At 36.9% G+C, this 72,089-nt stretch overlaps 2 protein-coding genes across 4 annotated transcripts; one reads left to right on the top strand and one right to left on the bottom strand.

Annotated features, from left to right (window-relative positions):
* Positions 1-11,752: 11,752 nt before the first annotated feature.
* Positions 11,753-43,727, bottom strand: LOC140137517 (uncharacterized). Of its 2 annotated transcripts, none has more exons than XM_072159235.1 (12): positions 43,618-43,727; positions 31,224-31,421; positions 29,843-30,085; positions 28,111-28,538; positions 24,089-24,312; positions 22,219-22,657; positions 21,185-21,483; positions 20,304-20,393; positions 18,773-18,853; positions 17,249-17,314; positions 16,105-16,307; positions 11,753-15,702 (listed from the first exon to the last, which is right to left on the bottom strand). In XM_072159235.1, the coding sequence occupies exons 2-12, from the start codon at positions 31,397-31,399 to the stop codon at positions 15,570-15,572; spliced, it is 2,382 nt and encodes a 793-aa protein (XP_072015336.1). In that variant the 5' UTR covers positions 31,400-31,421; positions 43,618-43,727; the 3' UTR covers positions 11,753-15,569. The 2 variants fall into 2 exon arrangements, with proteins under 2 accessions (XP_072015336.1, XP_072015337.1); XM_072159236.1 differs by having other exon boundaries at positions 24,089-24,309.
* Positions 43,728-43,886: 159 nt separating this feature from the next.
* Positions 43,887-59,869, top strand: LOC140137516 (caspase-3-like). Of its 2 annotated transcripts, none has more exons than XM_072159234.1 (5): positions 43,887-44,069; positions 46,074-46,373; positions 46,902-46,973; positions 54,648-54,854; positions 58,915-59,869. In XM_072159234.1, exons 2-5 carry the CDS (start codon positions 46,076-46,078, stop codon positions 59,499-59,501), a joined length of 1,164 nt encoding a protein of 387 aa, XP_072015335.1. In that variant the 5' UTR covers positions 43,887-44,069; positions 46,074-46,075; the 3' UTR covers positions 59,502-59,869. The 2 variants fall into 2 exon arrangements, with proteins under 2 accessions (XP_072015335.1, XP_072015334.1); XM_072159233.1 differs by having other exon boundaries at positions 58,920-59,074.
* Positions 59,870-72,089: the final 12,220 nt, after the last annotated feature.

Raw genomic sequence — 72,089 nt, 5'->3', positions numbered from 1 at the left:
ATGTATTGATTCTCGCTTAACTTTCCATAAAAATATTGAGCTGTGAATCAAAGTCAAGTCTCCTCAATTTGCATAAATTTGCATGGTAGTCTGCAAATGATTTGCAAGAATCAAATGATTCCTGCAAAATTCCTTAGCTAGAATGAACATAAATTCTCGCACTGTGCGACAAAATTCTATTTCTGCTAAATAACAAGTTGTGCAGTGTTGAAAGAAAGTAACATTAAAAAGTATTTGAGTCATAAATAATTTGGCTACATTTTCTTGGAATGTTGTAGAAAATGTTCGAAATATGACAAGATATGGTGTGAAATGCCACTACCTTGTAGGATTCTACATGTTTCAAAAGGTCATAGAAATCACTGCCTCTTGTTTTGTTTTAAGAGTCGGGACAAACTTGTTGATGTTATGTCCAGAAGCCCATTGTTAGTCACTGGGGGTTGGTCACTCCAGCTAAATTGGGCTATTTCTGAAATTAAGGGCACAATATAGACTAGAGTCAACAGACGCTGAATACAAGCCGCAATTTGACCCCTATAACTTGACCCCTGGGTTACGGATGGGGTCAACTGCTCTTGCACTGTGCTTAGGATGTCATAAGAAATATTCCTGGTGAATTTCAGCTTAATCGGAACTTATACATGGATTTTGATTTTTTTTGAAAATTTTTGATTGACCTTTTGACCCCTTTAATGACCTTTGACCTCAATGTAAAAAAAACCTTATGTACACCGACAAAATGCATTGTTCCAATTTTAATTAAAAATTCTAACATGTTCAGTTCTTGAGATAAAAATTCTTGAAGTTATTCAGCTAAAAACAGGAAGTGACCCCTTAATGACCTTTGACCCCCAAAATAAAAATACCATGCATACATCAGGGAACACTAATTCATGTATGTTGGTTATATTATTCTCGTCTGTTTACATTTTGAGATAAAATTTTTTTGAACATTTTTGGTTTTTGACCGAAGTAACCCCTTAATGACCTTTGACCCCAAAACTGTAGGCATCCTTAAGACCGTGGCTAGTAGCAATGCATGAGTGCTAATGGCGACTCTCTGCTATATATTCTGTAAAGACAGTGATTTTTTGAATATTTTTAGCTTTCAGACCGGAAATGACCCCCTTAATGACCTTTGACCTCAATTCTTTTTAGGAAGTTTTAAGCACTGCCACATGTTGATTCATATGCATGAGTCACATGATCATTGCATGAAATTTGTGGAAGGAGTAGCATTTTTGTGAAATCACATTTTTGACCATTATAGCTAGGTCAAAGGTCACAGCGAGGTCAAAGTCAAATGGAAGGTTTGGCCTAGCCCAATGGTCATTTGGGTCAACTTTGGTTGAAATCTGTCAATCCCTAGCGGAGCTACATGCAGTTGATTGCGGTTGCCAGAAGAAAGAAGAAAGAAAGAAAGAACTAGAGTCAACAGACTCTGAGTACAAGCCGCAGCAGTTGACGTTTGAACCCTAACCTTTCACCTTTGGGGTCATAAATATTATTATATTTTTAACATGTTTAGAATGTCGTAAGAATAATTCCTGTTGAATTTGAGCTCGATTGGACCAATTTCGAAATTTGACCTTTGACCCTATAACTTGACCCTTGGGTCACGGATGGGGTCAACTGCTCTTACATTGTGCTTAGGATGTCATAAGAAAGATTCCTGGTGAATTTCAGCTTAATCGGAACTTATACATGGATTTTGATTTTTTAAATTTTGATTGACCTTTTGACCCCTTAATGACCTTTGACCTCAATGAAAAAAAAACCTTATGTACACCGACAAAATGCATTGTTCTAATTTTAATTTAAAAATTCTAGCATGTTTAGTTCTTGAGATAAAAATTCTTGAAGTTATTCAGCTAAAAACAGGAAGTGACCCCTTAATGACCTTTGACCCCCAAAATAAAAATACCATGCATACATCAGGGAACACTGATTCATGTGTGATGGTTATATTATTCTGGTCTGTTTATCTTTTGAGATAAAATTTTTTGAACATTTTTGATAATTTTGGTTTTTGACCGGAAGTAACCCCTTAATGACATTTGACCCCAAAACTGTAGACATCCTAAAGACCCTGGCTAATAGCAATGCATGTGTGTTAATGGCGACTCTCTGCTATGTAATTTGTACAGACAGTGATTTTTGAATATTTTTACAAATTTTTCAGATTTTGACCGGAAATGACCCCTTAATGACCTTTGACCTCAATTCTTTTTAGGAAGTATTAAGCACTGCCACATGTTGATTCATATGCATGAGTCACATGATCATTGCATGTAATTTGTGGAAAGAGTAGCATTTTTTGTGAAATCAACATTTTTGGTCATAAGGTCAAGGTCAAAGGTCACAGTCAGGTCAAAGTCAAATGTAAAGTTTGGCCTAGTCCGGTGGTCATTTGGCTCAAGTATGGTTGAAATCTGTCAATGCCTGGCGGAGCTAGAGCATTTTGATTGGTTGCCAGAAGAAAGAAGAAGAAAGAAAGAAAGAAAGAAAGAAAGAATTGGAAGAAGACAGAACAAGCCGACATTCGTCGTCGGCTTGTAAGAATTGAGAAGAGACAGAACAAGCCGACATCCGTCGTCGGCTTGTAAAGACAAGTAACAAACATCTAGAAAGAAAATTGGGAATTTCCAATACCCTTAAAGAAGACGGGTAAATGTTTGCATAGTATTTTGGGAATGCTCGTTCTGTTTTTAGTTTTTTGAAATAATCATGATTTTTTTGCCCAGATCTGGCCTGCGGACCAATAGAATTGACCCTTAAGCAGCTGAATATAGAAAAACACTATGTATTTGACCCTCCCTCAGACACAGATCTTGTTTGTTTGGCCATGGGCTATTCCTTTAAAATCCACACTACCCCTATGGAAGATTTTGGGGAGTTATCAATTTTCAATAGAACAGACAATTGGCTAACTTCTATTTGAAATACTCGCTCCAGTTGTGGTAGATATAGGTCCAGCCATAATACAGGGGGAGTATGGGTTTCAAAATGATTATCTCTAATTACATTTGAAAAACATACTCCCCCTATGGAAGATATTTCAAAAATCTTCCACAGGGGTAGTGTGGATTTCAACTGGAATAGCCCATTGGTCCGCAAGTAAATATAATTGAGAACCCTTGGCCTGTACAGCTCTTCAGGATCCGGTTCAGATGCAATGCTGTGCCAAGTATGTGTAACAATTTTTGTAAGAATGGTGCTACCTGCTCTATTGATGTTTTGTAATTTCATTTATTTACCGTCATATACATTTAGTTAGCAATTTTGTGTTTGTGTACTTGTGTCCATTTGTAGACACTTTCTTTTTGTTTTAGATTAGGTACAATTTTTAAAGGAAAAACATTGTAATGAAAATTAATAGTAGATTAACTTTTTGTTTTACAAAGTCACCTTGTAAGCCCCTTTTAAGGGAGATGTCCTTTCAGTGTGTAATGTGTGGGCGAACAGTAGTCCTGATTGCACAAAATATGATTTTCCCACTTGGCAAGCGTGTTTGGTAATTGTCCATGACTCGGTGTGATCAAGGGGAATGAGGTCGGATGTCGCTAATATTGTTTTTGAGATATTGGCAAAAACAATATTCAAATTCTTTTGTTTTATATTGTTTTCAGCCATTTATAACTCGTAACTCGGTAACCAGATGTCCAATTTTGATGGCATTTGTAAATTGCCAGAAAATGATGTAAAAAACTTCTAATTGGTAACTGCCGACATGCGATGCATTCCCTTGTTCATGTCATGTACATTAACTGCTGTATGAATGAGTACATGCAGGTTAGTCTGGACTCAGTGGCACAAAGGTGTATGTCCATTAGCTGTCATGCATTTGTGTAGTGATTTCAATCCATTTTAGTTATTTTGAAGAATTTTTATATTTTGTGAATTTAACAAAACCATTAGGAGGTGGAGATATGCGATTGTCTCGGGTGATTTGGGGTTTGCAGCCTGTGACACAACCATAGTTAACCCCATGAGAACTACCTGCCCATTGGCCAAAAAGAAGTTTTCATTATCAATTGGTCCAATCAGCAACATTGTTAGCATAATTTCACCACGCAAACAAATTGGGGTGAATTATTTGCAAAGCTCCATTCTGATTGGTGATTAAAGTGAAAATAGTAGGTTTTGCTCAACTGAGGTAGTGCTCAACTGCTCAGCAGGTTAACAAGCTGATACTTGCAACAGGTTGTGAAATATGATTGATAAATTAAACGGCAAAGTCAATCTCAAGTCACCAAGTATGAATTTTATGGGTCAATACAACTCATTGGAGGAGGTTCTTTAACAGGCTCTGCATAGAGCTAATAGTTCTGTATCCCTCAATATTATTATTGCGCTCAATTGGCCGAGTTGTGAAGAACTGGGAACATGTAACTCAAAAGGATAGTCCGATTACTATGCAAATAGTAAGTGGGTTAACTAACTCACTTTTGACCTTTCCATTGATACCAAAATCTCTCTATATATTTGATGGGAAAAAAAGTGGATGAGGTGGTTGATAGACCATCCATTAAATAGTATATTGCTCTAATCATTTTATGTCTTGTGCTATCATATAATATTTAAGTGACCAAGTTAAAATATTTTGATGGGCATAATGGTAGTATTCATTTGTCTACATCCGTCCAGTTTAGGCTACAGTGTATATAGAGTGTAGAGGGTCAGTGGTGTAGCCAGGTGGTAGGTTGGGTGGCCAAATTGAGGTCATTCTCACCAGGGCTTCATTTTGGGCAAGTAGTAACATGGCTGTAACTTGCACAGCTCAGGTGTCATTCAAGTTGTACATTTTTGAGCCCTGTAAGCAAAAGTTTACCAAAAGGGTACTCACTAAATACAACTTCAGTGAACGTTCACTCATCAAACTATTTTGGGAAAATCTAGGCAAACTGAAATACATGTCAAGTCAATTATTGCTGCCTTTTTTTTTGCCAAAAGATATGTCTGTTGCAGTCTTAAATATATATCATTTGGGGCCAAAAATTTCAAATTTGCATGCATCCACACAGCCAGTTTAGGGAGTCCTACAAGCTGAGCCACTGCACCATTAGTGCTCTAGTGTCAAGGTTTGTAGTGTGTAAAAATTTGTCGAATTTTGAATGTGCAGACATTTATGACTAACAGCCATCTTGTTGCAACCAAATCAATTTATGGTCCATACCTGGGGGTTTCTTTGTGGAATGGTGGGTATGGCGATGTGCAGCAGATTTGGGGTGGATTTTTGGTATAATTTGAAAAAGAAATAAAATTTTCTCCCAAGAATCTAGAAAAATAAGATTCTTCATTGTTTTTTGGATACAATTTGCGAAAATTTTCTGGAATTAGGCAAATTTACCATAAATTTTGAAGAGAAATATCGGAAATAGGTATATTTTTGGATCTCATTTTGTCAAATTTGGTATATTTTGGGGGTAAGGGGTAAGAATCACAGCCGCACATTCATACCCATACCCAATCCAAAAGCAAGAACCCTGGGTCCAAATTAGATGCATGGTAGTAATGCTGCATCAGCCTATCCTTATTTGGTATGCTTTTTGTACATCCTGTACAGTATACTAAATGTATTTTTATACTTTGTTGTAGCAATATTAAGAAGTTTTGAAAAGTTTTTCATTGCAATTATGCTATATGAATGTTAACATTATAAAGTTGGTAAAAAGTTTCATTAATAAAAAGTATTGTTTTTAATTGAATATGAAACGTGAGAATGATTGATTTGTTGGTTGTTTCCGATGTCACCGACACTTCAGTGGCAATATTGTGTGTAAGATCATATGAAATTGAATTGGACATATGGGTGTCTTTTCAAATTTTGAAAACAAGATATCAATTATTATGAATGTTTTCCTATCACTGGCTCCAATAGCATTTTGGCTAAAGAATTCTAAATAATTTTGGAAATTCCATAATTTGTTTTTCTTTCAAAGTTTTTGACATACTCAAAAGTTTTTTAAACAGTTTCCTCACACTATTTTACATGAATCAAGTGGTATAGAGTAGAGAAATAACCCATTTAGGCTATTTATTAGGGAACAAACCAAAAGATCGATGACATCCTATAAACGTAACTAGTTTCGTTTCTCAGCCGACCCCCTCCCTCCCTGCCAGAAACGTAATAATGAAATGTTAAAATTTTTGACATAATAATGATAATGACACATTCTTCAGACCGATGTTTTTGTACAAACGTAATCGAGTATTTTTATCCCCTCCCCCCTAAACGAAACTAGTTTCGTTTATAGGATGTCATCGATCTTTTGGTTTGTTCCCTAAGCTAAACATGTTTTGGCTATGACCTTTAAACCAAATTATTTTAAAAAATCTGACCAGGGTCTTGGCTAGAAATTGAGGTTTGCCCATCATTTGAATAAAATTACCTGTCCTAATTTAACCTTTAAAACATTTACCAGACTTCATCAGCCCATTGGGGGTTCAAAGAGTTCAAATGTATTGCTATGGCCTTCTTTTGCAAATCTGGAGTACTAATAAGATCAATAGCCTTTCTCAACACCTACAATTATTATGTAGCATCATCTGTCAAAGGTATTCATTTTGCCCGTCCAAGAAGCAAACTCCCAATCTAAAATGACAAGCAGACTAGTCCTGGCCCTAGCTAGAACCCGGCCTACACCGGATAGGGCAGAGATTTTGACACTTGATTTGGGTTATTGGACCTTTTAGGTTAACGAATCACAGAGGTGCTTTTGCGAAAGCGGCTGCGAATTCGAGAAATCCATGATGGCCGCCGGCGGCCATTTTGAAAATTTTAAATTTTAGTTTTCACTCGATATTCATGTGTAATACATCATTCTATAGGTTTTTGCATACAAGGAATCAATTTCTGACATTATTTTTATGATTGAAGGTCAGTATAACATGTTTACATTCAAAATGGCCGCCAAATGGTTGCCAAAAAATGGGGTTTTCATTAAAATGTATTTAGAATTCAATATTTTAACTTATTTGATGTTAAAAATAACCATGGGTTGCTGATATTATGGTCAGTTGTCTATGTCATTTCTATCATCTCCTGGATATGTTTAAAAATCAAAATGGCCGCCAAAATCGTCTTTTTTCATTAAAATGTGTTACAGGAGTATTATGAAGTACCAGATTTACAATGAAATGGTGCCAAACTTTGTGTTCTTTTGTATTCAAAGTATCTCTCTGGTAAAGGGGTAACAATATGACATCAGCATCAATTAATATGATCTCATGGGCATGTAAACATTCAAAATGGCCGCCAAAATGGCTGCAAAAACATGATTTTTTCATTAAAATGATATTTAAAACAGCATTTTAATAGATGTTGTGTTAAATATTTTCATTGAACGCTGATATAATGTTAAAGGAGTATTTCTATCCAAATTTCTTCCTGCTCATGTGTTTTTACATTCATGAAAGAAACCTAAACCCAAATTTTCATGCAAATCGGACATTCAGTTGGCGTATTATGGGCTATAACATATATTTCAATGGTCCATAGGATTGTGTGTGATACTTTCGTTGTCGACAGAATGAAATTCAAAATCGAACATTTCGGCCCGTTTCTCTAGATATAAATTATAAATTTATAAGATAAATTTGCAAGATTCCTTTTGCACATGATCATTATGCACCTAGTAAGGAGACCGGGGCAGGTTGGCCCCTTTTTCCCCACTTATCTGGAGAGCTCAGTTTGTGGGTTAGGAGGCTCTCAATTTGATACTTGAGAGCTGTTTACTCTAGGTAAATGCTAACAAATTTATATGGCTCTGTGACTTATACAAAAGTTATAGTAGTTGTAGGAGAGAGCGAAAAGAAAATTAACCAGGCCGGGGGCAGGTTGGCCCACCAAACGGGCAGGTTGGCCCTCTATGCACAACCGTGTGTTATTGCCATATTTCTTTCCAATAAAACATTCTAAAGTTACAACTGCATGTAAGATATCACCTATCATAGTTCCAAGATAATCAAAAAATAAAATTCATTTTGCGCCATCATGGGTCATTCTTGAGGAAATAGCTAAAATCAAGGAAATAACGTTAACCAATCATCTTATAAAACCCATAACGAAAAACTGAAAGGCTGTGGATAACAATTGTAATTGACTTTTTTGTTCATTATTAACTATTCTGAGTGATGAATTACTTTTTATGTACAAATTCCCAATTATAAAGAAATATGATATTGAAATATTGCTATTTCCAGTCAAAAAGTGCTCAAATAGGACAACAATATAGATTTTTTTGTACTATACTCCGCCTTTGAACAATTTTATCCATGGAACTGACTAGTGTTGGTGTGTAAATTGTATTTTGCTTCATTTGACACAAAATGGGTGAAAATGGAGATAGTATGCATAACTCTTGCCCATAAACACAATGGGGGCAACCTGCCCCAGCACAAGTGGGCCAACCTGCCCCATAGTCTATTTTTTGTTTTCCATCAAATTCCGCAAAACAGAAACAGGATGGAAAGCTTTCAACTATATGGCATTTTAAGCAAGACCCATACCTTCCAGCAACTTACAATTTACATAATGTATTATGTGCAACAATAGTGCTTTCTTTCCTTTCTTTTTTTTCTCCAAAATGACCATGCAAGTAGTTTTTAAATTGATAATATTATGTCTCAACAACATGTAATTTATCTGATTTTTAAGGAAATGGTGCCACATGAGTGCTTTCTTGAGATCCAAAAATATCTTTGTGGCAGAAGGGTAACGTAAAATATGTCATTCAAAATTATCCCATGGGTAAGTTCAAAGAAATAAAAGTGACTCCCAAAATGGCCACCAAAATATTATTTTTTCATCAAAATCTGTTACAGCGACACTAGGTATCTGGTTTTCAAGGGATGGTGCCATAAAAGGAGAGTATTTTCCCACATAATCATTATAGCATAGCAGTAATAGGAAAACAGCATGGACTTATGGGTAATTGGGCATGTTTAAAATTCAACTTGGCCACCAAAATAATATTTTGATGTTGGTGTAACAGTCATTTAAAAGAGTATATTATATTCTTTTAAATGACTGTTACACCAACTTTCAAGATACCAGTTTTTACAGGAGATGTCATTTTTCAGCTTCATGGCATATGGTTAACATTCTGTCGTAAAATGATTCTGCCGGCATGCTCATACCAACGGGACCCCTTATATACTAGGTGCATAATGATCATTTGCAAGAGGAATCTTGCAAATATATTCCCTTTCCAGAGAAACCGGCCAACATGTTCGATTTTGAATTTTATTCTGTCGCCAACGAAAGTATAACACACAATCCTATGGACCATTGAAATATACGGTATGTTATAGTCCATAATTCGCCAACGGAATGTCCGATTTGCATGAAATTTAGGATTTAAGATTCCTTTATGACTGTAAAAACACATGAGCAGGAAGAAATTGGGATAGAAATATCCCTTTAACATTATATCAGCGTTCCATGGAAATATTTAACACAACATCTATTAAAATGCTGTTTTAAATACCATTTTAATGAAAAAATCATGTTTTGCAGCCATTTTGGCGGCCATTTTGAATGTTTACATGCCCATATGAGATAATATTAATTGATGCCGATGTCATATTGTTACCCCTTTACCAGAGGATGGATACTTTGAATACAAAAGAACACAATGTTTGGCACCATTTCATTGTAAATCTGGTACTTTATAATACTCCTGTAACACATTTTAATGAAAAAAGACTATTTTGGCAGCCATTTTGGCAGCCATTTTGATTTTTAAACATATCCAGGAGATGATAGAAATGACATAGACGACTTATGCTTTGTTGTCACCATAATATCAGCATCCCATGGTTATTTTTAACATCAAATAAGTTAAAATATTGAATTCTAAATGCATTTTAATGAAAACCCCATCTTTTGGCAACCATTCGGCGGCCATTTTGAATGTAAACATGTTATACTGACCTTCAATCATACAAATAATGTCAGAAATTGATTCCTTGTATGCAAAAACCTATAGAATGATGTATTACACATGAATATTGAGTGAAAACTAAAATTTAAAATTTTCAAAATGGCCGCCGGCGGCCATCTTGGAACTCTCGAATTCGCAGCCGCTTTAGTAAAAGCACCTCCGTGATTCTTTAACCTCAAAGGTCCAATAACCCAAATCAAGTGTCAAAATCTCTACCCTATCCGGTGTAGGCCGGGTTCTAGCTAGGGCCTGGACTAGACTGGTAGCATGCTAAGACACTGAATCTGACTGACTATACTCCTTGCAAGAGGATTTATGGGCAATTCATAACCTCCGCGTATTACGCCATATGTGCGTCCCGATCAAATTGCTCGTTAGATGATATACGCACACCGGCACAGAGGTTATTGATATCCATCAATGACCTCGGTGTGTGCTTACGCGGTACAATGACTTCCGTGTGTGCGCATCTGTTGCACCGGAATACTTCACACGCACGCAATTCTACCATATTTGCACATGGCGTGATTGCACAGTGCTGTAATTGGTAAGTCCATTTTAGCCTGTTCGACTTTTTGAAGGGCAAAATATAAGTTTTGATCAAAATTGTTTATTTTCAACAAATTTGGGAGAATAAAATCTTGAGATCTGGTTGAGTTAAAAATGACGGATATGAATTCGGTTAATAACTTTGCATCAGTTATATTTCGGGCATTGTGAAAAATCTAAACATTTTGCTTTGGACCTCGGAATATCCCTTGGGGCGCCTCGGGATATTCCTCGGTTCCAAAGGCAAAATGTTTAGATTTTTCACAATGGACTCCAAATAACTAATGCGCAGTTATTAACCTATAAATCAAACAATTTATTTTTTGGCCTTAAGCTAGTACCCATCCACATCTGGGTGAAGTGAAACACACAGAATGTCCACAGACACATGTTGGCCGCTATGTGCCTCGAACCCACAACCTTGTGATCGTGAGTCCTATCACTCTTACTGTTCCCTACACCGTTAATACTTATACACACTTATGATACACAAATTTCAGACAAATACAAGATTTCTAAATAATGCCACATGAAAAACTTTTTATTCAAAGTCACCACTAAAAAGTGTTCTTTACAAAAGGCAATAAATTGTTTTAAAAATATAAAAAACAACATACAAATTATTATTACAATTAGAAATTGTATACATACTTGTGCACATAATGTAACAAAGGTAGAACATTTTAATAGTTAATTGAAATCTGTAATCTTGTTGTAGAGACTGTCCTTCACAAATGAATTTTAGCATGATTCTAGAATAATGGTTAGAATTACAAAATAAATAGCAGGATTAAGATTGGGGGTGTTGTGCTTTTCACATTTATTCAAAATTTTCCTTCAGATTTTTGAAAAAAAATCTCTAGTATCAAATTCTTAAGCTCTCATAGATTTGTAATTCTCTATTTCATTAAAATTATGCTTGTTAATTTTGCGACTCTTTCAGATTTGAAATGAAAAAGCATCATGCAAAAGCCCTATTTAAACATCAAATGGGCTTTTCCATTCGAAAACAACACCCCACTGGGAGATTTTTGAATTCTGAAAGTTAATATTTCACATCCAATTATTTTCATCCATGAAAATGGGTGGAAGATTTTGGAATTTCAAACAAAATTGTCAAAATTTCAGCCAAATTGTACAAAATGCAACTGGATTTAATCAATTTCAACATTTCTCAGCTGATATTTCACATAAGCAAAAATGTTCCCACTAGATTAACCATAGGGTGCAACTGAAATTGAGATGGAAGTGAAATCTTTTAATCAAATTTGATCAAATAAATGTACTCAAAATTGTCTGGAATAATTTCCACACATTGTCATATGGTTACAATTGTCATTCATTCAGAAAGGATAACCAATACATTTTGAAGTAGCTACTACCCTGTTAGTAAGTTTATAATCCATTTTGTTCAAAATTGCCAATTTTCAAGACAAAGTCATAATTTATAAGCCATGCATGATACTTATTTCACAAATTTATGTAACAAATCCTTACAAAAGATTCATGAGAATATCCTTTTCCTGCATAAGATTGGCGTTACTTGAAAAAGCTGAAAACAGCATGAAATTGGCAAAAATGGCCCAAAATTAGGCTGCAAAGAAATACACATGAATAAATTTGAGCAGTAAAAAAACCTGAAATCAGCTGAACAATCCCATGCCTGAATGTTTAACAGCTCTCTCCAAATGAATAATGTCCAAGGGAATTAACTTCTTGAATTTCCATTTAATAGATGATAGGAAAGCAAATTCATGGGAATATCTTTATTCTCAAAAATACAGCAGTAATTTTTAGCATACTCTTACCAAATTCCTCTTACCAAGTTCCATTCAATTACTGCCAACTTTGTGTGTAGCTTACAGTTTAGTAATGTTAGGTTAAGGTAGTTCAATACAGTGTAATATTTAAATACAAACTTGTTCTCAAATAATATAAGAGAGGAATCACCTTGACATCAATTTGTTACAAAAATTGACATGTATGTTAATTTCAAGTACAAAACTTGTTCTGTTTAATGAGTTTCACTGATCATTGTTCCCTTTTCTACAACTTATTAAGAAACAACAGGCTTTTGACACCCAGGCTCCCAACTTTTTAGAATTTAAAAACAAGTCACTTGCGACCCCATATTGTCACAAATGTGCTGTATGTACCCACCTTACTCCAGGGTTTGCTCATATCCCCACATTTGAATTTGCAACCCCAAATGAAGTAGTAAACAAGTGGGATTTCCTGTGGTAATGCTCCCATAAACTTGATGTACATTCATACACTCTTTGATAGCAAGAACCAATCAGAGCAAGTGTTAGAAAAATCCAAAACATACATTGATTGTGTCAATTTCACTCCCAGCAAGTGATACGCATTTATTAACCTATAATTTGTACAGGTTGTATACCCATCAGTTTCTAGTGATGATGGACAAGACTGATACATCAAAATGCAACATATGTAGATTAATGTTATGAAAGGTCACAAAGGTTTAGATTAAATCTTTCATTGGAATATATTTTTACAGCTTGCTACGTTGTGTCTGATACCATCAGACTTCGTCAGGCCACTGACCCGCTGGGCTGGGCTGGTCATGTTATAAAAGATCATTAAACAATGAAGAGGACTAAAGAGGAGCCAATGTTGCATTTTGGAAGCAGCATCAAATTTAATGGGTAATAATCATTTTGATACACCCTGTATGTGTTGGATGTTAACATCAGTACCTCAAGGAAGCACAACACACTACATCTAATTATCCCTGAATAAATAAACACAAGCACACATAATTCAACAACTTACTACTTCTATTTTGTTTACTACTCATAATTGCTAATGTTTCCTTGAGTTACTGCATTAACACTTTGATGCACATGCAAAACACACACATCTCTATGTGCCCACTTTGTGTGCATGTATACCCATCAACGAATCCAGAAAACACTTGCATCAGTGCCTCTATGAAGCAAAACTGCAGAATTAGAGAAGGAAAACCATGACTCGACAGCCATCTTGATTGAGGCATGGAGCAAAAATTGGGGGTATTCGGGTTCCCTCGGAATGCGCTTGAGGTAATCGTTGCCATGCATGTGTGACATGGATGATGGGCGCATTAGAAAGACGCAATTGATGCGACCTGCACACGATACCGAGACGCTGCAGATGAGATGCAGAATTGTTTTTGTTTGTCTCCGCGCACAATCTGCCAAGGCCTGAATATCCTCAATTTTCTCCCCATAACATGGCGGTATAGGGAGTTCGGGTTCTCCTTCTATATTTCTGTGATTTTAAACATGTACTAAAATATCAAGTAGGATTCCTTTTGTTTCAAGGACCACACAAAGAGTATGCACTCATATAAGCAGCTGCACTACGGAACTACACACTGAACACAACACAAACACATATTTTAACAAATGCAATCCTGCTTGATATTGTACACATACCTTGCATCGTTAGTTTTACTACTCACGAGTCTTGTAATATACAATAAAATCACAGATTAAGCAGATCATTCACTAATTTGCCAAGTATTGTTTCATTAACAATCCATCATGGTTTCTATGTATCTTACATATTCATGAGGGCCATTTGTTTAATGTATGTGCACATTATGCACAACATTGTGTGCCCAATGTGGAAAGTGCAGTGACATATACAGAGCTAGAGTGAACATAGCAACTGTATCTTACACACTTTCACATATAAAGACAATTGGCCTCATTAACCCTAACCGAACCAAACATCAAAAAACCTCAATTCACAAAACATACACGCGCAGGTATCCCATGTGATGCGATTACGTCATCATGGGAACAGTCATATGGCCAACGGAAAGCTTGGCCTGCCAAGCTAGGCCCCCCGTGCCAAGGTATGCCTGTGCACGGGTGTGGCACCCGAGGGGTCACAGGTTCAAAACCGCACCTGAGAAAAAAAGTTTTATCTTCTTCTTTCTTTCTTCCTTCTTTCCTTCCCCCTTGCCAAAAAACAACTGGGGCGTTAGGGCTAACAAATACTGTAAACGTGGTTATTTTCACAAGGGTTTTAATTTTGTGTTTTTCGCAAATCGGCATATAACCGTGAATTTAACAACATACGAATAGATATATTTAGTGTATGAAAGAAAGCTCAAAATTGGAAACATAAACACACATGAAAGTGTTCAAAATGAGCAAAAATGTGAATTTAACTCCACATGAAAATAGCCACTTCTACAGTAAGGTATAACTTTGATGTGGATACAGTATTAATTATCTATTCTAAACAGGTGCAAAATAAGATGAGTATTTTATAGTGAAACTTCAGTGTTAACTTATTCAAGTATTTCATCCATTTTACTTCATCCAGCAGTTCCTCACAATGATTATGTAGTAGTTTACATATCTTCTGCTCAGAGGACACCAACTGGTTAAGAGGTACAATGAATTTTTAAAGCAGAAGGCAGACTGGCCAATATTATAGCACGAGGCTATGTACGGCAAAATAGTGAACGTCTCACTTGTTTCACCTTGCACCCAGCATTTTCATCATGTGTAATTCATCAGGGCCTAGATTTTGTCTTGGTTTGCGAGAATCAAAATCCATCATACTGTAGTCACTGCACTTACTGTATGATACAATGAGAGAAGTTGATTCTCGCAACCGATTCTTACGAGAATCGATTCTGTGATTCTCGTCAAAATCTAGGCCCTGTAATTACAGCACAAATTTGCAACTCATGCTAACCTAAACACTGAAGGTACACTTTTTGGTCCCATGAATAACAATCCAATGTGGCACATTTTCCTATTGTTACACCGAGGCTGCTTTCTACTGAAGTGTTCAGTCTCCATAGCAGTTGTACACCAAGGTTACTCCAAACATATATTGTAAACCCTATGTATATATATCCTATATACAGACATGCATATTGAGCATCTGTCAACGAGAAAAGTTTTACGTTATACTCCCAACCATATATGACCAATCAAAAAGGCTGTTCTTTCCAAACCAAAATCAAAGGATCATGTTCATTGGTCAAATGTCACTTTCATAACTCATTTAGGAAGCATCTGTGTGTTGTTTGGTCCAATATGTTCACTATGATTTGTATTTGTAGACCAAGAAGCTAGGAGTGCCTGTGTATCTTGTGGCAAACCCTTTACCATCCGGGGTAGGATCTGAAAACGCTATGTCATCCATGGTCAGAATGGACCCATATATGAAGTGATTCCTACAAAATAAAACATACACACAGAAAAAGGTAAATCAATTATCAAATATGACCAGTTCTTGATTACACATGACTGTTTCTTAAATTAATTCACAATTTAATGCAAATATAAATGTTGGTTGTATTCAAATTGAACAGTCATCATTGAACAGAACAGTCATCTAATTTTTGTAATGTTTTTCCTATTTTGCAACAATTAAAATGTTTAAAGCGTAATTATTTCAATATTTAGAATGACTTAGAGTCGGTATGTTATGGGAAATTATCGTGCGCTCAGTGTCATACTGGGTTCAGCCTTCGGCTTCACCCATTATGACACTTTGTGCACAATAATTTCCCATACCATACCTCCGCTTCCCCTAATAATAGTCTGTAATTTCCACACAAAATCCCAACACTTACCTAATGCAGTCAACCATCCGTCTTCCAATGTTTTTACGTCTCATAGTTGCAGCAACCCATATGCGACTGATGCCACACACCGCCCTCTCTGGTGTCGTCTGGCAGCACCACGCCCTCTGTTGTTCTTTGGCAGCTATCTCTTCTTCGCTGCTGCTTTGTGATAACGCTAGCTGTGGATCATTATCTGGGATCACACGATAACCCTAGTAAGCAAAAAAAAATAATGCAATAAATTGAATGCATATTTTGTGTATGTCCATATCAAAATGATGCACTTGTCGGCTCCTACATATATCCCTAGGAATAAATACCAAACTCATCTCAAGTGGAGGCCTCTTCAAATCATCCCCAAATCACATGGTTTAGGAATACAAAGAACATTTCTAAACCATGTAATATGGGGATGATTTGAAGTGACTTACACTTTAGATGAATTTGGTATTTTATTTCTACCCATTATGTAAAAATAGAAAGTGTAGCAGCCGACAAGTGCATCATTTTAATGTGGATGTACAAAATAAACATAAATAAATTTAAACCAAAACTTTAAACTTAAGTTGTTGGGTTTTTTTTTTTTTTCAATTACTTTTTCATATTGCAGGCACTTCATGGACAATTCAGGAGCTTGTGATTTGGGTCTGACAAAAATCACAAATTAGGTATCATATTAATCAATTGTGTCCTTGATTTATTCTTATATTATACAGAGCAGGAAAAAATGTGAATTTCCTGGGAATATAATCTCCAAATTTCCTTCCAAGAAGACAGGCTTCTCTATATATTTCATTATTTTTAAATCTTAAATTGCCCTTCAAACACCAAATTTCCCCACAAAAAATTTCCCAAATTCCCACTTTGAAATGCTTTTTTTAATGAAATTATCAATAATGAGATCTCTCACGCAAGATAATGCCATAAGCTGGAGATTAAGAACTTCATAATGTTATATCACATGACCAGCCCAGCGGGTCAGTTGCCTGATGAAGTCTGGTGGTTCCAGACGCAACGTCGCAATAGTTGCAAAAAGTAAGTTCCAGTATTAGATTTAATTCCAAAACTCTGTTTGAAACTACTGGATGACTAAGAACATTCATTCAAAGAAAGAAAGGTGGTTTGGGGTTAGTACAAGAGTGTAATAACTTACAGCAGTAATTTCTTCCGCAATGAGGCATCCTGCAACCTTCTTGTCCAAAGTCACAAACAGGAGTGTCTGATGGTGTTAAACGAAAACAATGTCAACATCACAATTTTAACACTGATTTTCAGTCGCATCTCAAAATGACTTTTATCAACACTTTGATTGACCACATCGTTTTTTAATATCAGTGTGATGAACATAAGATGGAGTCCATCTTCTCTGGATTAATCTTTTTTATGTAAAAACTAGAAAATTATATTCCACCTTAACCAGCAGGGAACCAAAGGATGGATCCAAAAGGATACAAGTTAGTACAGCTGCTAAGCTCCCAAACAGGGAGACATTGTGAACTTTTTAATAGAAGATGTGGAGCCATTTTGGATTTGATGTCATGAAAGGTCAAACTAAGGTAAAAAATTGAAAATCCTCCGATCTTGTTGAGAGACATACCAAATTACTCGTCTGATCACAAGAATTAAAACAATGTATAGTTTGTGCTGTCTACGACCTATCGTTATGGAGTTTTCGTACAAAACCACATTTTAAGGTAAAATGTCACTTTTTTGGTTGTACAGGAAATCTAAACTCCTCAAAAAAAGTTTGGAAACTTTCTAAAACTGCTTTATATCAGAAATATTTGAAATCTAATTCCATATTGTTTCATATCAATACAAACATTGTTCTTTCCTGTCAAAGGTGACACCAAATTTGTGACCATAACTTATTCCATGGTTGATTAACTGTCTTTGAAAGACAAGGGGGTCTCAAACAAAATGTGCCAAATCTGCCATTGTCTGCGCCATTTGTATCAGTAAACATGAATAAGGAATATCACACTTGTTTCATTAAAACAAAGTTATTAGTAACGAGTAGAGAACCCATAATGCGCTCGCAACAGCATTACATCTTCTTCTCATGCTTCTTATCAACCTGGTCACACCTTCCTGAGGGATGGATTTCCACTCTTCAAGCAAGATCTGTCTTAAACCAGCCAAGGTGGTTTGATCTGTCACTCATGCGCACAACCCGACCAAGTTGGTACGGGGTACGCCCAGAGCTTTAAGAGTTAAGTCCGGGTTATTGGCTGGCCATTCCAATTGCTTCTTCTTGCAGGAAGTCATTTACAAGCCTTGTGTGGTCGAGCATTATCATCATGTAGAACAGCGTTCGGTCCAAGGTTTTTCATAAATGATAAATGACTTTTCATCCATTCTTTTATTCATGCATTAACCTACTCATTCATTCATTCATTCAAAGCAAGGAGATGAGTGCAGATAATGGTCAGTTTGGATCATTTTCTTTTCGCCCCCTCTTTTTCTTTCAAAGAAAGTTACTCAGCCGTGGAATAAGCTATCGTCACAAATGAGGTGTCATATTGTTGATAGGAAAGAACAATGTATTCACTGATATGAAACAATATGGAGATAGTTGTCAAAACTATTTGATATACAGCTGTTTTTGAAAGTTTCCAAACCTTTTTTGAAGAGTTTATTTAGCCAAGATGTCATTTCGATCTTCATCAATTCTTACCTTTAGTGATTGTTTATCAGCAATACTATTGCCTTCTAAGAAGCCCAGCTCATGATCAACCAACTCTCGTACTTCTTCAATCTGTTAAAAGAATACAATCCACTGAATGAAATGCTTGGGCAATTTTGAAAAAGTCTCACATCATATTCATATAATAAGACATTTTCTTAAAAACATTTTCCCCTATATCATTTATCTTCAGCCTTTTGAAGCAGTCAGCAGTACCAGTTTATCTGTTGGGTAATTAGGGTCTTAGGAAAACCCAACAAATAAGATATTTGATTTTCCATCAAACGGACAATAAAAATGATAAGAACATATGTGACATGATCAAGGGAAATGAGTCAGATGTTGCTAATTTTGATTTTGAGATATTGGCAAAGAAAGTGTTAAAATCCTTTTGTTTCACATTGTTTTCAGCGATTAATCGAGTGATGTTACTTCGCAAAGAAAAGTCGTATCAACATGGGGTTTTCAGTTTCTGAAAGCTCTAAATGTCCTCTTTAGAAACATATGTAAAACTCATTTTCTACCAGGGTCGACATATGACTCATTCCCCTTGATCATGTCACATATGTAAAATAAAGCTAGATGGAGGAGGTGCAAGCATGTGACTTGTCCTTTACAAACATTATGCATGCTGAAGAGGAATGTGACATCAAACCAATACTGAAGTGGTCCAGAAACCCATATTCGGGCCTTAACTGGAGGAGTCCAGGAACAATGACTTGCAGCAGCAGGCTTTGCCATTTGAAATTTGCAGGGGAACTTTTAATTGCTCTCCTTGAGTGCTATAGGAGAGCACTAGGAGAGTAATTTTACTGTACCGTACTGTATATATGTGGTTATTATTGTTACACCAAAGGTAGGCGAGCAATAAAAAGCTCTCTTCAGCTTTATTTGAGGGGAGTGATGGGAGCAATTGCTCTAGCTCTCCTCAAACGGCAAAGCCTGGAGCAGAAGTGCTGCCAAAATTGAAGGAAACACATAATTTTGTATGTTGCTGAACCCAATCTAAAGCAACAATTAATACAATACAATTAAAGTCCCATTCAGTGATTCAAGCGAAAGTATAAAAAAATTAAAATTGTGTATAAATCCCTTAAATGAGAAGGATAAGTCTTTAAAATTGTCATTAGGTATTTCTGAAACGAAAAATTTGGGCAGAAAAACAAGGAAACTGCATTATTGACAAAGTTGAAGCCCCATTGGCATTGAAAAACATGTAGCTAATTTATATACTGTCAGTATAAATTACAGATTCATGTAAAATGTCTTATTTTGTCTTTCATACATGGTGTTCGACTGAACTACTAGCAGGCTATGTTAGCACATCTATGACAATGACAAAGGTACCAATATCTGAATTTTGATGATTTTTACGATCATCCTAGCAGGCTATGTTAGCACATATATGACACTGACAAAGGTACCAATATCTGAATTTTGATGATTTTTTCAATCGTCCGAATGAGCAAATCACTGAATGGGCCTTTAAATTGTTTTGTAAGATGTACATGTATATACTAACCTTTTTTAAGGCATATTTTGGTGAATCGCTTGTTATTATCAAAATTCGACCATCATGAAACTCATGTAAAACTGTCTCTGTCTTCCAACCCTGTGTAAAAAAAAACCAATTGAAACATGCAACTTGTATTAGAAAACAACTACAACATGATTAAACATCTTAATATGTAAAACAGAGTTGAATAGCTAAATAAGGTAAATGCATTCTTTCTGGGATGTAAATGGGCAACATATCTATTTCCTGAAAATCCATCTGGTCCTTGGACAGGTGACCGAGGGGTTGCATGTGGTATTGAACATGTGGGGGACTTGTCCCGAGTATAGGCTGCAGGGTATCACAATAAAGTTTTTTGGATCTTTTTATGACAAATTATCATCTTCCAATTCAGGATAAATTTTTTTTACATTCTGAATTTTCTTTTTTGCCAAATTTCCAGAATTCTGGTAATTTCCGAAAGATTTACATCCCTTTTTTTTTGGGCAGCATAAGGCCTGTATTCATAGACTGTTCCCTTGTGGCGTGTGCCCTTATTCCGTGTTCACTTGTTCCCATTTGACCTGCCACACAGACTACCTATGGATATGGCCACTAAGCAAAACAAAGGTTCGTTGTCTGTGTGGCAGGTCACATGGGAACAAGTGAACACGGAACAAGGGCACACGCCACAAGGGAACAGCCTATGGATACAGGGCCTAACCGGCACATTGTAAGGTGTTGGATTTTTTCTATTGTCACCATTTCTGGTTACCCCATCCAGAGTCTCTTGGTTTTTCTATGACGAAGGAAAAGCTGTTTAAATGGTCTGTTCAATTTTTATAAAAAATGACCAAATATTTTTCCCAAAGAACATCTTGTGGTATTGCCTATCTTCATTTCCTTACCGGAAATTTCACATAGGTGAGGTACTTCTTGTGGAATTTAGAATGATTAGCCTCATCCTCAGGATGCGCATGTGTGTACACCATACTGCACGTCTTGCATATCGTGGTCCCAAACTTCTTCTGTCCCGCGTCCAAGGTCAGCTGATCTCGTCCGTCTTTGTCTGTAAGCTTCTTGAGGATCGGTGATCGTTTCCTTGACGACTGTGGAGTGCTACGTAGCGAGGGGCTGGTTGGTGGGGTGAACATGGGAAACATTCTGGGCTGTTCCTTTACTTTACTTAAGGCATTTCTTGGTGATTCTACAAAGACAAATAAAATTATAATTACAAAGGTTAATTTTTGTAATTGAAATGCTGGTGGCATTCCATAATACATACATCACACATCACAGACAAAAGTGTTGGTATAAGTTTTAATATGAAAGAATCAGCCATACAGGTCCTGGTAAATTCCATGGGCAGATGTCAATTTTCTTAAAAACACTAGGTCTTCAGGAGGGTTACATTGGGGCACTCACCAGTTACCAACAACTTTTTTCAAATCCACAACCTAAAAGTTAGACGTCCACTCCATGCTTAAAATTATAACCTTTCACATCTTAATAATCGGGGATGTAAATGGGCAACATATCCATTTCCTGAAAATCCATCTGGTCCTTGGATAGTTAGAAGACAAAGTTGCTACGTCGGCACGCAAAGAAGGTAATAAAAGTGGTTTTCCAAGTAAAGTGTTGGATGCGAGCCGTTAGACCAATAGGCCTATAAAATAAATGCTGTGTCAGACAAAAGTCTTTAAACATGGCAAAAGTTCCAAGTCAGCAAAAACATCTGAATCCAGCATCACATAGGTAGACAAGGGCTTGTGTGCGGTATTGAACTTGGGGGGGGTGTCCGGGAATAGTCTACAGGGTATCACCCCCCTCCTTAATAAGTTTTTTGGCTCTTTTGATGAATTCATCATCCAATATCTTGAATTACGGTAATTTCTGGAAGATTTTTATCCCTGAAAAATATATCTACACTTAAATTTCATACCTTGTGAAGTCAGAGAAGACGATTCGGGTGTATCTGGCTGGGTACCTCTCCGTAATCCAGATGACTTCGCTGGTGATCCACCTGGTCTCCTAGCTGGTGACTTTCTTACTGATGGTGAAGCTGCTAATAGAGACTTCCTTGGTGTGGATCCCTTCTTGCTTGATGTTGCAGCCTTTGTTGGTGTTGCAGCCTTTGTTGGTGTTGCAGCCTTTGTTGGTGTTGCAGCCTTTGTTGATGTTGCAGCCTTTGTTGGTGTTCCTCTTCTTGGAGATGCTGTCTTACCCGGTGATGCCAGTCTCTTTCTGCTTGGTGTATTCTGTCTTTGTGGTGATCTTCTAGGTGTTGATGAGGAAGATGAATCTGTCCTTTGTGATTTGCTGGGTGTTGATGACTTTGCTGGTGATGGCGAGGCTAATCTTGGTTTCTTTGTCTTTGGAAGCTGATAAGAGAAGGAACCACAACAGTATCTTTGCTAATAATTGAGATTTGCCCATATGTTTTAAATAATTGCCAGTCGCAAATTTGACCATAAAAAAGTCTATTACAGCTTCAGTGAGGTCAAATGATGTCGGTTTGGCCTTCATTGAGTTATCTTCTGAGTTCGAATATAACTTTACAAAGGCTATATAGAATCTATACTCAAAGGTAGTCCCCTTTTGCCCATCCCTCAGGATCAAACTCCCCATCCATTCTTTTCAGCATACCTGAACAAGATATTCTTTAACACACAAATAGCGTGTGTATGCGTGTTCACACACTTTGGTAACAACGTATCCCTTCAAATCCAAAGTGAAATGTCCAACGTCTACAAAATCTTAAAAACATACACGTTCATACCGTAAAACCCTGTCTACAAGCATATAGTGTGCTTCTGATGAAAGTTACATTAATCCAGTCGCCATTATGGGGTTTGAGGAAATAAATTACGGATCCAAGCATATACAAACAAGTATTATTTTATGACCGATCAATTGTATTGGTATATTAACGCTTGCTTCGAATTAATTAAGCTTTTATAATAAAACACTATATATGCTTGTAGACAGGGTTTTACGGTATATTCCATGATTTGATATAGAAATACCCGATATGTTCATCTGTTGGTGATAGAAGAAATTTACCCTAGTTATTATAAGAATGAACCATGGGATTAGTTGCAACTATTTCGTACCAATTATTAAAAAGCCCATGCTGTGTTACCCTAGTGAAAAGGAGCGCCTAATTTTGTCTTCTATAATATTTTTCACTCTGATGCGGCAGTGACATCAACGTGTTGAGGCAGCTGTTTTGAGCGCACATATTTGCACAGCGTCATTAAGCATATGCGTGCATACACCAGAGCTCAGAGCATCCGCTAGCTACTTGAAGCTGTGCCTAATGAAAAGCGCACTGATGTCACTGCCACATCAGGGTGAACTAGAATTTTGCGGTTTTTGACCTGCGCGGTTTTCGACGCAAAGCGTTGGCCGCAATGCCTCCACCTTGAAGCCCATTATTTTAACCAGTGCAATTTCACTTGACCCAAAAATGACCTTCACAGTATCTGCCTCACTAAGGTGGCCATTCCCACCAAATTCATGAATCTCCAGCAGTCTATGGCGATTTGACCCCAGATGACCCTGAATGACCCCAAAATGACCTTGACACTTTTACCTTGTCTCAGTGGTCGTCCCCACAAAATTTCATGAATCTGCGACAATCTATGGCGATTTGACCCCGGATGACCCCAAATATATAATACCTCCGGTGGAGACATAAAAATGGTATAGACATGTGAAAAAACCCAACTTAAATAAACCAAATAAACCCAAACCCAAATAAACCCAAACAAAAATAAACAGAAGAGAAAATGACAAATGAGCCAGCATACCTCAACAGATTCCAAACTCTGTTCCTTCGTCTTCATCCTTCGTTTTCTTGGTGACATCTTTGGCGTAGCACTGACAAAATCTTCATTTTCATCAAAGCTGCTGTCGATGAGGTCCTGTATTCTCTGCTGGATATCGGTCACTTCCTGGTCCACGTCATCCATTGTGTCCTCGCCAAAATCCAAACCACGCACTGCAATGGCTTTGTCGTCGTCGGCTTCCTCTGCTGATAGACATTAAATAAATACATTTTAGGATTATAATCATTCAACAAATAAACTGAAGAGAATCTGGTGAAGCTATGAAGTTCTGAGCTACAAACACAACACTGAAAACTACAGTGCTCCATCTAAGAAGGGAATTCAAAACCAACAAGGATGGTAATTGGACCATCAAAACTCATTTGAAGACACAGAGTGGTGATTAAGAGGAAGTGCTTCGACCTCCACACCAACTTATTCTCCCACATGCGTTTGGAAATGATATGAAAATACTTGATATTTTGTTGATGTTATTTCATTTTATCTTATCATTATTTATTTTTTTGGGTGTGTGTTTTGCTTAAAGGGGGGTAACCCTATTGGTTTTGGATATGGATTGTTTTTAAAATTACATATCATATCAAATATCGTCCCCTTTATGCAGCTGTGTGAAAAAACGAGAGCATTTTCAGCGTAAATGTGAATAAATAACAAAATTTGCAATCCAATATCTTGGTATGCGTGAACTGCATTCTGGCCAGGCAAGCAATAACATGTGCCGTAATTCCCGTTCGTCATGTGCTGTGCGTGCGTGGTTGCACTGACAACCAAGCTCCACCAGGTGCACGTTCCGAGAGTGACATTTTCATATACCACTCCCCATAACCGGTGTTTTTATGCTTGTCGTATCGTTCATGATAGATTTTTGTGTATAAATTATGGCATAATGGCAATAGCCAATATTGAAAGCAAAACAGAAATGCCCGTGTACGACAATGCTGCAAATGCCCGTATTGAGCGTTTTTAAATCTTTTTTCGTACCGATTCAGAAAAAAAAGAAACAAAATATATTTCCCTTGCAATATGTACATTTCAAATGAATGTAAAAAAGTTTGGGTTAAAAATGGAGAAGAAAAAGAAACCTGCCACCCTGAGTTTTGAACCGGGTACCTCTTGCATAAGTTGCATAAAAGCATAACGCGCTAACCAACTGCGCCAATCAGGCCGCTACCACCATCTTGGATATTTTAGAACTTTATAGTGTCTGAAGTCTCTTCAGCAGTTAGTGTGGTTCGCTCTTTTCACACAATGTGAATGACGCAAAACCAAACTAGCTATTGAGGAGACTATAATTATCTATGATAAGCCTGTCCAGAATTCAAGAAATTGGTAGCCACCAAGGAAGCTATTTTTGTGTGAATTCTCTGATTTCTCCGGAAATATATGTACATCGACTTGGGTCGCAGCCCTCGATTTAAGGATCTGAAGGGGCACTGCAACTTTTTTAGGGCAAGTTGATAATTGCCTTGGATTTTCACTCAAAAGGCAAGGCAGCACGGCAATTTGTAATATTTCAAAAGGGCATCAAGGCAACTGTTGAAAATTTGAGAAGGGCACCAAGGCAATTTTTCAAAAGCGAATAGATGCATTGCTGTCAGCTGAATTCGACACCAAATAAAGTAAAATTCGACTCTCAACTTTACACTAAAACTAACCTGCTTGCTCAAAAAACCTGCTTAAATAATACAAAGCAATCAAAAATCAACAGTTTAATTTACTTAAATTTTGCGATCCCTAGTTCTGAGCTGCAAAACTGACTCGAAACAGCGATGAAACAGCTGTAACTTTGGTAATAATATTGATCAAATTCGCGGGATAAAAACTATTTCGTGCAAAACATATCTAGAGATGGGCTCACATGTACAAGATAAGATGATACCGGAAGGGGGATCGCCATCGGTTTGCAATGGGAAGTCAATGTTTGCTCATCGAGAGATCAATAATTAATTTGCCCAGCGCTCGGATTTTGTTCACGACACGAGGAAGCTTTAATAGTTACTAACAGCGTTTCTGATTGGTCGATAGTAGGCTGAAGGTATTTCTCTGACAAATCGAGAAAATGAAGTCAGATTTCTAGCAACCAGATAATGTATAAAAGCCGATGTGATTGGCTGAATATGTAAGCTTACGTAGGGGTAATGAATATTAACCCTAACACCCAAAAATCTTACAAAATCTTACGATGAAAAAATCTGCGCATGCATGAATCCCAGGGTCTGCGATGACGAAATCACCCTAAGTGTTATATGCGCCGCGGAATTGCTGGCGGGCTGCAATAACCTGTGTAGCTACCGGTCCGTGATCGTGTGCTTGGCATGTGAGGGTCAAAGGTTGAATCCGGGGTGCCAAGTCAAAATTCTTCTTCTCCTTGACTTTTTCGGATCTTCTTTGACTTCCGATCCCAAAAAGCAGGGTCCAGCAGGGGTAGTGCTAGGCTGCATTTTGGGGTCCCGGACCCACCAAAATAGAGTTCGGACCCCCTGTTTTTATATTTTCTGTGAGTTCAGGGGTCCCTGCAGACCCCAGTTTTTCAATCTAGCGCTAACGCAGACATACTATTTATGCTACATTTGTGCAACTCGGACTCACCAAACTCTACTTCGGACCCTCTAATTTTCTGCAAGTTCGGGGTCCCTGCGGACTCTGGAATATTTTGTTCTAGCGCTACCCCTGGGGTCCAGTGTTAGGGTTAATTGACAACAAACTAATGTGTATACTGTGATTGATAGCTGGGTTATGATCAATTCTGTGGTTACGATGCTCAAAATAGCGATCGTGTTCAAGATTTTCGATTTAATTTTACACAATTTTGGGGGGTCAGTAACCAGTACTTTTAATGATTTTATAATTGAAGGGGCAAGTAATTTCTCATATCCCTGAGATATCATTGGTAAAACTGAGAACAGTTTTTGCATCCATAAGTACAAAACAATAAGATTTTGAAATTAAGTTCAGCTGGGCTTCTAGCTGTTCTGGGGCGACCACTATTGCCAGCATTTCTGTTAACAAATTCTACATACTTCTCAAAGTTATATTCTATTATGTAATCATTTCTACCACTTCGAATACCCCATTGTTTAAAACTAACTATCATAAGATCATCGTCCATGGTTCAACTCTATTCAGTCACTTTTGTAACATTTTAGACAAAAGTGGCCCAAGCGGTTTTAAGTTTAGATTAAACAATTGGCCATATCTTCACTTTTATACCGTCGATTTTATTGGAACAAAGCTTAGCTGGTGGCTAAAGAAATTATCTTGATAGACATATAAATATCAAACCACAAAATAAGCGACATACTTGTGTCATTCTATTTTCAAAATTGTACAATTTTTATTGTTACACCCTGTATATGTTAAGAAATGAGGTACATTCTAGCGGTACTATTTTCTTATCATAAATAACGTACCGCTTGTCTTCCGAGTCACTGAAATTCCAGTGTAGTAACTGGATTCCTTGCCCCTATAACTTTTGTTATCAGTACAATGTTATTATTTTTTTAGAAAAATGCAAAAATAGTCACATATTTATCAAGGGGTGTAGTACCACCTTAATACTCTAAATTCTTAGGCCCTTCGCACTTGATTATTAGTTTCCTGTTTAAGATTTTGAAAAAGGGACGAGGTGACTTTTAATTATTAATTATTAATTATCTTTTATTTTCTTTATTTAGTTTGAACTATTACAAGCAACTATTGACTCGTTTTGACTTGAGCGGGCATTTAATTATTTCACAACAATATTTGATTTTATAAATAAGTGAAGGTGGAGTTGTACTCCTTGTTTATTCATCATTATTGTCTATATTATTAAAGTCAGAAAATGGCAAGTAGAAGTACTTAAAAGTTATTTTAAAGGAGAAAATTAGAAATAAAAATAAAATAATTAATTATTTTCAATTTCGGACGCGGGCGGTAAACAGGAAACTAATAATCAAGTGCGAAGGGCCTTATTCATGTACATATATATATATTATACATACCTTGATTCTTTCTTGGAGAAGATTTCCTAGGACTTGGAGACTTCTTTGGCCTGGCAGTTTCTTCTTTTGCAGTGACCTTCTCACTTTTCTTTGCCGATTTACTGGCCGACTTTGGCTTCTGCAAGCCCTGCTGTTGCATGTACAACTGAATTCCCTTCTTAGCTGATGTGGCCTTCCATGGGCTCCGTTTAGGAATGCTTCGTCGTGGAGACTTCTTGGGTAGTTTTTTTGATGGGCTTTTTCTGGCGACTCTTTTAGGGCTCACAGCTGGGCTCTGCGGTGTTTTACTTGAAGTTTTAGGTTTGTTCTGAGCTTTTGGAGTCTTTTTGACAACACTTTTAGTTTTTCTTGCTGATTTTGTTTGTTTTCTGGCCTTTTTCACATTTGTTTTCTGAGAAGCAGCTGCTGCCTTCTTCCTTGGAGATACACTAGAATATAAATTAGATGAAAAAAAACACATTTATGTTCATGCCTGGAAAAAATGTGGAAAGTGGGAAGCTCCTTCCCGGGAAATTTGGAAGTTTGGAGGGAAATTAAGGACCTTAACAAAGAACAGGGTCAGAAATTCGCAACCAAGTTCGAGAATCCTTTTGGATTCTCCCAGTGGAATTTTGCAAGAATCCATGGATTCTCACCATATAACTTTGCACGATAAACTGAAATATTTACGAGAATCCATTCAGATTCTTGCAATTTTGATGACAAGAATCTTTGCGAGATTGAATTCTCAGATTCTGGACGATTTTCTGACCCTGAAGAAATTCATTAAAATGCGGAGGGAATTTTGAATTTTTGAAGGGAAATTTTGAGCATCTTCCAGTTTTCATTTTACCTGCCCTTAAAATTATAATGCTCTGCATGCTTCATACAGCCACAGGCTTCACCACTGAATCAATACTAGACTTGATGGGGTGACTTTACTAGTACTAGGCATGTTTGTACTCATTTTAATGCATCTTTTATGCTGATTCTAAATATGGTCATAAAAATGTACAATTCTGAAAATTTTCAAGAAAATTTGGAACTTTTCATCTGCAGTCGATGCCCATGTGGAGAGGGTTGATTGCCGGTTGAATTCCATGTGCTGTAAAAGATGATTAGCTTATCCCTATAATAAAATAATAATATATAAATAGAAATTGTACTCATTTTGATTATATTGCATTATGTTTGTTATTGAGCGTCTGGGGAATAAATTATACAAAATTAGCTGGGCTGACTATATCAAACTTAATACCAGTACTCTTTTCTCCAGACAAGCAGTTAACACAGACTTCCAGCAATCCCGTATACCCTTCAGTGAAATGCATAAAGGCCCATATAAAAATAGTAAAAATAACAGATGTGGAAATAGGAGTATAAACTGACTAGTAGATATCAGTTGTAGTCCAACTAATTCATGGCATATTAGATGGCCTAGGGGAAAGTTGGCCCATATTTGCAAGACTATCCTTGCCTTCAAGGTGAAACAAACCTACTCATGTTACCCTCTGGCCATGGGCTGGCCTGGTGTCAGATCTTACCCAGGGAAAGATGACATTCCAATATTGGCCTTTAAAGAGAACCCTAGCTCAGGTTAAGCATGAACTTGACTTAAGGCTAAAATATGACTCATAACTTTAATACTCATCATTTATCTTTTCTTGCCTATAAAAGAGAAGCAAAAAAAACATGTTTGCCAAAAAACAAAATGTCAAAAATATTGAACTCCACATACTGTTTGCTAACTCACTTTTTACTACTCCCTAATGTAGTAGCATCATCTGCAGATTTGTTCAGTTTTTCTCTGAGCTGCTTTCTTTCCAGTGGTGTTAGGTACCTGACCTTATTTTTAGCGCTGTAGAAACTCTTGGCTCCAATCTTCTGAGGTGAGTTCATATCTGATTCGTCCGATTGGCTGCTACTGGTGAAAGAATAATGGCTACGAGATGAGGCTCGCTTGGAAGGAGAGGATTTCTTCACTGATGCCAGTGTTCTAAAATACAAAAAAATTATTAATAAAAACAAAGTGTTATCTTTGACATGTAGAACCCTACTACATGCATCATACATATATTACAATTTTGGTACATTTTACATACGCATATTTATTATTTATAATTTTGGAATTTTCATATGTGACCGTCACAAAACGCTCGTAAAGTTGGACTCCGGGCAATTTTGTTTTATTTTGTGTTTAAAAAATATATATCATATGCTTTAAAATAATATTATATAATATATCATTTGACTTCAAAAGATATCTAGAAGCGGAGTAATGGTTTGTTAAACTTTGCTCCTTCAGTAAAAAGTACCTTTATATTTCGGTGCTAATGTCTATTTTTCCACATTGCTGCTAATAAAGATCAAACAGTCATAATTGGTGGTCACTTCAAATCATCCCCAAGTCAACCAGGTTCAAGAATGTCCTCTCATTGTTAATTGTTAAATCCCATCACTTGAACTGGATTTAGCCAAAGCAAACAAAGACTAGACCGATTTAAGAATTCTATATATTCTAAGCTTATTATCCTCTTCAACAATAGGATTAATGATTGGTTTAAAGTTTTTGAATGGCACTAACAAAATGAGGAACATGTCGCACACACTTGAGGTACATATGAATACAACCTTTATGCACATTTTGGGCTGTAACTCAGAATACAATTTGCCGACTTTACGAGTGGTTTGTGATGGACAGTCACATATTACAAAACCAAAATTTTGACATTTACTTGTCAGTTTCTTAGGTCATTGACGACATACTTCTTCAAAGTGATGGGATCCCATCATCCTGTCTGCGGAAAACACACCTCCATCCTGGCTGAGTGAGTCAATGTTCTTTGTTTGCCGCACACCTGTACAAGCCAGTAGTATGCCCTTTCAGAATGGCCCATTCACATCAAGAACAAAGACATACTACTGGCTTGAACAGGAACGCGGCAAACAGAGAACACCAACACATTAGCCAGGGTGTCTCAAAACTACCAAACTTGTGACTCATTTCATGGTAGCACTATTGCAACCACTCTTTCAGTATAAATCACTCACAAGAAAAACTGAAGGAGAGCTTTCAGGAGAGTGATTACTTGCTCACCTTAATGATCAAAGCCCGACACATAAATACTACATACCTGCTTGAGGCACTTGCTTTGGGAGACAAATGAATGTCCAGATCAGACAACCAATCAGGAGTGTCCATTTTACGTGGTGACTTCCGTGGAGAAGAATTCCGTGGTGGAGTTGCATCGACGGCTGGAGTGGCTGTTGACTGCTGCTTACGCTTTCTGGCTGATGCGCGAGTACTCATCGTGGATGCACCTGGATATAACCTTGGGATAAATTATGCAAGAGAAAATAGGGATTCTTTTTTTTATATACAGATAATATATTTTGTTTCTAAAATGTTAATATCTGGACTGGCTTTTCTAACTTGATTCAAATTTCACTGATGACATTACTGGAAAACCACCTAAAACAATATTATGTTATTATGTACTGTGTTGTGTAGCCAAAATCAAATCATATTTTTTTAAAATTTAAATCAGATTTTTAAATATTTTTCTCCCAACCACATAACATCCACTAAAGTCAACCACAGTGGCTCAACACAATGCCTATGAGCTGGCAATTCCAATAAAATAAAAATCAAACAAATTGTCACTCAATGCAAAATACTGTTGATGTAAATCACAAAACATTTACAAGATGGATAGCAATGAATACAACAAACTCCTGACAGACAACATAACAAAGAACTATAAATTAGCTGACGAGAACACTGTCAATGAAATAGACAAGGAATTTAATGAAATAGCCAGGAACCTCAACTTATCTGAAAGGATTAATCAAACTGCAAAGAAAGATGCATTCATCACTTTGAAAGATCATAAGGACAATTTTGAGACCAATACTAAGTGTAGACTCATTAATCCAACAAAGAGCGAAATTGGCAGAGCAAGTAAGATAATGTTGGACCGTATAAACAATGAGATTAAGCTAAAAACAAGAGTGAATCAATGGAGGAGCACAGATGCTGTTCTAGACTGGTTCATGAATCTACCAGAACAATGCGCTAACATTCATCACATTTGACATTGTAGACTATTATCCGTCAATTTCTGAGAACCTCCTCAAGAAGATACTAGAATGGGCCAATACGTTCACGAAAATAACAGAACTGGAATATGACACCATTATGCATTCTAGAAAGACCCTGCTCTTTGACAACGACGGCAGAGCGTGGATGAAACGTGAAACCAACAGCACATTCGACGTGGCCATGGGCGCCTTCGATGGAGCGGAAGTATGCGAGCTCGTAGGTTTATTTATACTCCACGAACTAGAATCCAACCTGGGCATCGAAAGTGTCGGTTTGTACCGAGATGACGGACTTGCGGTATTAAGAAGGTGCTCCGGAAGCAAAGCGGACAGAATAAGAAAGCAAATTACCAAGCAATTCCAACAATTCGGTCTCAAAATAACAGTAGAAACGAACCTAAAATCGGTCAACTTTCTCGATGCCCACTTAGATCTCAGGGATGTGAGTCACAAACCATACCGCAAACCTAACAACCCACCAGTCTACATCAACACTAAATCCAACCACCCTACTGTAATAACCAAGAACATACCGGCGGCCATTGGTAAAAGAATTTCCAACTTATCTTCAAATGAGGATATATTCAACGCAGCAGCTGACACATACAACAACGCTCTGAAATCTTGCGGTTATACAGAAGCTATCAAGTTCAGCAAAAGGGAAACAACACAAAGAAGCAATAATAACAAAAGGAACAGAAAGAGAAAAGTGATATGGTTCAATCCACCATATAGTATGAATGTGAAAACCAATGTAGGGGGGGCTTTTATAAAACTGATCAAAAAGCATTTCCCCAAAGGTACAAAGTCTTTTGGGTCGATCCTTCATGTAATTATTTCGTGTAATCTAATCCTAACTCTAACCCTAATCCTAACCCTAACCCTAAGCCTAATCCTAATCATAACCCTAATCCTAACCCTAACCCTAATCCTAACCCTAATCCTAACCCTAAACTAACCCTAACCTTAACCCTAACCCTAACCCTAATTTCGTGTAAAATTACATGAAGGAATAACCGTCTTTTGTCACGTTTGTCATCACAATTTCAAATGGAAACAGTTCAGGCCAAGAACACGATCATGTCAGTAAATGAATATTTTGTTCTGGGACTGATTATTCAGACTAGATTTCAACAAGCTGAAGTACAGTAACTTCAAGCTTAATAATAGGGATGCCCACTGTCAATACAGTTGTCACTAAAACGGTTTCCCATTTACTGTATGCGTGCACTTGCCCATGTATTGTCTATGGAAAAACAGATCGATGCAGGAAATCCCAGGCCTGTTAAATGGCGTACAGTACTTGTTGTGATCCAAATGTAGGCCTACTTGTATATCAGGGCGTTTCAAGAAATTCCTGATTCCACCATAAAACATTAACCAAACTCTTTCCTGATTGGTCAGTAAATAGAGAGGACCTTCCTTTATCACAGTATCAACTTTTTTTAAAGAAAAATTTAATGAGATGAGAACTACAACAGGTTGAAGTGACACCATTCTGTGCATCAGGTGTTGAAATGCAATTATCTCCGAATTTGGATTGATTCAGACAAGCAAACTTACATACTCATAAAATTTAACTATTTTTGAAGACAAAATGTACAGGATGTTAAGAAATTAAAGAATGTTTAAGCCTGCCAAAACCCATCTCAAATTATGCACTTCTGACCACCATGTCCATTTTAGATATGCTACATCATGGCTTCCATGCACACATAGTATATTGCTCAATGTAGTAAAGATAACCTTTGAGTTGGAGCAAATTTCTCAAAATTGGAAGTGATTAACTTATGTCATGATGAAATATAATCATTTTTTAAGATAAAATGTGCTGACCTTAAAAGATTTAACAATGTTTAATACGGCCGCTATTCATTTGAAATATGGCACTTATTGTTCAGCTCCTCTATGGAGATATTTTCCATGGCAGCCATCTATGATCATACTTGAGGTTCCACCAAACAAACCATGGGTTTTGAGGTCTTATATTTTTTGTTGTACAATGTATGTCAACAAACTCGTTTAAATTTTCAGGATGATCTTATTTCATGTGGTTATAAGCACATATAATGTTCCAGATAACGCTAGTTATTAAATACATTAAGAAAAAGCACCTTAAAATTGCACTTTCTGTTAGTATTCCTTTTTGGACTTAAACTTGTTAACATGTTTTAGCAGCCCTATATAAAACTGTGACACTCATATTTCTGGAATGAAATGTCCGATTAAAATTATTTAAACACCAAAATGTTACTTTCATCAATTTCCAGCCAATAAGTTAGGTCTGAATCAATTTAAAAGTACTTCAATTTTTAGTGGATATGCCTCAATACCCATTGAACCAACTGATGGACTTGAACTTGGGTCATGTGTGTTACACCCGCAACAAAAAGACTGTAGTGTATCTACATCATGTAGCCTTGCTCGAGAAGTCTAGCCCCAAATTTGCTCACCTATAGCTTCACATTCGAGGCTAGAATCCATTCGTCGGCAGAGTGCTACACTATCGTAAGTGCTATTGTTTGCAGCACAATCCCCTCAGTGTATAATGTTGATGTTCTATTTTACTTGACTAATAGTACGAGGAAACCATACCGTACTTAGCTCTGCTAGTACGGTATGGGAGGATCTGTATGCAGAAAGCTAACGCAACGTAATTTCAATTAGAGCAATTACGAAAACATACAAGGCTCCAGAAGCTTAATTAAATATCTGCATGTTTGTCATAATATTAATTACACGGGTTGTTGTACTTCTTAACGTTCATGTTTGAAATTGTAATTAATACTCCATTATGAATCCAGAAAAAAATAAGTTTTCCAGAGCACACAATTCCAATGCAACTTCAACATTTAGTGCCGCCGTCATGCACATATTTTTGGGGGGCTTTAGGGGCGCCAGCCCCCCGGGGTAAAAGTAGGGGGCGGCAAAAAAGAAGGGGCGGCGGAAGATAAAGGGGTGGCAAAAAGAGTAACAAAAGAAAAAAGGGCGGTACTTAAGGAGCGGCAAGAATAATTATGAAAATAGAAGGGCAAAAAATTAGTGATGTGGTCGGCACCGTTTTTTATTGTCGACATGTCGATATAATTCGTATACCGACGTCGACAGTGTGTCGACATAAAAAAAAAAAAATTCTAAAAAAAAAAATGCCAATTTTTTTTTTCAAAGTTGGAAAAAGTTGTACATTTTAATTACTTTTGTTTCTATTGAACAGCTAGCAATGCATACTAATTCAATGTGTCCCTGACTGTTCAATAGAAGCAAAGGTAATCAAAATGTACAAGTTCATCAACTTTGTAAAAAAAATTGGCATTTTTTTTTTTTTTTAGTAGCAATATTTCTCTGGTTTCCAACCTTGAATAACAAGTCATTTTGGGCCTATAACTTGCTTTTCTGGCCAAAAATATTTTTGAAGAAAAAAAAAAAAAAAAAATTTTTTTTGTCGACATGATTTTTGATGTCGACATGTATGTCGGCATACGATGCCGACGTCGACATTATGTCGACATAAGGCATGTCGACCACATCACTACAAAAAATTATTGAAAATTAATGAAAGTACATTGTATACATTTTTGACTGTCAACACGGCGGCAGCTCTAAGTTGTGTGTGTATTTATCTAGATGTAACACCTATAAAATGTAGCTTGAAAAAATTTGGTGAAAATTTTTTTCGCTCCTACCTCCAAAACTGAGATGCCTCTTCTGTGCAAACTTAAAATAGGGCAGCATCAATAACGAAAATGTCATACCGATAAATGACACGTCTGTTTTGCCTGTTTTTTTTTAAGTTTGCCTTGCGAACTAGGCCACTAAGCTAACCTAAGATATCACCTTTACATGTAGTTGGGTGTTTTTCTGGTGTTAAAAGTAAGTACATTTATTGAAATGTTGCAAATGGCAACTATTACATTCTACAGCACTTACGATAGTGTAGCACTCTGCCGACGCATTGCATTCGAAATCTACATGTAGTCAGATTCGCTGAAGCATAGTTTCAGTAACTGTAACACAGTGTCTACATTTATCATTATGACGTTAGTGGATACCGTACTAAAGTTTGGCATTCTCAGGCGGGTTTTCAGGTACCCAACCGAGATTTCAGCATCAGGTAATCCCCACCCCAATTTTTTTTTTTGCGAGTTATTTATTTTTTTCAATTTTCGAATGCGTGTCATCGGCCCTCAGACACAAGCATAGAGTTCTGCAGTAGCATGTTTTGTTTACTTTTTTTTACTGTTTACTTCCATGACAGAAGTAATATACTACTGTCTGTTCAATTAGCTTAGATTCTTGAATTTTTAAGATATTTGAAAAAATAAAAAAATGCTGCCAAAGTCATCAAAGAAAAGTGTTAGCACAGCCTTAGACCCAACGTGATTTATACTTTTCAAATTCCCAAGTTCAATTTAAAACACGATTTCTTTTCAATTTTGCCTCATTTTAGGCAGTTACTTGGGTCCACCAAAGGGTTCGCGACCTTTTACAAATCGAGTGGGACGGTCCATTCTCAACTTAGGGCATAGACCCTATCCAATATAGCAAAACAACCTGTTCACCAATCTGTCCTGTCATTTCAATAGAGGCCTTGCATGTGACGTATCATCCCGTAAATATGGCGGACTACTCAAATGCATTCAACAAAAGCATGATTGCAATCTACCGTGACAGTTCGTCTCACACACATAACCCTGCACTACGATCAAATAGGTTGATGACAACTTTTGATTGAATGAACTGCACTCCGCCATAACTACGGTGAAGGACACGGTTCAAATCATTTGTTTGGAGCCAGTCGATAAAATGATGCAGGGCCTCTATTGTTATACCGTTCCGGTTATTGGATAGGTTCTATAGGTGATGATGGTCCACCGGTCTTTGTTACACGAAATTATATGGCGCGATTACGTTTTATGCATAACATTATTCTGAGCATTATTTTTTCCTAAACATTTTTTCCCATCTTATTTCAACTGGTTTACAATGTAAATTGAGTTTTGTTTAATACCATCATTCCTTCCCAAGAATCAGCATTCGCTTGACATTTTCAGATACAGTGACTTTTCAAAAATTGCTTTCTGTAACCTGATTATTTTGAATAATATTTTCTTGTACAAAAGTTCTTTTGTCCTTCTCATAGTTCGTATTCAACAAACAAAACGAAATAACTAATTGAAAATAAATGTGTAGTTTTATAATAGGCCTAAATGCCTACACCTTCTCAGATCCATTCGCAAAATAAATTCGCAAAGGAAATAAATAAATAAATAAATAAATAAGTAAATAAATAAATAAATAAATAAATAAGCTGGGTCTATTTTAGAAAACTTACATGTAGTTCATAAATAATAAGGTAATGTTTCAACAGTAGGATTTCAACACAAATCTGAAATAGGCCTACTGACAAGTATAGCTATTTTGCTGGACAATTCTTGATGCGGAAGGTCGAATAAATACTCCCCAGCGCATTGTGACATATCGTCCGGCGTCCCCATTGCTCTAAATGGATTGATTCAAAAAGTTTATGGTACCCGACGTTCTCACGGCTTGTTTTGAAAATATCGCGGGGAAAAGACCAAAATTGAAAAGAAATGGGGTTTTAAATTGAACTTTAGAATTTGAAAAGTATAAATCACGTTAGGTCTAAGGCTGTGCTAACACTTTTCTTTGATGACTTTGACCGCAATTTTGTATTTTTTCAAATATCTTAAAAATTCAAGAATCTAAGCTAATTGAACAGACAGTAATTGACAACTCAAATTACAATTACAAAGGATATCAATTGGCAATCTTAATGTTATGCAATCAAGTTTACAACACTGTCAGTCTTACAATGAGCAGAAAGTCACAGAGTCATGCCATTCAAGTACCAATATTGATTACCTCAAGTGGCCTACTGCAGGCTTCGAGTTTAAAAAAATTGAGAGTGTGATAAATAGCACTGCTCAAACTTGTGAGGAGTGCTACATGTATTTTGTGAATGTGTGTGATTGTGCTTTTATGTGATGTAAGCTTAATAAGGGGCTGTTAGCACCCCAATTCCAATTAATTCATTCATTCATTCATTCATTCATTCATTCATATTTAAAATCGACAAGAACAATAAATATAGTCAGTGTCCGAAATAAGGAAAATATGGAGGTTGTCCCGAGGACAACTAAAGCATAAATTCTGCTTGTCCTCAAAACAATTTGGTTGTCCCCAAAATGGGTCATAGTTTTGGAGGTAAAATATAGTGGTTGTCCAGAGGATAAGTACATAGCTCAATTTGGTTGTCCCCAGTGATTTTTGGACAAGAGGACAAGAGGATAAGTGCTTATTTCGAACACTGAATATAGTCCTAGACCTTAAACATCATATTCCGAGGAGCGGAAAGACACCAAATTGGTGTTTTATGACCTTTGACATTCTTTTGTGGCGAGTGACATGGTCTTTCAATTCACGCCGAGTGTCCTTGACAGGCTTGACTATGCTTCAATGGTCATGAAAGAATTCTAAAGATAACCTCTGCCCCAATAATCCCATGATCCCGAGCTATTGTCTGAAACTGCTCCTCGGAAGATGTATCATAAGAACTCAGTCTTCAAATGATAGTAATATAACGACCAATAGATAAATTATTGACTATCATTGAAGACTGAGTTCCGCAGTCTAGTACATACATGTATATGCTGTTCAAGTGGAGCATGTTGTGCGCTTTTGTATGCTTGCAAATCAACCAACATGACCAATGTGCGTCGATACTCTTTTGAGGTTTTGCACAGTACCGGAAGAAGAAGAAGATGATGTACATGTGTATTAAGCTTACATACATGCATGATTGCATGTAGATGCAACAGGGACTGCCTTTTGAGGAGAGCGAGAGCAATCACTCTCTACTGCTCTCCTAAGACTCCTTAAATCTGATGTAGGAGAATGATTTTTAGCTCTCCTTAGTCGTCCATTTTCTCCTCACCTTCTATTGTAAATGCTCTAAATAGCTCTTCTTAAGGCCAATGGAACTCGATTATTAGTTTCCGATTGGATGTTTGAGAAAAAGGATGAGGTCGCTATTTCATTATTCATTATTCGGTCTCTTTTCATTATCCATTATGTCAACAAAATCAATGATTTTATGAACAGCTTTCTCCAAATTAAGGTACCCCACCAGTACCAAAATATATTGTTGATGAAAAGACCATCCTAAAACAGGTTAGGGGTCTGATTTTGGGTAATTTTGTGCCCGGTACCGGCGCATTTTTCAGGCGGGTAACCGTGTACCCGAAATTGCAAAAAAAAAAAAAAATTAAAATTTTTTTTTTCCCAAAGTTTTTGAAAAATTGAATTTGAATGCATTTTGATATCATTAATAGAGTATGACATGAAAACTATGTATCATTTTTTCAGATTAAAAACACAAAACAATGTGCAAAATTCAATTTTTTATTTTTTTTAGGTCAACCATGATCCTAGCATTTAGGTCTAGGTCCAGAGACACTACAAAACCGAAAAAAAACTTTGAAAAAAAAAATTAAAAAAAAAAAAAATCCTATTACCCTGCCCGGGTAATAGGATTATTGGGCGGGACTCGAATTCCCGGGACTCGCTCACACCCTTAAAACAGGTATTAATGCTTAGATCATCTTTACAGATATTTTTCAACAGATTGAGAAAAGATTTGAATTTGTTTTTATTAAAATGAAAAGAATTGTAATTTCTGTAATCACTAGAAACATGGTGAGGTAAATCCTTAAATTTCCATTATTTACTACATCCTCAACCCCTACAACTAAGAAAAACTGCTGATTATGATCAGCAGGGGATGTCAGCCAATTTGAGAGTTTCAATTTTGATTATTTCCATCTCCATTTTCAGATAATTGACTTTTTAATGAAAATAATGAAAGTTTTGGTCAAATTGAAAAGGTGATGCGGGCGGTCAATAGGAAACTAACAATCGAGTTCCATTAGCCTAAAGGCCCCAGAAGAGCTATTTAATGCTCTCCTGCAAATTCCAAAAGACAGTCCCTGATGCAAATGATATATGCATGACAGTTAGACGTTCGCTTTTCGTATCTCTTTCCTTGTTGGAAAGGTATAACGTTGACGAGATAGGAACATGTACTTAACATCCGGGACCTACTCTGCCGTGTTTGGCTGAGTAACGGTACATGAACACGGTCTTTTGTGCCTATGTAAATTAGTCATTGTGTAAAGCTGTGTTCATACCCATGGGTTACTCATCATCAGACTGAATCATTGTCGTTAACTGCACAAGTTATGTGTGCAATTCTAGAGAATGTTGACCGACAGAGGGTGTCAATATACTAGGCCTACGTGTCGCTTTTGAAAAACAGCGATTCATGCGCATGCTCAGCAGGCAAATATGACAGCGATTTAGTACACTGATCATGCGTGCGATTCAGATTTCTGCAAAAGCGATTGAGTATAAATGCATCTTTAGAAATGACCGACGATTGTGTGTTCTCAAGTGGGTTTTATCAGGTTAATTAGTGACCTGACACACATTTGTATTGGTTCGATCTAGCTCGAGATACTCTAGCTAAAATACAGGTTTACATTTACTATCTTACATTATCTTGCTATATTTCAGCTAGAGCTCCAAAGCGACAAGCTTCCGGGTTTTTTGGAGAACAATACTGTTACGTAAGATGAAGAAGAAACCCGCCTCGAGCCCGCCCTACTCATTATTTCATTGTACTTATTGCAATTTGCCTCCACACATTACGTAATCAACACAAAGCTTTTGTGAGGATTAGTGAGTGGATAAGAAATTGACAGTGGAGGATACAAAGGACACGCCGATTGATAGTTGTCAATCATGAATTGCCGCACCGTATTAATATTTTACTGCATGGCATTCCGCAAACACCAAGACAAATTATGCCGTATTTTTCCAAAGATCATCTCATATGAAGTAAGCTGAATGCGATCTGTACTTTGTAACGTTCCGATCGCTTTTGATCACCTATTATCGGCGTATTTGCTTGAAAACACGTGAGTTCATGTTGTGTAAACATAATTAGCATAAATGAAATTACGATGCAATACAATGCAATTTGAATGCGCAGCAGATCTAGACTATATTAAATAGAAATAACGTTGCCCGGTTTTATGCAGAATTAGACCCTGTCTGGTTCTACATCTACATCTACAGGAATTCTGGGTAGACCAATCAAGACTGGTATCGCGCCCAGTGGTGCAGTATCACATCCGGTGCAGTAATAACAAATCACAAATACACGGCCCACCACCATATGTGCATGGCAAAGATAACGGTGATTAAAAAGTGCAGGAAATACAGATGAGATCTAGAAGGAGGCTGGACCAGCTGCTGAGGAGACCTGGCCTATATACAGCTCTGGTATCCCACTGGTTTCAGCTTGGTTGGTGCATGCATTGAAGCTCTTGACTGTTGGTGATTGTATGGTTGTGATAGGTAGACTGTTCCATTTCGGTATCGTTCTTGGGTAGAAACTGTATTTGTAAACGTCAGTCCTGGGTGTGATTATGGTGTACTGGTCACTGTGGTGGCTTCTTGTTTTGACAACTATTCTGCTGGGTTGAGTATAGTGGCTGGGCACTTCCATCTGTACTTCTTGGTGGTGAATTTTGTACATCATGGATAGCCTGGCAGATTCTCGCCTCTGTTCCAAAGATGGTAGATTGAGGTCTGACAACAGGGCGGTTACACTGGTTTTTCTGCGGTAGTTGTTGGTGATGAAGCGCAGCTTTCCTCTGGACATTTTCCAGTGCCTTCTTATCTTGTTGATGGTATGGATCCCAGCAGGTTGCCGCATATTCCAGGGTAGGTCTAATGGGCGCAGTATAGGCCTGTTTCTTCACATCTGGTGGGCATTTGTACAGATTTCTCTGGAGGAAGTTGATGTTCCTCTGAGCCTTCCGGTGACCAATTTGACATGATGTTTCCAATCCAGTGAAGATGACAACTCGACTCCAAGATAGGGATGGTGTTCCATCTGAGTCAGCTCTGTACCCATCATTGTGTATGTGTGTGGGATGACATTTCTCTTGCGAGTTACTCTTAACAGGGTGCATTTCTTGGGGTTGAAGCACATCTGCCATGTATTGGACCACTGCACCATGGTATCCAGATCTTCCTGTAGTGCCAAAGCATCGCTTGCTTGTTGGATGCGTCTATATGCTAAACAATCATCAGCGAAGAGTCTGATGGTAGATGACGTCTTCTCGCTGATGTCATTTATAAATAGTATAAACAGAAGCGGCCCTAATACTGTGCCCTGCGGCATGCCGGAGATTACATCAGCTTCTTCAGATCTCTCTCCATCCACCACTACAGACTGTGATCTCGAGATGAGCCAGTTTTTGATCCAGGTGTGTGTGCTTCCACGAACTCCATACCAATCCAACTTGTAGAGGAGCCTTTGGTGCGGCATCGAATCAAAAGCCTTAGAAAAATCTAGTATAAGGCAGTCTAGTTGTTCTCGTTGATCAAGGCCTCTAGCTAAATCTTCAATGGTTGTGAGGAGCTGTGTCTCGCAACTGTGCTTCTTTCTAAAGCCGTGTTGTGATGGGCTGAGAATATTGTGGTCATCAAGATGTTTACGGATGTTGCTTGCCAGAATGTGCTCGAACATCTTGCATGTAACACTTGTAAGTGAGACCGGACGGTAGTTGCTGGGGTCACTCCTATCGCCTTTTTTGAAGATGGCTGAGATATTGGCGGTCTTCCAATCAATTGGTACATCTCCGCTGACTAGTGACTGAGTGAAGATAGTCTTCAGGATGGGTGCTAGAGTTGATGAGAAATTCTTCAGCATCCAGGTTGAAACTTGATCTGGGCCAATTGCCTTCCTGGGATTCAAGGAAGTGAGAAGTTTTCAACTCCCTTGGTTGTTATGTCTATATCAGGCATGGCATCTATTTCACTTGGTCCTTTGTCAGGCATAGATTTCATGTTCTCAACCGTGAAGATGGATGTATACTGTTTTGACAGTACTTCAGCCTTTTGTTTGGCCTGGCTAAACAGTCTATTTTCCCAAATGAGGGAAGATATTCCAATCTTGTCCATCTTTAGGGATTTCACATATCCCCACAATCTCTTCGAAGAGTTGTCACTCTCAGATTCTTCAAATATGCCTTGGACATATTCATCATGAGCTTTCTTGAGGTTCGATCAAGCATTGATTTTTTGTACTGGATCGTTCAAGCATCTCCAACAAATTTTTCAATGCAAGTGCCTCTGGCCCTAGTGGAAGTAAAAACGGATACTATGGCCAGAGTTCTAGGGCTAATGACAGTGTCAATGACATGAATTGATTGACAAATTGTCCAGACATGCATGACATGTCTTCAAAATTATGCAGTTTCGCGGTATTGATTTTGCAATCATCATATTTCACGACAAATCGAGTAAGCCTCATGTTCCCAATGACCTCATACATACCTGAAGTCTTAAAATATCAGTTCGTTCGCATAAAACAGACGAAGAATTTGTTAAAACGCTTTCAAATACCACGAAAACTGCAGCTGTTCAAGTCCGATCACTGATAACCCGCCGCCATTTAAACAAAATATGGCGCGAAATAGCCTCTGCAACAGCCTTCACAGTCGAACACTTTATACATTGCATTATATATATAAATCGGCAACTATACGGTTGGACAGAGACTGTATAACCAAAAATATAAACAAACTTCCTGTAATAAAATGAAAGCGAAAGCTGTCTCGACGCGACGTCTCTGAATTATTGCCCAAATATAAATTATTTAGTCACCAAAACGGACAGAAGAACCTGAAATTTGGTCGTATAAATAGTTCGTGCATACCGTGTGAGTGATATGCACGTGCCTTCATTCAAATCGACGCCGCGCCAAACACCTGGAGATTTTAAGTAAGGTAAGCTTACCTAATTATATTAATAAATACAATCATCATGCCCTTGCTCGAGAAACACTAGCACCGAATTTGCTCACGGATGCCCTCACATGCGTTAGAGAATATGCTCGAACAAGAATGCCCATGTGGCATGGCATACAATGGCTACATTAACATTCCATTACATAATTATCAGTACTTACATGTACAGTATGTACAATGCAAAATTTAGGTAACCCAGGCAAACCTTAGTTAACACATTTGCTAGTCAGCCAAATTCGCCGACAATGTCAATGCATTTTTACATAGAAATTTAAAACAAGTGCCCGAAGAAAAGAAACCTACATAAATATGTTTTCTATACTTCACTTGACCCAAATAATGTGATTTTTATGGTGATAAGTCACCCGCACATGGAATTTTAGAGGATTTGGATAGCAGTTCCATTAAAAAAAGCTGCTATCATAATGAGACTTAAGATCTAGAAACACCCCGAAATGCCGTTTTGGGAATTTTGCTAGCTGAAACTTTTTGATGAAAGTCAATCTTTGACAAGATGTAACTTTGCTACGGAAAGTGCTATGAAAAAATGGTTTTCAGTTTTGGCTTTGTTTACTCAAAGGGCTTTAATTTGATATATGAAATGATGCAGTTTGATGGCAAATTTGAATTCACCTAGCATACCTACAAAATTGATGTAAGCTTTATACTGTCAATATTTTGGACTAGTAAGTACAAATGTACACTTGTACAGGAATCTCTATAGATGTTTATATGGGTGTATCAGCGTATAGGATGACTAGGAGATTTACAAAATTATGTTGAAAAAACAGGTAAACCAATGCATTCCCACACAATTGAAGAATTCAAGAGAGAGTTCCTGATTTGACCGAAAAGTCTTTCTTCAATCCAGGCCACTGATAACCGACGATGATATGATGAGGATGAAACTTAGAGCTATCTCAAAATGCGCCAGAATCGGTGAAGCATGACATCATAAAACCAATGGAAATTCGGATGTGAACAACGGCGATCACGATGGATATAGCCCCCGAAAAAAATGCTCAATTGAAATATTGCGAAATGTTAGCAGCCATGGTTTAATATGTTAATCTCTTAAAACTTATCAAACTTTGCTCTGAAGCAGGGTAGGTAAGTCCCAACAGGACCGTAGCAAGCGGGGCGGCCGGGATGCCATAGCCACCCACTTTTTGAGAAATTTGTTATGTTTTTCTTTATATCTTTATTTTAATTTGGGCATATATTTTCATTTTGGCCACCCCACATTTGTCATGGCCGCCCCACATTTTTCAACCTTGCTACGGCCCTGAGGCCCAATACATGTGCTGTGCGCCAATACGGTCAGGTGCTCACTTAAGTATGTACACCAATTACAGCCCCCAAAATGGTCTACATTTTAGACAATCACCATTCTAAAACATTTAGTGATACCGGTACAATAGTTAAAAATGCAATCCCCAACCCTTTGGTTACCTTTGTACGAATTTGTAGAAGTCTCCGTGTCTGAAATTCCTGGTACAAACACAGAAATTGCTGCATTGGTTCAGGGTTAAGTGATAAATACTTCTTCCGTGGTAATCGCTGGTTTCCAATACCCGGAGGTATGAATAATTAATTATGTGACGTCAATAAGAGTTTTCGCAGATTTAGAGGCTTGTCATGCAAGCATGACGAATGAATGAATGATGCATAATTATAACCATCACATCATCAGCTCAAATTTCTTTTCAAGTTATAGTTGGTTTTAAATTTCCTTCCAGTTATACATCCTGATTTGCAATGTGTCACATCTGGTTGAACATAAATAATGAATTCTCTATTATAGACCCTGAAAGAAAGTTTAAAACTGATGCACCAAATTGCTTCAATTGGTGAACCTTCATTTTGCAAACAGGGGTTAAAATCATTTTAGTGTTACAATTGCTTCATGTCACAAATCAAAAATGATTGAGAATCTTAATTGCTACATTACAAATGATTATCACATTTTGTTTCCTACTACAGGTATGGAGAAGGTACTATCACGCAAAGATATTAATAATGTAGCAGACAAAGCCAAACTTGGACGTGATCAACTAAAACATCTCTTTATAGAGCTTGATATTCCGTCATCAGATATTGCAAATGCTGAGAGAAGAGCAGATACCAGAGATTTTAAACTCCAAGCAATTGAAGTGTTACAATTCTGGCAACAAAGTAATGGAGAGAAAGCTACCAGAAATGAAATTATCAATGCTTTGGAAGAATGTGGTTTCATTGAAGCAAAAGAAATTTTAGAGAAAAAATGGAGCCTCATTTCACAAGGTAATAGTAATACATTTGTAGCACTATAGCATTGGTGCACTTTTGTACCATGGAGTTATCAAACATAGTGGGGTTTGTACCTGTGGTACAGCCAGGGCCATATGCAGGATTTTTGGGGCGATTATTTGAAAAGTGGACTTTCTCAAAATGTGGATTTTTTTGACCCAAAAACATGAAAAACCTTTTTTTATACTTTATGGCAAATTTGGCGCTGCACCCCCTCACAACCCGCATACAGGCCTGGTTACAGCTACTAAGGTATGAATATATACCTTTATTATGTATTTCTTTTCTTTTTTTAAATTACCGATAATTTTTCACATTTTATTTTTTAGCCTACATGTAGTGTGCTTTGGTTTCCAAAGTTTCAGGGAGGGATGGTCTATAAGCTTAAATTGGTATTGGAGGCATTATATGGAAGTGCTCTAAGCATGTTTTAAACAGATTAATTGACTAGAGCAAAGTACATGTAGTTTTTGTATACTAATCATCTTGTATGGAACCTATTTTTCATTCAAAATATTACAGGTGATGCTGCTGGTACTTCACAAGACTCACAACCTGCTGAAAATGAACCATCAGACGAGGACACAGTAATTGGTGAGTTCTATCAACTGATTGTAAAGCAACATTTTGTTTATTGGATGGTATGTAAAATTAGGGATGACCAATGAACCATCAAGTTGATTAGAACACTCCCATAGACATGCAGGGAGCTCATCTGTGCACTGCTTGCACAGACATTTCTAAATTGAGCTCATTCTTTTATTTTTCAAAATTTTTCTGTAAAAATTGGGGATGTTAATGCCAAATATGTTTTGTAACTATCCTGCAAATTACAGCAACATAACTTACTTGGTTTTCCTGTAAGTGTGAGTCAAAGTTGGTCCATCGCCACAGTGCGCTTAATTGCCAGTGGCCAAGTACAGCACTGCTCAGAATGGCACAAAATATTCAGATCAATAAGATCAGATGAAAACCTAGACCTACTGAGCTGTAATTTGGCAGAGTTGCCGTTATTACCTCTATCATACCCTCTGTAAAAAGGTTTAAAAAATGGACAAGTAGATCTCGAGTTAAAAAATAAATCACCAGCTTCCCTTTGAAATTTCCACACACCTTTCAAGTCATGTTAAATAGATACCTTTCTGAACATAAATGTGCAGAGATGTCACATTTCGGATTTATCCAGATTTCCGGATTTTGGGGATTAAAAAAAAAAAATTCGGATTTTCAACAAAAAAATTTTTTTTTTTTTTAATTTTTTTTTTAATTTTTTTTTTGCTTTTGGAGTGGCCCTATTGTCTTATCTTTCTGCTTCACATATATAAACATCAGCCATATTGTCCATGTAATAAAGCCAAAAAACTGTCTCTTGTACATAAAAGTATAGGAAACTGAAAACTTTAAAGCATGTTTTCTGGAAGAAGGAAGCACTTTTTATTAAAAGTGTAGAACAAGCCAGGAGCTTTGAACTGTTCTTTTTACCCTCTGAAATGGCCTTTACTGTGGTGCTAAATGTGCAGAAACCATCTGGCTTCGGGGGGCTTCGCCCCCTCGACCCCTAACAGGGCTTCACCCCTGGACCCCCGGCCGTGTTGCACGAGAGCTTAGCTCGCTGCATGCAAGTTCAGGATTTTTTGGGTCAGCCTGTGACATCTCTGAATGTGAAGTTTTGTGCTCATTTGATGTATTTTTCACCTGATTTCAACCCCAAACGTTTTCTTATATTTATACCATCTACACTGACTTGCTGCTATACACGCACAGGAGCTGTACTTTTAAAATCGCGCCTAATCAATAATGAGTCTTTCACTCCATTGTTAAAGTACTGTGCTGCTCCCTGTAGCATTATGGAGTGACCAGGTCCTAGTGTGATGGTTTTGAAGCAGATGACAGTGTTCATTCAAGCCTATCAAGGTCAGTTATTAGCCACTTGCTGAATGGCTGGGCATTATCAGCTATCAAAGAGATACCTTATGCAGCTGCCAATCACAGTAGAGGTTAAACATTTTGTTAAAACCCCAAAAGTGATATCAGGACAAAGCTGTGCATGTTGGTACTTGATTGTTTGGATTCCTATGTTGAAAATCCCTTGTAGTATTTTTTTTATGTGTAGTATATTGTTGTGGAAAAAAAGTTCACCTGGACTTTTGATTTTGTGCCATTTCAGCCATTTTGGATGATTTTTAGCAAATGTTTTCGAAAAGCATGATTTCAGTGCCTCTGTTTGAAGAAATAATTTATGCTATTGACTAGTAAAGTGCCATTTCATAAGAATCCCCTTGGATACTTTCACAATATGCTTGTTTCATGTTTGCATATATATTAAAATAAAGAAATATAAAAAGGTAAATATATGCTTATACCAATTTTGCTCCCATGCATTGCTATTTTTGGACTTTGTCATGATCATTTTATTTCGCTCCAATGACCGGTCAGAATGGGAAACTTTGAAAATTCATAATTCGAAAAGTTTTTGACCGATTTTGACCATTTAACCACCAAAATACTTCTGCTGATGAGTTCATTCCAGAAAACAATCTTTTGTAGCAATAGGGGCAACATGAAATTTTGATGGTCATCCCTAGTAAAATGTTAAATATGGGTTCATTAATAATTGAGGGCATGATTGATTGGGCATGGGGCATAAACAATCGATCATGCCCATAATTCTATTAATGAGCCCTGTTCATACATTCCCAACATTGATTGTATTTCATAACAAAAAACAAGATGTAACATTCTTACATTTTCATTATCACGCTGTAGCAGTCTTACATTTACGTTGTTTATACCCTGCTCTCGGCCAATCACAGTTAAGTAAATCGTATGAATGTGATATCGATATGCTGTGATTATTATACCGCGGGCAATTGACCTTTTTGGTGAATCCCATAATTCCTTGTGGTTAGACCCGAGATGTCATCATTTTACATCACGCCAACTTGCAATGCGCACTGCGCAGTAACAATGTTTGCTAAACGATGTGCGCATCATTGTGACTTCAAATGACGACGCCTGGCATCTAACCGCGAGGAATTACGAGATTAATCAAAAAGGTCCATTCTCTTTGGTCAGTCTAATCTCTTTGAATAAATAATTTTAAAAAAGCACAGTGATTTATAGTGCCCTACGCACAGGCACAATGCCTAGACATTGAGCACAAGCTACAGCACACTAAGCATATTAGGGTTAACTTAAGTATAAATATTTTTTCCTGACAGGAAATTTTTTGCTCCCATAGAAAATCCACTATTTTGGACGAAAATTGTCATATTTGGGGCAAAAATCACCCTACTTTGAGTTGAATCGCCAATTTTGGATGAATACTTTTTTGGGATGAAAATTATATGTTTTATCTTTCCCCCTTGACATGCTACTGACCAACATGTACATATTGAATTATAAAACATTCATAACCTCATTAATAAACGCGGTACGCGGTGCGTGCGATCCAATTACATTTCGTTATTTGTGAAAACGCAAACGCAAATCGAGGTCATTAATAACTCACAATTGACCGCAAAATGCGTAATTGTTCGAAAGTTAAATATTTGTAACCTCTGCAAGCGCCGTATTGTGCGTCGGACAAACTGTGCGCGCATTGGCTGCCGTATTTGGTTTGCACGCTACCATATTTGCACAGATTGTGATACGCACTTTTGTTATTGGTCGTCCTGTTTTAGCCTGATCAATTTTTGGAAAGAGAAGATGTAAAAATCATCTATTTCATCAACTTTTGAGCAAAATTTTGTGTTATTTTGTACAGTGAAGAGATCAAAGTGACGGTTATGAATGAGGTTAATAACTGCGCATCGTTTTTTGGAGAGCATTGTGAAAAATCTAAACATTTTGCTTTGGACCTCGGAATATCCCTCGGTTCCAAAGGCAAAATGTTTAGATTTTTCACAATGCCCTCCAAATAACCGATGCGTAGTTATTAACCTCTAAACGATCTCTCTGTGTTTTCTACACAGTGTCTGCATCTCCATCATCGTGTAAAAAACAGCGACACCATCCATATGCTGCTCCACAAAGACCAACACATGCTTCCAACATCTCATCTAGAACCGTGCCAGCTCGACAACAAAAACCTGCTACCAACATAAGTGCTACTACTAGCAGCTCAACATCTGCACTCTTGCCAGCGGATTCTAGCAATAGAAATACTAGACTATGCACAAATAACTCAGGTAGGTTCCTCCTTTCTACATGTACATCTTTAGTATAATTCATTTCACCTTCATCTGGAGTTACCTGTTGAATCCATACATCATTCAGGTAACTCCATTTGAAATTCACACCCCCTGTGTGGAAGATTAAGATCATGACTTCCAGAGAGGGTGTATGGATTTCAACTGGAATAGCCCATTTGTACAGATGTTAAATGATCAGAGGCTCCGGAATCGGGGGAGGGGGGCCCAGCCCCCTCAATAATTTGGTGAGGGGGCTCAAGTACCCTAGAGCCCCCCCAATAATCTGAGGTAAAATTCATAATATTAGGGTAAAATTCATAATTTTAGGATCAGATTCATGATTTTAAAGGTCATATATATTGCTCGGACAACATCATATCATTGGCAAGGTAATACATGTATTTGAGGACAATGAAAATGACTTCTTTTTTGAGAAAATAAGACGTTTAAAATTGATATTCCGCATAAACCCACTTAAGCGATGAGTTCCTTCGAACGAGACAGATTTGACCTAGAAAAAAGTTGGCGTCATGAAATGAGATGTGCCTGCTTTGAGAGAAGGGACTATAAACATTCTCAATGCACAGAACGTATACTGTTGTTGTCAGAAAAAAACTCTGAATTAAGTATTACAAATTTAATGGTTTTTAAACATATGGATAAAATCAGCCGCTTCTTTTTTTATATATTAGTAAATTGTGATATTACAAATGAGAAATATTTGGACTAAAAAATAAAAAAACATTTTGAGCTTAGAATTTCAGCGTGATTAATCTCAGACTAGTATATAAACGTGTTAAGTCCACAAACTCATGTATCTGATTTCCCTGCGCGATATTGCAATACTATAGGTATTTAGTTTCAGTTGGATGAAATATTACAAAGCAAACGCATAGTAACAATGCTGTGTGAGGCTTTGTTTCCCAAATGAGAACAATAGTCTGCATATTGTTATGCAGCATTGTTGCTAATGTCAAACTTGTCAAAGTGATTGTGATTGATCACACAAGTAAATGAGAACATGATAGTGTCCACTTCATTTACTTACGTCATCAGCCCGCTGCCTTGAAAATTAATTTCGCTTCAAACGGTGGAAGAACTCGTACGAGACCGAACTTTACCCACACAATTTCTCTTTTTCAGGAGAAATATGCATAAAAAAATGGCAAAAGTGTCAACTTGTAATGTAAATAATTATTCTCTTCGAATGGAGATAAACTTGTTTTTGCAATAGATCTGCCCTTTAAGGTAAAATTCATAATTTTAGGGTATAATTCAAAATGTATGGTACAATTAATGTAAAAATGTATGCATTTCAAAAGCTTCAGCGCTTCGCGCGGAAGGGGGATACCCCTTTCCGCACCCACCCCCTTCAGTGTTTTGCGCCTCCGAGCAGGCCAAAATTTTGGGAGCTCCCCAATATTCAAAATCTTCCGGAGCCTCTGATGATCACGCATGAACCATAAATAGTGTACATGTACACATGCATATGCATGACCACCTGTTGTTAAAATACCCCCTAAAAAAAATTAGGGGGATCACAATTTTTATTGTGATTAATGAGTGTATGGACAATTTTGTTAGCTGCAGTTTGATCTGCACTTATGTAAAAAAATAATATGGTGCATTGGTTCAATTTGACTGCAATGTATTACTGTCTAAAAAATGCTTTAATTCGTCAATGCAGGATCTTACCGATGTATGACGCATAGACCAGGGTCTTAGGCAGGATTTGAAGGTTTGGTTGTGTAAATTAAAAAAACTGGGTGTGTAAATTTAAGATTTGTGCACAAAGTATAGGCCATGTGGGCAAAAACTGGTGTGTATTTACAAATTTGGGTGTGTAAAACACTCCCTACATGGCTGGCTGCCTAAGCCCTTGGCATAGACCGCCACTTGCTTCAGGAAAGTGCAACATCTCAAGCTATTATACACAATGTAGATCTTTTATACATGTAATTTGTTTGAATTTACAATTTTTCAAAATGCATCAATTTTCATTAAAATTGTTAAAATCTTGAAAGTGCCTAATTCTTTGGATACAAGGTATCATCATGTATGTAAGATATCAAACTGCAACAATGCTATTGATAATGTTTTGAACTGTTCAAAGTGTCAATTTGGGCATAAATTTGCATTTAGCATTGATATTTTAATGAAAGAAGATGTTTCTGATCGTTTGTTTTCATAAGAATTTAAAATTGAAAATATAAATATGCATTTGAATCATCTCATGATATCCTGATTATCCTGCGTGTATCACTGTCTTTAAGTATTCAAAAACAGGTAAGATTTAGAAGACTTTAACCCCCCCCAAAAAAAAACCTTCCCAAACTACCTACTGCCTCCCTCCCCCCTCCACCACAAATTATGTTTTGACATTAAAACAATTGTTTAGGTCAAGTGGAAGATTTAAATCTATTCATCTTGTATGGAACCTATTTTTCACTCAAAATATTACAGGTGATGCTGCTGGTACTTCCCAAGACTCACAACCTGGTGAAATCGGACTATCAGATGAGGACACAGTGATAGGTGAGTTCTATCAACTGATTGTGAAGCAAGCAGGCATTCAAAATATTAAATGGGGTTCATTAATAGAATTGAGGGCATGATTGATTGGGCATCGGGCATAAATTAGGGGTTCATTCATATATATTTTCATGACTAAACGATTGCAAGCAGCCCCTCGGGCATAAACAATGTTTAGTCATGAAAATATATGAATGAACCCCCTTCATACTTACCAGAAAATTTTGTGATTCTCATTTCATCAAAATAATAACAAAAAATATACAAGTTACATGATTAAAAAAACGTAATTTTCCTTCATTTTTCCTACCCAGCGATAGCACATCCGGGCCACCGGACACAGACATTGTTTATGCCCAGCGCTCGACCAATGAGAAACATGGTAATTAAGTATGAACAATTGATCATGCCCTCAATTCTATTAATGAACTCACGTTCATATATTCTCCAACATTCGGTGATTGTATTTCATTATTTTTGCATTGTCACACTGAAGCAGCCGGGCATTAACATTGTTTATACCCGGCTCTCGACCATTCATACACACCATTAGGTAACGTGTAGGGGTGAACTGTCTATGAGTGTGATAGCAATATGCAGGGGGCAATTCTGAGTCCAATTTCTTTGGTCGGTCTTATCTCTTTCTTTGATGGATCAGATCATGCAAATGGTCATATTGGGCTATTCCAGTTGAAATCCATTCACCCCTATGGAAGACATGACCTTAATCTTCCACACTGGGAGTGTAAATTTCAAATGGGATTACCTAAATGGGTGACTCCATTTGAAATCTACACACACCGTTTGGTCATGTCTTCCATAGGGGGTGTATGGATGTCAAATGGAATAGCCCATTGGAATATTCCATTTGAAGTCTGCCATACGTCTGTGGAAGATTTGAAACAAGTCTACCACAGAGGTATGTATGTTTTCCAAGTGGAATTGGCTGAAACCCTGTATATGGCTTTACCCAGATATTCCACAATTGGAGTGAGTATTCCAAAGGGAAGTTGCCAAATTGTCTATTTGAAACCCATACTCCCTTGGTGGAAGACTTTAGCTAAATCTTCTATGGGGGAATGTAGATTTCTAATAGAATAGCCCATTTTCTACCACACTCACGTCAGGCTGCAACAGACCAGGGGAACCCTGATAACCGCATTTTATCGTTCTATCAAATGCCAGGGTGGACAGTGGCAATAAACATAGCATTACAATTTTGAAATTAAACATCTTTCTCGGTGACATTTATACTTTAAGAAATGGTAGATAGTAGGAAAATATCCTGAACCATTTCTGCAATAACATCTACTTGTCACAAAATTTCACACACAAAACTAATTTTTCAATGAAACTCCCAAGTTACCCCCCTCCTCATTTTTAACAAGCATGAACTATAATTGCTGACATATGTATGCACGTAAATCATTTGGTGTAGCATTTAGGCAAAACTAATGTACAGATTCTACAGAAAAACCTTGCACCTTTAAACCATTACAAATATGCTTTTCTTGTTATAATCTTGATTTATGTTAATTTGCAGACCGTGATGGCCCTGGTGATGGTTCGGATCAATTCAAAATTGAACCTTATGGCTCATTGCCTGCTGATCCTGAAATGCCTCGTTACTCCATGACACACATACCTAGAGGTCATTGTGTGGTCATCAATAATGTGGACTTCTCACCATCCAAAGTTTCCAAACCACACTTAAAGTTGAAAGACAGGAGAGGATCCGATATTGATGCTAGTGAGTATTTAGGGAACAACCCAAAAGTCCTTTTGTTAGAAGGCTAACCCCCTCCCCCCTCTAACATAAGTGACAAATATCGAAAATTCCAATCCGTATTCATATATATGGTCTGTCGCTATGGTGCATGGTGTTGTGGAGGGGGTGTGACAATGCTAGGATATTGATCACATTTATTGCAGAAACGAATATTGCATTATATTTTAAAATATTTTTCTTCATTGTCTTTTTTGGCACGGTATCAAACACTAAACGTTTTCGACATCATTCGCCAAAGGTTAGAAAAGGTTGCCAGAAAACGTTTAAATGTCGGGTTATATAAACATGATAAAGGGTGTATAAAGGGTAAAAACCGTTTTCATATTAAATATTTAAAAACATTTTTTGATAATCTCCTGCAAATATTCTAACATAATGGTCTTTTACAATAACATTTTGAAAACATTTTAGAAATAATTTTGAAGTGTGTTTTCATAAATAACGTTTTAAAACGTTTTCATGACCTTTATATAACCAGGGGATGAGACTGCTCGAGTCAGGTTAAATGTCGGGACCTAGGTCACAATTTGAGAAGAGATGATATACCACTGCGGCCATTTGAAAGATGATGAATATCCTGCATATTATGCTTCATCAGTTACTTGGTATAACTGATTTACTATAGAATGTTCTTATACCATAACATATTTTATCATATTGATTAAATGTGACCAAATACCAGGAAATAAACTGACCTATGTCAATTCAGTTCGTAGAGATGATATACCAATGGTGTGAATCGTGACCTTTTTTCAGTCGCAATTCCAAGATACCGAAGTTTCCTGATATAACCCGACATTTAAATGTTATTAAAACGTTTTTACCAAAACCCCCAAATATAACATGTTTAAATCGTTTTAAAAACGTTTTGTGTTTGCTTGGACAGCTGCTTAAAAATGAACTTATATGACGTTGTAGGTTGCGAGTACTGCACTCCATGTTGATTCGAAATCATTTTGAAGAAACCACTGTAAAATGTCAATATCGTACTTCGGAAAATATTAAAATTTGAAAATGATAAATTAAATCCTTTTAAAAATATCAACTTTGACCGATGTTTTAACTACTTTTTTTACAAACGTAATCGGACTTTCAGACCCCCTCCCCCACTAACGAAAGGACTTTCGTTTATAGGGCTTCATCGAACTTTTGGGTTGTTCCCTTATCAAAGAATTGAAGTGATGAAGCAGGTAGACTGTCAATTTTTCATGTTGCTGGTGATGTGTGCTTCTGGATTATTTCACCCTTCACCAGGCAAAATACATTTCAATAAGTTTGGCCTATAATTAACCAAATTTATTTGTTTTTTGTTACTGCACGTATCATTAAATTCCCAACTTATGCTTGCGTAAATTCACATAAGCACCACACCAATCATGTAAACATCTCAAAAATAGTAACTAACCCCCTTAAATAATGGCAATTATTCAAAAATGGGCTATTGTATTACAAATCTGTAAAATGCGTTAGAAGCAGAATTTATTTCTGTGCATTTTGACACCTCATTTGATACGATAGCCCAGGAAACAATAAAACACCGGTAAATTTAATGTAGTGACGTCCAGATTTGAAAGTTGCACTTACAACAATACAAAAAAACTTAGATAGCATTACACAGATTTCCTTCCATTATACTGAATATAAAATCAATACAATTTACTGCAACTTCCAAATCTTGGGTTACATTGATTTAAATGTACGCTGTGACGTCAATATTTAGTCAATTGTTGCAAATTATGAGGTGTTAAAATGTGCAGAAATAAATTCTGCTTCCAACGCATTTTACAGATTTGTAACACAATCAGCCATTTTTGAAAAATGATCATTATTTAAGGGGGTTTAGTTACTTTTTTTGAGATGTTTATTACGCAAAGCTCAACTAGAATAGGTGTTGGGCTCACCTGCATGCACACAATTTTAATGATTCTATATCAATCTGCTGTGTTATGAGTCTATATCAATTATAAGAGGAACAAAGTTGTTGAAATTGTGAAGCAGCTTGAACTGTGTACATGGTGTCCCTGAAAGAAATGTATCCTCGGAAACTGAATTTTTTGTGTATTTTAATGCATAAACCAAACTAAATAACTGATTTGAATTTTGACAATGAACCGCTCCGTTTTTGAAATAAAAGAATTTAATGAAACTGCCTCATTTTCCACCAACAGACCACCAATTGATATTTGAATTCGTGGAAAGGTTTGAAAATGAGGGAGTTTAATAAAATTCTTATATTTCACGAACGGTGTGGTCAATTGTCAAAATTCAAGAAGTATGTGATAGCTGATTTATTTCTCAACCATACCAGTTATTTAGTTATATTTAGTTATGGTGTTAAAATACCCAAACAATTAAGTTTCTGACAATACAGTTCTTTCTGGGACACCCTGTAGTTTCAATTAGGGTTCAACCAATATCAGTCCCAGAACAACGCCAAATATGGATTAAAAGACCTTTGACCTTGGATGTACAACAGCATGTTATGATCTAATGGGAAACTGTGCACATCAACAAACACCATTTCTATCAAAAAGGCAACGTCTGATATAATTTGAAACCACATAAATTACTAGAGTTGGTTCTTCTCTTGGATTTGGACCAAGCTTTAGAATATCGAATGTTGCGTTTTGAAATAAAACAAACCAGAAATTTATCACCCATTGTAAAAGATATGGCACATGTACCGAATACATGTACATACATTGGCTGACCTTGTGGATTTCCTGGCCCAGTCATGCTAACCACATAAGGAGATTATACGATTAACCTAGTGCAGCTATTGTCATAGCAGGGTATTATTATGTAATACTCCTGATCCATATTTGGCGTTCTCTTGGACTGAATATGGCATTTGTCTACCGATCCAATATCCGATATCGATTTTATAATATCGGCCGATATCTGATCCGATCCGATATTGGGAAAAAAGTAGGTCCAGTGGTTCTCTAAAGTCGTCAAAAACTTTGAAAAAAATACCGATATTGCAAATATTAGGCCGATACAATACGATACCGGATCCAATAATTGGTTGAGCCCTAGTTGCAATAAACTTCCACGTATTGAGGTAACCATTAGTTTCAAGCATGGATCCAAGAACTATTTAGGCGAGTGGAATGGCAGGTGCCATATCTGTCCAGTTTTGGCCATTTAAATTTTTAAAAACGCTGCAGTGTACTTCTTGATATTACATTAATCTTATAGGAAATGAGTCAAAGAAGCCAATAATTGCATTTATATTTCCTTTGACTTTGCGGTTCTTGAGATTATTAGGCCAAGAATATGTCAAAACTTTTTGGGCATATCCGCTTTCCAAAAAAAGCATCATGGATATGGGGCGGAAATGGACACACCATATAAAATTTTTATCAAGCCTTGGGATCTCTTTTATAGAACTCACACCATTTCCCTTGTGTGTCAGCTTTATTTGTCTCAATACATGTATGCGAGTCCTAACACCACAAGTCATGCTCACCTCTGACCCGCCTTAATATTGAGAACATACAGCTGTTACATCTCCTCTATTCCCTCTCATATATATTTAGTGGTGTATTGTATAAAGTGGGGGCAGAGTATCCCCCAGATGGCTCTTCTTACTGGACAGTTCAGCTCAAAGGGCTATTCTGTTAAAAATCCACATATCCCCAGTGGAAGATTTCAGGTTAGAACTGGCCCTGTTTGCAAACCGCTAAGCCCCTCGAATATCACAACGAAGCAAGCTAGTTGGTCATTTCAGAGGGTGTCATGTGACACAGAGCTGCATATAATCAATCCAGTTAAAAAATTTTGTTAATTTTATATTAAAATTAAATTGAACTTTTGCACAATTTGGCCAAATATTAAGACAAGTTTGTTTTGAATTTCAAAATCTTCCACAGGTTTTTCAAATGGAAGAACTCAATTTACCTGCCAGAAATTCAACTAAAATTTGAATGTGTGTCTTCTTTTTAGTCTGTAAATCTTTATTTATTTCCATAACATATATATGTGTAGCATAAAATAATTGCTTTTCTTTTGTTCACAGCACAGTTGGCATCACTATTCACAAGCTTGGATTACATTGTAACTGTTAAGAACAACTTGTCAGCACTAGAAATGTACAGTCTTCTGGATGCATGTCGCACAAGTGACCACAAATCTTATGACTGTTTCGTGTCATGTATCCTTTCTCATGGCAGTGTAGGAGTGGTGTATGGATGCGATGGTGAAAGCATCGAAATTAAGGACCTCACTGGACTATTTGTTGGAGTTAAATGCCCTTCCTTAACAGGGAAACCCAAAGTCTTCTTTCTGCAAGCTTGCCAAGGATGTGAATTACAAGAAGGTGTGGAATTTGATGACCCAAATACAAAAGCAGCTTTGATTCCAAATGAAACAGACTTTCTTGTGGGCTATGCAACTGTACTGGGCTACCAGTCTCTCAGGTCGAGAACGAAAGGTGCATGGTATATCAGCACATTGATACAAGCGCTTCAAATGTACCATGAAAGTTTAGATATGCAAAATTTGCTAGCACGTGTTAATGCACATTTGGGGAAGTGCTGTACCAAAGACGGAAAGAAACAAGCTTCCATGCACCGAAGTTCTTTGACAAAGGCCTTGTACTTGTAAATGACACATAGTATATCGAGAAAGATATTGAGGATGTGCTCAAAAACTCACCAATACTATGACCTGCTTTTTGTTACTTCGCGCATCAGTAAAGTCCGAACTTATGGCTACGTAAATTCACAAAGGCATGCTTCAGTCAAGCAATACGCAAAGCACAGCTCGCGTAGGTACTCTGCGCAGCTGCATGTACGCTATTCTATTTTAATCTACAATGAGTCCCACCTATTATGAGCTAATCATAGTATACATCATCATGACTGTGCGGATGGGGCACAATTGCCAATGAGTTAGCGATATGTCCAGATGAAATCTTGGTGGTGCTGCCTTTCAAAAGCTCGGCATACAGGGCATTGACTGTGAATGACTGAATCCCATCTTTATGGTAGATTTGGGTCTACATTAATATGTGGATCTTGGTTTTCTCTACCGGAAGTTTGTATTGAAATTCCTTCCCACAAGGTAAAAGGCATATTGTATAACAATAGATACAGCTCGGAGGTTGATCCATCTACTTTGTTATTACAATAAGCATATTGTATTGTAGGAAGGAATTTTGGTCAAATTTGCTTCCGGAGGACAAACCCGGGATCTACATATTGATTGGGGGTTCAGTAAGTTCAAAAGCTGTTGCTATAGCCTTAATTTATTAGTCCACAGGGAAAAAATGGGAAATGATACATAGCTACATGAAAATCCTAATCCTTTGGATACCAATGTTTGCACAATTTTTTTTTTTCTGGGACATAAGAGCACATCAGACATATCAAATTGCATTCTGAATACGAGGAATGTCTTTCTGATATCAAATAATTTTGATTTTTTTTAAATTCACAATATAATACAAATTTTATGGCAAATTATTAAAATTTGATATTTTTTATTTTTGATATTGCTGGGAGGAAAAAATGACGATCATTTACAAATTGTGACCTTTCGTATTGAAGGGACACATTTTTTCCCAAAATGACCTACAAATTTTAAAATTTGGTCAATTTTTGGAAATAAGGGCCAAAAACATGAGTTTTAAGGCATATTTCAAAAAAATTGTACATACAGACAAATTTCAAGTTGTGCCTTCTAATTTTTGGAAAACACATTTTCTAATCTTTTTCATAACCAATTATCAAAAGTAACAAGCTCAAGATTTTGAATGCTTAGACTACAATTGTAAGAAAACATGCAAAATTGCATGTTTTTGCCCATTTTCCCTCAAATTGCAAAGTCCAAATAATTAGTGCTGTATTTTTCTGGAATCGGGAGTAATTACTAGTTTATATCTGTAGAGTTCTTTGTTGTCAACTGATAAGGGGGGGGCAAAGGGTATCAGCCCCACCCCTGTGGGATGCTGGCCAACCTGATATTTAAGATTTGTATGCCTTTTTTGTACTCTTTAGCCTCATTTTGACCATATTTGGTCAAATTTTCACAAACTTCCCATCCATATTAGGAATGATCAGACTGTTTGCATTTTGTTCCAACAAGCCTATCAGATTTGATTTATTGTGTCTGCCTATCAGCGCCTAGTTCACCAAACTTGTATGGCTCAAAATTCGGACCGCTCGCCATTAAGTTTACTGATTTTTGTGTTTTGAAATTTGTTGATGTTTTAATGATCCCCGATTTCCGGTTGATTATTTTAGCTGTGTCACGTCACGTGCATGACGCTGGTGGGTACCAGCCAAACTTCAGAAGAAAAAAAACATGATCGCCGATAACGATGTGATATGGGACTTCCATAGAATTACACAGAGATATTTCTTGCCAAAATTTGACCATTTCTAGGCAAGTTGGCCCTACTTTGTCTGGTTTAATGTGAAAAAGGACAGTCTTAAGTAAGTATACGTACAACGCTTTTGATGTTTTGGGAGCCTGGGAGGGATCCGAATAAAAAAATGACAGCCTATTCTTGACTGTGTAATATTCCTTCACCACGCTGCCGTACGGTAATAGTCTTATACGATGGACAGATAGTATCAGTTTGTGAATGAGGACATCGTATAAGTTCCTTGTACTAATCAGCGCCTTTGAACAATTGAATTTTGAAGATTGGCGTTGTATAAATATTTGTTGTTGTTGTTGTTGTTGTTGTTGTTGTTGTTGTTGTTGTTGTTGTTGTTGTTGTTTGTAAATCACATTCTGGTCTCAATATAACATTGTAAAATGTTTTGATTATGTGATTAAGCTTTGAAAGCAAATTGTTATTTTAATAGTACAGTGGTAGGTAGACAACAGTCCTAGACTTATATATTTGTATTTGAAATATTTGTATTTGAAATAAATACAGTGTATTTTTAATATTTTTGATTATGTGGTATATATACATGTAAGCTTTGAAAGCAAATTGTGAATGTAATAGTACAGTAGTAGGTTTAAAACTGCAAGACCTCTATTTTAATGTATGATATTTATATTTGTATGTGAAATAAATACAATGAATTTTTAATGTTTTGATTATGTGGTATACCGTAAAGATTCGACTAAAGGCGCTATCGGCTCCCTTGACATAACTGAAATTTTAGGTACAAATTAAAGGTGCCCTCTTGTAAAAATCCCACCAGCAAATAAGGGCACGTACCCTTAATTTCTTGTTGGGATTTTCAGAGGAGGGAGCTCTCTATTATGTACATGAAATTTAACCCAAGGCAAAGGAGCCTATGTGTGCTATTAGGCAAACATTTACGATATAATCTTTGAAAGCAAATTATGATTTTAATAGTACAGTAGTAGGTTTAAAACCACAGTCCTAGACTTATATTTTAATGTATGATATTTATACATGTATACGAAATAAATACAATGCATTGGATGTGGAATATAGCTTTGAAAGCAACAGATGATTTTAATAGTACAGCAGTAGGTTTAAAACTACAGTCACAAGACTTATATTTTAATGTATGATATTTATTTTGTATATGAAATAAATACAATGCATTTTTAACTTTACACTGGAGTGTCCTGTAGTTTTTTCTTGTTTTCTATATAGTCAAGGGAAGGCAAGTTATAAGTTCCTCCATAAGACTTAAATTGAAATTGTTTTACAAAAGTAAAATATTATAAAAAGTTATTGGTAGCTTATTTTGTTTACAGACCTGGTCCAATTGACAATGTCACTTTACGTTTGGACACAATGGCTCATTACGTAAGAAAATATGCCATTTCAAAAGTTGCACTTTGATCTACAAGGGTCAATCAATAAGTTTTACCTCGACTCCTATAACTTCTGTAATTGGTGGCTTCTATAAATGAAGCATAATTATATATATATATAAATAAATCCAAGTAAGGTAAATCATCCACAGTAAAGTGCTCAACCAAGAAGGGAGCTGGAATACATTTAAAATAGACTTGGTGATTTATTAAAGCATTATTTACAATATTGTTTCATGCAAGCCAGCCGAAGCCGACCTACACTCGTCAGAATTATGCTTATCACTGGAAACTGATTATGATGCACGGAATGCTCACGCCGCTGAAGTGGCGACGGTGAGCTAAGCGATCACCGAGCGTAAAGAGATGCTTCTTGACTTGCAACTGTAAAGTGAAACTTGACTGTCCCCTCCAAGGCAATTGTTTAGCTTCCAGTATAATTTACCAGGCGACGGTAACTCGACTTGACAATTCACATCATGAAACATATATTGGACTAACCGCTAAGTCTGAAGCTAGCCTTACTACAATACTAATAGGTATGTCACAGTGGATGCACAATAATTCTGCCACACTGTGCATGCAAGCATAACAGTGAATTGAAAAGCGTGCGCTTCAAAGTTGACCAATTTTAGAAAACATCTATGTCAAAAAATTAATTTCCTCATATACTTCATTTATCCAAATTGTTTGAAATTTTAATATAAGGTGTGTGAAGACTTTCCGAGGCTACCAACGGGTCCGCAAAAATTAAATATTTTTTTGTTTAAGAGCTACTGCCTGTTTTAATGGATTTTTGAAGATCGCGCATAAATCAGTAAATATATGCCTATTAAAATAAAGGGACCTACCACCATTTAGCTGAAATATTAATCTTTCTTAGCATGTAAAATATTTCCGTCGACAACAAATGAAACACTTGCCTTGCCTTGAGTAAAACTAATTAAAAACAAAACATTATCAAAGATATTTTTAGGGAGTAATTTTCCAAACCACAATAGCTCTAAGCCATTGTGTGTGTCCAAGGCCATACTATTTTTGTATACGCGATACAGTAGAATGGCTGTTCCTTTTACCATTTGTCTTCCCATGTTAATCCAGATAACAAAATGTTAATTTAAAGTCTCATTGCAAATGAATTTTTATTTTTACTTTTCGGATTTAGCTTTGAGCAATGGTGACACATACCATGTTTACAGAAAAAAAATGAAAATTCTATTCCAGACATCGTCAAAATGTCAAACTTTGTATTTTTTGTATTATATTTAAGTAATTAACTGCAGTTTCTTTATTCAATATCATAACAGGTTCATACTTAACAAATTTATGGTGAATGAATAGACTGTCATTAAATATTGAAAAAACCCAAAATTACTCATACCTAATTTACATAATAATATCATGAATACATAATTAAATTAGCTAATTTGCATAATTAATTAATTTTGTGTATTTTTTGTTATCAATTGAAATAACTTTGTATACATATGTGTGCAAAAAAACCCGCACCCTGATATCATGTACGGTTTTCTATTGGCATCAATTTTGCATATTAATTAGTTGAACTTAGTCATTTTTTCACCTTTAATTTGTCTGCAGATTGGCTGAAATTGCTAAAATAGTATATTTGGTTAATTTATTATAATTATTCAATGATAGATTTTTAAATTTTGTTTTCTTTAACGAAGTACGGAAAGATAGGCATTTAACCTATGATACTTAAATTAACGCTGCTTTTTCAAGCAAGGGTCCAAATAAACCTTCAAAATCTCGAAATGTGCCAATTTTGTCATTATAGCCTTTTGTGGCAGGTTTTAATTCCATTTACGAGCATCTTAAAATTGACACTACATCACAATGCATTGACCGATTTCAATTCCGTTTTTTTATTTTGGATACTTTAATAAAGCTTATTCATGTAGAAACATTAAATAACGTGTTTCTGCTGCGCTTATTTTTATAATTATGATTATAATTCGACCTTCACATCCTTGATCTTCACCTATAACACTAAGTGATTATAATACCTTCTTCACATCCTTGATCCTTCCTACAACACTAAGTGAATACAAACCTCCTTCACATCCTTGATCCTCAGCTACAACACTATGTGATTATAATTCCTCCTTCACATCCTTGATCCTTCCTACAACACTAACAGATGATAATTCCTCCTTCACATCCTTGATCCTCAGCTACAACACTAAGAGATATAATTCATCCTTGATCCTTGCTACAACACTAAGTGAATACAAACCACCTTCACATCCTTGATCCTTGCTACAACACTAAGTGAATACAAACCACCTTCACATCCTTGATCTTTGCTACAACACTAAATGATTACAAACCGCCTTCACTTCCTTGATCTTCAGCTACAACACTTAGTGATTATAATTCCTCCTTCACATCCTTGATCCTTGCTACAACACTAAGCGATTAAACTTCATCTACATTCTTGATCCTTACATCCTTGATCCTCAGCTACAACGCTAAGTAATTATAAAACCTTCACATCCTTGATTCTTGCTACAATACTATGTGATTATATTAGTGCCTCCTTTACATCCTTGATCCTTGCTACAACACTAATTGAATATAATTCCTGCTTCACATCCTTGATCTTTGCTACAACACTAAGTGATTATAATACCTTATTCACATCTTTGATCCTCAGCTACAACACTAGTGATTATAAAACATCATCTACATTCTTGATCCTTGCTACAACACTAAGTGATTATAATACCTCCTTTACATCCTTGATCCTCAGCTACAACACTAGTGGTTATAAAAAACCTCCATCTACATTCTTGACCCTTGCTACAATACTAAGTGAATATAATTCCTCCTTCATATCCTTGATCCTCAGCTACAATACTAAGTGATTAAATTTCCTCCTTCACATCCTTGATCTTCAGCTACAACACTAAGTGATTATAATACCTCCTTCACATCCTTGATCTTCAGCTACAACACTAAGTGATTACCAACCACCTTCACATCCTTGATTCTCAGCTACAATACTAAGTGATTAAATTTCCTCCTTCACATCCTTGATCTTCAGCTACAACACTAAGTGATTATAATACCTCCTTCACATCCTTGATCTTCAGCTACAACACTAAGTGATTACCAACCACCTTCACATCCTTGATCCTCAGCACTAAGTGAATGCAAACCTCCTTCACATCCTTGATCCTCAGCAACAACATGAAGTTATTATAATTATTCCTTCACATCCTTGATCCTCAGCTACAACACTAAGTGATTATAATTCCTCCTTCACATCCTTGATCTTCACCTATAGCACTAAGTGATTATAATACCTCCTTCACATCCTTGATCCTTGCTACAACACTAAGTGAATACAAACCTCCTTCACCTCCTTGATCCTCAGCTACAACACTAGGTGATTATAATTCCTCCTTCACATCCTTGATCCTTCCTACAACACTAAGAGATGATAATTCTTCCTTCACATCCTTGATCCTCAGCTACAACACTAAGAGATATAATTCATCCTTCACATCCTTGATCCTTGCTACAACACTAAGTGAATACAAACCACCTTCACATCCTTGATCCTTGCTACAACACTAAGTGATTACAAACCTCCTTCACTTCCTTGATCTTCAGCTACAATACTAAGTGATTATAATACCTCCTTCACATCCTTGATCTTCAGCTACAATACTAAATGATTATAATTCCTCCTTCACATCCTTGATCTCCAGCTACAACACTAGGTGGTTATAATTCCTCCTCCACATCCTTGAACTTCAGCTACAACACTAAGTGATTATAATACCTCCTTCACATCCTTGATCCTCAGCTCCAACACTAAGTGATTATAAATCCTCCTTTACATCCTTGATCCTCAGCTACAACACTAAGTGATTATATTACCTCCTTCACATCCTTGATCCTTGCTACAACACCAAGTGATTATAATTCCTCCTTCACATTCTTGATCCTTGCTACAACACTAAGTGATTACAATATCTCCTTCACATTCTTGATCCTTGCTACAACACTAAGTGATTACCAACCTCCTTCACATCCTTGTTTCTCATGTATAACACTAAGTGATCACACCAAAAGATCGATGACGTCCTATAAACGAAACTAGTTTCGTTTAGGGGCGAGGGGGTAAAAATACTCGATTTCGTTTGTACAAAAACATGGGTCTGCAGAATGTGTCATTACTATTATTATGTCAAAATTTTCAATATTTCATTATTACGTTTCTGGCAGGGAGTCGGCTGAGAAACGAAAATTCTCCTTCATATCCTTGATCTTCAGCTACAACACTAAGTGATTATAATTCCTCTTTCACATCCTTGATCTTCAGCTTTAATACTAAGTGATTACCAACCACCTTCGCATCCTTGATCTTCAGCACTAAGTAAATACAAACCTCCTTCACATCCTTGATCTTCAGCTACAACACTAAGTGATTATAATTCTTCCTTCACATCCTTGATCTTCAGCTACAACTCTAAGTGAATACAAATCTCCTTCACATCCTTGATCCTTGCTACAAGTGAATACAAACCTCCTTCACATCCTTGATCCTCAGCTACAACACTAAGGGATTACAAGTCCTCCTTCACATCCTTGATCTTCAGCTACAACTCTAAGTGATTACAATACCTCCTTCACATCCTTGATCCTTGCTACAACACTAAGTGAATACAAACCTCCTTCTCACATCCTTGATCCTCAGCTATATATAACACTAAGTGATTTTAATACCGCCTTAGCATCCGTGACCCTTGCTATAACACTAAGTGATTATAATTCCTCCTTCACATCCATGATCCTTGCTACAACACTAGGTTGTTATAATCCGTCCTTCACATCCTGATCTTCAGCTACAACGCAAAGTGATTATAATTCCTCCTTCACATCTTTGATCTTCAGCTACAACACTAAGTGATTACCAACCACCTTCGCATCCTTGATCTTCAGCTACAACATTAAGTGATTACAAACCGCCTTCACTTCCTTGATCTTCAGCTACAGCACTAAGTGATTATAATACCTCCTTCACATCCTTGATCCTTGCTACAACACTAAGTGATTACAATGCCTCGTTCACATCCTTGGTCCTTGATACAACACTAAGTGAATACAAACCGCTTTCACATCCTTGATCCTCAGCTACAACACTAAGGTCGTGTTCTCACTACAGACATGGGGTCTCGTACCTAGGTCCGAGTCCACATACAAGTGGACTCAGTCCACATTGATTTCGCGTTCTCACTAACACCAAAATGCTGATGTAGGATCGACTCCACTTACCCGGATGTTATAATATCAATGCATGACGTCACAAATTCTGTTGCAATGCATGTTTTGAGTCGAATTCACAGCACAAATCAAACTATCAATTTTGAAAGACCATTTTTTATTTCCAGGCCCCCTGATATATTTCTGCAATCTATGGATATGTTATTTTGTGATATGTATAATTTGGAAAGATCTGAAATAAAACGCTCTAAAAACTATTATTTTATATAATAGGCCTATACGTGTAAAATGAGAGAAATACATCGGGTTGTTATTTTTGATTTTGGTCAAGCACGCCGATTTACACACAACACAACCTCTAAATCACCATCAAAAATACTATTGGTAATTTTGACTCAGTCTAGCAAAATGTACACCTCAAAAACGAATATATTACACCTGAATAATATTCCTTTTGAAGTTCAAAGTCGTTTTGTTTAATTCTGAAACTGGATAAAATCTGTATCTTGCCGGGATGCCGTTGTTTTCACACTGCACGAGAAGCATGCAGCCTTTTCATCAAACTACGGCAAGCATCTCAAACGAACTTCCGTGTATAGCCACTTTCCCCGAGCTTTTTCCACATAAAAAATAAATTTTGTAAATTACTGCATGAAATAAAGCCTGTAGAAATTTGTTGAATACCAGCTATGAATTTTTAAAGTTGAAAATGCATATGTTTAAATCTTATAATGGAAAATTATAAAATGTAGACTGTATATTGTATAGGCCTATAGTACAAGTACAACGCCGGCCATCAAGGTCGTGCATAGAGCATTTCCGGTATAAGTGAATCGAGTCCACTTGTAAACGCGTTCTCACTATGCTGTTTGATACCACGTCCTAGGTACGAGACTACCTCAATGAGGTGGTCTCGATGCTACATCCTGGATGTAGGATCGAGACCACTTATTTCGCGTTCTCACTATGCTTGGAAGTGGACTCGATGTAGGATCGAGTCCACGTCCTGGTATCAAACAGGCATAGTGAGAACGCGCCCTAAGTGATTATAATTCCTAATACACATCCTTGATCTTCAGCTACATCACTAAGTGATTATAATACCTCCTTCACATCCTTGATCCTTGCTACAACACTAAGTGATTACAAACCTCCTTCACATCATTGATCCTCAGCTACAACACGAAGTGATTATAATTCCTCCTTCAAATTCTCGATCTTCAGCTACATCACTAAGTGATTACAATACCTCCTTCACATCCTTGATCCTTGCTACAACACTAAGTGATTACAAACCTCCTTCACATCCTTGATCTTCAGCTACAACACGAAGTGATTATAATTCCGCCTTCAAATTCTCGATCTTCAGCTACATCACTAAGTGATTACAATACCTCCTTCACATCCTTGATCCTTGCTTCAACGCTAAGTGATTATAATTCCTCATTCACATCATTGATCTTCAGCTACAACCCTACGTGATTATAATACCTATACCTCCTTCGCATCCTTGATCTTGGCTACAGTACTAAGTGATTATAATACCTTCTTAATATCCTTGATTCTGGCTACATTACGAAGTGATCATAATAATCTCCTTTACCATGTTTACATCTTTGATCCTGAGCTACAACACTTAGTGGTTATAATATATGAGGCATAAAGGCTGGAACGGAGAGGCACTTGGATTCCTCTGGTGAAGCAGTTGCAGCTGCATGCCAGGATACTAACGGAACCCAAGTAAGGGAAGCAGTAAGTGGAAGTATAATCAATCATTATTTTGGAGTGTGTCCATTTTGTGGGTAGTCTGTGTTACAGACTGGGAAACTGATTACTACCCGCGAGCTACCAACATTTCCATTTCCAATAATTTTATTTATAATAATCATATTCAATATACGGGAGACTAGGGAGATCAACATACTCAGTGAAGTAAGCCAAATGTTGTTTTCATTATAATTATAATACCTTAGTTCTCCCACATATTCAGTATTGTAGTTTAATTTAGGCCGATCGTAATAATTGCAATTTAGATTTAGTTCATAGCAAACAAAAGCGTATTGCGTCTTTGTACGAATTCACATTTTCTTGAACCTTCGACACCTTTATTTGCCAGACTGAATACTGTACATGATATTCATAATTTATCTAAAGCTATGTGTAATATTATTATGTATAGTATAGAATATTTTTCATGCCACCCCCCCCCCCCTCCCCCCGTTTGACACCACTTTAGAGTCAAAAGCCCCAAATCACACAAATGTCCACTTTTTGCGGCAATGTTATGATATTGGACGAGACGTAGTCGAGGCCAATGTTTTAAAACTCATAGCGAGACCAATAAATATTGGGCGTAAAACATCAAATTTTATCATTATTATGTTTTGGATCCAATATTTTCACACACTTGGATTCATCAAAACATAATAATGTACAAAATTGGTTGATTTTGCCCCCGCCCCCATGCCTCCCCTAGACTAGACTTCTCCGTAGTCCACTTGCCCATTTTGCATACTTTGGGTATTACATCTAAGGGGGCTGTCATTTTCTTCGGAAGGGGGGTCATGAATATACTGGGGGTCATAGAATTTTTAGACCAATTAATATAGGGGGGTTATAATATTTTAACACCCAAAATAGGGGGGTTATAAATATTTTCTACCCAAGATACGGGGAGGGGTCGAAAAAATGTTTCACACTACAAAGGAATACGGAAGGTTTATATTAAGTGTTTGCTAGGAATAGTCACGAATTCATCACTATGCGGTAATTACACCGATTAGTACGAACAACCACGTTTAATTATTACTGTTCATCAGTCACAATGTTGCGCATATACCGTAGTATGATTTAAATGTCGTAAAAATGTTACTCTTCGTAAAGCAAGTATCCCGAGAAGGTGGTATATTTCCAATTATTACTGTTAACAGTTCCTGAATTTCCAAATCCGATCCAGACTTGGTCCCCCTCAGCAAGCACCGTTGGTCGTCTGATCATGGCTGGTAAAACCACTGAATGTACCAACAAGCGCCTCGTCGTTCTTCATGAGTTGTCCGATTGGATTATCCACCCAGTCGCAGAGACTGAACATGAATACGTATATTCCTGGTACACGACAGGTAAACTTTCCAGTGGTCTGATTGAAATCATTCCCCTTGTTAACGACGACGTGGTCCCAATCACCCAACGGGTTGTTTGTGCTGACAGCCTTGTCCTGGCTGTTAACTGCCGTAAATGCAGACTTTCGTCTTTTAGGAATCTCACTAATCTCTCCTTTATCACCTCTTTCTCCAGGTTGGCCCGGTGGGCCGGCAGGTCCAGTTTTGCCGGGTCTTCCTGTTCTTCCTTCAGATCCCGGGAGGCCATCCTGTCCCGATATCCCTTTTATAATACTGGGATCGATATCAGAGGAGTCTCCCTTCTCACCTTTGACCCCGGCATCACCTTTTGACCCCTGGAGGCCATGTTGACCGGGGATGCCAGGTATGCCGGCCTGACAGCATGCATTACATTGGGTAGGTGGCTCAGTGGTAGCCATGGTAACGTCGAGTAAGCGAAGACAGCACGTCATAATGACACACATAATTGACAGAATTGTCATGGTTATAGATGTAGTTCAGACTGCACGGCTGAGAAGAGAATAGAAACGCAAAGAAAATGTTAATTTTGATCTTTCATGTTCTTTTTTTCTGTTGGAAGTATACCAATTGATTAAAGATGCATGCATATCTTCTTTGAGAGGCTTTGGCGGCTTTTTTAGTTTTGATATTGTCACCAATTTACTCCGCCTCAGTTTTGTGCTCCTGCAATCGTTTCTCGAACTTTCTTCCTGTCCCCTCTAACCAGCAAAAAACATAAGCTGCATACAGATGTTCATTGCAAGCATCGATAAGAAAACCGTCAAAAACTTCTGCATGTAAGGGACCGTTCAATATTTACACGGGGTGGAGTGAGAGTTTTGACAAAAAAATCGATACAATTTTTTTCGCGTTCTCCCCTCTCCGCTCAAAATTTTAGACTCTCCCCTTTCGTTTCCCCCCTCTTTTTCCATTTAAAACTTTTAAACATTCCACCTCATGGTTCAAGTAAAAATTCAGATCCACAGTTAGGCCTGCACATGCGTGTATAAATCTTTTTCTTTCATTTATTTTATGGCGTTATATAAAATTGATGAAGGAAATTTGT

This window comes from Amphiura filiformis, chromosome 17 (assembly GCF_039555335.1).
Source record: "Amphiura filiformis chromosome 17, Afil_fr2py, whole genome shotgun sequence".
NCBI classification, from domain to species: Eukaryota; Metazoa; Echinodermata; class Ophiuroidea; order Amphilepidida; family Amphiuridae; genus Amphiura; species Amphiura filiformis.
This window is presented reverse-complemented; position numbering and strand designations above follow the sequence as displayed.

Coding starts and splice junctions, on each gene's coding strand:
- LOC140137516 (XM_072159234.1), top strand. CDS start 46,076: ATGGAGAAGGTACTATCACGCAAAGATATTAATAATGTAGCAGACAAA. Junction 46,374..46,901: donor ATGGAGCCTCATTTCACAAG/GTAATAGTAATA, acceptor AAAATATTACAG/GTGATGCTGCTGGTACTTCA. Junction 54,855..58,914: donor AGGATCCGATATTGATGCTA/GTGAGTATTTAG, acceptor TTTTGTTCACAG/CACAGTTGGCATCACTATTC.
- LOC140137517 (XM_072159235.1), bottom strand. CDS start 31,399: ATGAGTACTCGCGCATCAGCCAGAAAGCGTAAGCAGCAGTCAACAGCC. Junction 28,539..29,842: donor ACATTAGGGAGTAGTAAAAA/GTGAGTTAGCAA, acceptor TTTATATTCTAG/TGTATCTCCAAGGAAGAAGG. Junction 16,308..17,248: donor TTGCGGAAGAAATTACTGCT/GTAAGTTATTAC, acceptor TTTGCTTACTAG/GGTTATCGTGTGATCCCAGA.